This window comes from Micrasema longulum, unplaced genomic scaffold, assembly GCF_059751315.1.
Source record: "Micrasema longulum isolate JH-2025_06_02 unplaced genomic scaffold, ASM5975131v1 h1tg000900l, whole genome shotgun sequence".
Taxonomy (NCBI): Eukaryota; Metazoa; Arthropoda; class Insecta; order Trichoptera; family Brachycentridae; genus Micrasema; species Micrasema longulum.
The window spans coordinates 178,905-239,852 of NW_028278091.1; the positions used below are offsets into that span (position 1 = coordinate 178,905).

The following is a 60,948-nucleotide window of genomic DNA, read 5'->3' on the forward strand; positions in this document are numbered from 1 at the left end:
CAGGAGTTGTTTCTTCTGTGGTCGATATACTTTTCTTCCAGATTCAATGAGTCTTCTTCGTACTGTTGAGTCATGTATCATCACCCCAGTGGCTGCCAAATCTCATTGAAGCTCGTTACTGGTTTTTCTTGGGTTAAACTTACTATTTCTGATTAAAGATATTTCATCTCGGACACTAGTTTTTCAGTTTCTTCCTCGTTTCCCAATTCTCTTTGCTTCAACTAACCCTGTTTCTCTTTTTTGCTTAATAATCTCTGCTGACTGCTCCCTGACTCACAAAACATTCATTTGCAATCTCCTTCTGATTCATTGATGAATGTTATCCGTTTTCCTCGGCGTAATATTCAAGATTCAAACCAACTCAAAAACACTGTTTAATATGCAAGCAATTTATAAAATTAGTCCTTAATTGAGAAAATGTAAAAAAAACAACAGATAGTACACCGACAAACACCAATATGAGCTCCCATAGGATAAATGAACTGTAAGTCATAATTTTTGGCGATAAACAACTGTCAAATTGACATACGAGTGTTACCATACGTAAAAAATGACGAAAATGACTCTTATTCCATGAATTCGCACAATACTGTATGTTGTATTTTATTTATTTATTTATTCATTCAAAATTACACTCGTTTAAATATTAATGAACTTATTAAGGCTTTTTAGGCTGTGCTCGTGTCAAGCCATAATTTTTTTTTTTAAATACATGGAAAAATTAATTAGCTTAAATTATAATGACATCCGATGCAATAGAGTATGTATAAAACAAGTTTTGCAAGTATAAATAATGATTAAGTTAAGTGTTACGGGAATTTAGATAAAAATATATAAACGTAAAAATTAGAGCATTTGATTGTAGCGCGAAGTTCCTCTAAAATGTATGAAAAATTAACTACTTTAAATGAGGTCACAAGTTATTCTAAATCAACCAATGATAGACTGTTGCGATAAGGTTTCTGGTAAGCCATGCGCAGCGTAATTAAACATTATAAAACTTTAATAAATCGTAGCGATGAAATAATAAAAATAATACATTTTTGGCTTAGTTTAATAGTTTTTTAACAAGTCAAAAAAAAAAATTAAAAACCACTGACCTTCTTCATTGTCTTTTTACTGTTCCGTACATTTTCGATCGCCATTTTATTTCTTAACCAACGTAATGTTTTTTTTCTTAAATTACAGGAACAGCAATAAGATGCTTTATCTGTCAATCCAAAAGCAATGTTGCGTGCCAAGATCCCATAAAGTCTTATCAACTTCAATTAACAGTGAGTATCAGATAGTATTTTAAATTAAATAGAATAAATTATCCAACTGAGGCCCGGTTGCAGAGAATAAAGTTAAATACAAAATAAAAAAACTATTGCAACATGTAGGAAAAACATTTTTGAGAGGGGAATTTATTTTATTTTTTTATATATTTATTTATAATACGGCACTAGTCAGTGCCTTTTACAGTATAAAATATGACAATATTTGAGTTTGTCCAAATGTTTGTCGACATAAGACTGGATTTCACCCCGTTTCACTAAAATCAACAAATGGAAGAATTCAAGAAATATGGATGTTCAAACATAGGTAAAAGGGTGCATGTTAAACTGTGTGTAAAGTAACCACTTAAACCAGCCAATGACAGGTCATAAACCCTGTAAATGCCTAGACTTCCATATTCCCTCCTTGAAGGTATTCTCCATCCCTGTTGTAATTTGTTAATAAAATATGACAATATAATTATTTAGTTAAAAATATAAAATTTAAAAAACAATATTCAAGCATGGGTATAAAAAGAAAAAGAAAAATAACAAGAAATATACATATACATGTATATATGTGAGCATACAAAAGATAGAAAAAAGTCGGTATATTTGGAATATAAAAGTGTAAGCGTTTAGAGGTCTTATGACCTGCCATTGGCTGATTTTTTTCGGATTCAGTGATGGAGAACAACGTTGATTTTGTAATTTTAGTCACATATTATAATTAATTACCCATTAAGTCTAAAGACTTTCTGGTGGGCACAATTTTTTTAACAGGTTTATTTTACACACTTACATCTCACTTACATTTATTTATTACCTTTTAACAGTCACTGTAAAATATGAATTATATTTTCGTTCTTTTTTTCAATTAAAGATCTTCTATGTTAATTATGGTTTGCGGGAGATCATTTAACGACTATGTAATGACGCAATTTAGTGTTTTATTTATGAAGTAATTTGTAATTCGAGAATCCCCGACGGTGCCCGAACCCTTAGTTCTTAATCTAGTGTTGTGAGCGTGAGAAGCTCTTATTGTATCTTCCGGATCAACAAAGTGATCTGCAATAAATTTGTTGTCACAATATTGTTTTACCGACAGGACATCACGAAATTTAAAATACACACCTTCGATAATATTTTTCGCCTCACGTCTATTCGGTACAATTCCCGTTAACAGTTTTACCCGAATATCATAAATTTTACTCGGATGAGACTGGAAGGTGAGAACCCAAACACGCATTCCGTAAGATATTTTTTATTTATTCATTCAAAATTACAAAATTAAATATTTATGAGCTTATTAAGGCTTTTTAGGCTATGCCCGTGTCAAGCCACAATAAATAACAATAAAAATATATAGTAAAATTAATTAGATCAAATTATAATGACATAGAATCACAATCTAGAAAAAAAGGTAAATGTAATAAATAATCAAATTCCAAAGAATACAATGCAAAAAAGATAATCAGAAATAATTTTTAAAATATAAATTTTACAAATTAAGAATCACACATAATCAAATATACAAAATAGTGGTATCATAAAAATTAACTAAATAATAGTAAAATATAGTAGTATGAAAAATAAAATAAAAATACAAAATAAGAGCATCATTTAAATCAACAGAAAAAGAATATAAATATATAAATGCATAATTGAAATTATAATTTAGTTATGTTTTCTAGAAATTCACTCAATTATAGTAAGAAATATAAGGAATAGGAGCATATTATCGATTCAATAAGTGAGGTTTTAACGTTTTGAAAGGTAGCATGCTTTAGATTTTGTCATTTAAGTGGTCATTTCACACATTGTGTAAAATACATCCTGCCTATGTTTAAACATCTACATTCCCTCAACTTTCCATCTGTTGACTTTCGCGAAGTAAAAGCGCTGAAACTTTTGATTGAAACCCGTTGATATGGGTAAAATTCATTTGGCTGAATTATTGTACCTACGAGTAAACGCCTGAAAATACTTTAAAAATTCTAGTCAATCCAAATATTTGTTATTAAAGACAAGACTGAATTTTGCTCCCTAGAGAATTATACCCCCCAGGGGGGTCACAGCCCACAGGTTGAAAAACAGTAAGATAGTGCGCATAAGATGAGCTTATTACTGGTTGCCTTTGCTAACTAGTTAGATGATTATTTCATATACCAGTCGCCATCCCACTATCTCGTTAGATTAATATCTCCTATTTTTAAAATTAATATATAATACAAAGTATAATACAAATGAATTACGTATATTGCCATGAGTTACTACAACTCAAAGTCAATATTAGATTAATATCTCAACACAGACGAGGGAAATTACGTTAGTAGATATCTCAACCGAAATGAAGGAGTTAATGGGAAATGTGGACATTTAGGATTTACAGGACTCATGACCTACTATTGGATAGATTTCATGATCATTTTACAAGAGATAGAGCAGACGCATCGCTAGATGTAAATCATCTTAAATTATGGGCAGATATTTTGAATATAGACGAAGAAATATTAGAGAAGAGCATATAAAGGATAACGCGTAATTTTTAATAAAATGGCATTGCATAATAAATTCGATGCTTTTGCCAATGTCTAGTTAAATTATTTTACAAACAAACTGGTTCGCAGTACGCAACCAGCAACTAGCAACCAGGCCCAACCATCGGGTCTGCAAGCAACATAAACATAGGTAAGTCTAACAGTTCCGAGAAAGTTCTCTCCTTTCTCGTTTCAAAACTAAAAAAGGAGAAACCCTCCACTAAACGATCAATCCTCCACTCATACTCATGCTTCTGTCATTGATCCAACATCAGGTCCCAATCGAGCACTACAAATCAATTCCGTTATTTTTTTTAAATTTAAGCATAAGCTTGTATATCAATGGATTCCTGTTCCCTAAGATTTGTTGGATATTTGTAGGAAGAGAAACTAGTGGGGACAAAGTCTTGAAAAAACGTGTGAAGTTGTTAGTAAACGAAAGCCAGCAAAATCAAAATTTCTACTCGAACAAAAATTATTATTAAATACAAATTTAAACTCTTGTCAACTATTTTTGTTTTAAAATGTTTTTTTTTAAATTTTATGGTTTTTCTAATGAAACAAATGAGAAGACTAAAATCAGTGATTGATTTTAATATTAGGTGTACGACTTGGCTGACAAGCCAATAAAACTGAGTTTTCACACGGGAATATTAATTTCATTGTCTCTGGACTTGCACCTTAAGCGTGAGACTGATCATTTTATCTTCATGTAACAAAAATGATCAAAATACGCTGCGGTGGTTGTACCAATGCTGTGCCCTCAAATTCAACAATTAGCGCAACGAATTACTTTCTTTCTTTCTTATTAATTTTTACATTAATTTGTTAAAATAAGTCATAGCACCATCTATGAACAGGCTTCGGAACTAATTCTCAAACCCTCAAAAAGTTTTTAGCTATGTATAGTGATATTGTTTTAAAGATTTGGGCTAGCCATAACAAGATGGCAGCGGAATGTTCATTACTTATTCATGATAAGGTACAAGTCTTTTTGAAATTCCTTTTTTATTTTTATGAAAAGTAAATAATTTCAGGTTTTCCCGAAATAGTATGATTGAAATTGTCACTTTAATCACATTTCCTAATTGGACCGAAATGTATCACATTAATTCAATTAGATATTCGATTTCGATATATTTTAGTGGGTTAGCAAAAGTCATTAACCTAAAAACACCCTTTTGAGAAATAGCAATTTGAAAGTCTGCAGACCAAGGAAAAAATCAGACTTTTGTGTTTCAGATATTTTATGTATATAACATAATTCCTTCGTGTCTTATTAATAAAATTGGCTTAGTGACTTTTATATGTTTATAATCTAGACAATAAAGCCAAAAAAGTTAATGAAAGGAACAAAATGTTACAAATAGTAATAATAATTGTGGTTGAAAATACATTTTACATAAATAAATATTTTTTAAGTGATTCTTTGCTTTATGTTTTATTATACAAATTCCTTAACACAAAATAATTTTTTTTTAGGATGAAAACAGTGATAGGTACTTAAAAATAACTTATATTTATTTCATTTATTTATTCAGATATTTAGAACATTACAGAAAAAAGACCCAATTCATTCTAAATACAATGATAGATCACAAATTACAGTAGATAGTTATGTTATTAAAATAATATAATAAAATGTAAAAAGAAAAATTAAAAGTTAGAAAGTGCTTTCCTGAGGGAAGGCCCACTGTCGTGAAATATGTCGACATCCGAGGCGATGCGATTAAGTAGCAAGATTGCTCTACCAACCGGCATAACCATTGGCAGGTTGGTTCTACATCGCGGTAGGTAAAACAATCGATGCTGTCTTTGTCAAAGATAGTTATCAGGTACGAACAGACCTACATCCATCAGAATTTCTGAGTTATGTATGCGACCACCAATCACCTGAAAAAAGTGAACACCCAAATGAACGTCCCTCCTCCTCCATAATGACTGATAGCCTAGCATCCCCAGTAAAAAGTCGGTTGGGAAGAGCCAAGGATAATATCCACACTCTTTTAGGTACAGATAGCGCAGAAAATTTTTCTGCACTCTCTCCACCATCAAAAAGTATCAAGTCTCATGTGGCGACCAAATAATGGAACTAAACTCCAAACGACTTCTTACCAAGGAATTATACAATGTCCTCATAATCTGAGTGTTAGAAAAGATCTTGGCATATCTACCTTAACTGTCAATAAGTTCTGTCTGCCTTTAGTGGTTTATGCTTGTCGAGATTTTATTGCAAGAACCCTGGGCAAGTGTTTTAGACTCGATGACTGCTCTCAGTTAAAAATCATGAAAAAGGAAATCGAGTGGAGATATGTCCACCACGTAATGGATTGGTTGGCACCTACCACGCTCGAGGTTCCGGGTTCGATTATTAGCAGGGTGAACATGAAATATTGTTTTTTATTGGCGGGTTCTACACTGCAAAACTTAATTGTTTCTGGACTGGTATTCTGAACGAAATTGCGTGCAAAGTGATCGCTCTGTTAGTGCGTATTTAGTATGCAAATACCCGTTAAAATGAGTTTTCTACGCGCGCTTTTGCGCTTCAGAATACCACTCATGAAGTGGCATCTGAAAGAAAAGACTGACCATCTTACCTTCATGTAACAGATAATCGAGACACGCTGCATTTGGTACCTATACAAATGCAGTGTCGTATGCACCATTGGGTGTGAAAAGAAGAATAAAGACGTTAATTATATGTTATTATGTCAATTAATTTATATACTAATAATATTTATTGTTAACTAATAAAGTATATTATATGTTTGTTCTTTCTCGTGTACATGTCTATTTGAGGTAAGATAAGAAGTTGGATTATTATTACAAAATAATAATCTTTCTATTTCTAAGCTAATTCCATTTCAAATGAACATCAATATTTCAAATTGCGCCACTCGTACTAACACTTTTTTTTTTTTTTTTGTTTTTTAATATATTTGGACCCCTGTATTTAGTAGCCTTACGTGTCATGTACAAGGCCAAGGTACTCGGGAAAAAGAAGTTTTTGTTTGTCTTGGAAATGGGATGTTCGATCACTGATTTTGGTTTATTGCCTTTATGAGTCCAATCACCATTGTTGCAAAGTTCAAGAACAATGGCGCATGATAACTACTTTTTACTACAGTGTGGATATCTGTTAAGGATATTCCATCTTTCCTGCATTTTGCTTCAAGATTATGGCGTTGCAAACTGAAAAATGGGCACTGAAATAACAGATGTTCTATACTCTGTGAAGAAATATCATCGCATGGACAATAGTCATCATTCCTTAATTTAAACCTATATAGATAACTTCTCATAGCTCCGTGTCCGGTAAAAATTTGGGTCGTTTCGAAAGTACTTTGGTGATGATGACGGAAGTTTGCTGCATCAGCCAGCGTTGGGAAAAACATTTTAGTGATTTTACCTGCAGAAGAAGCGCGGTAATGATCCTCCCAACGCTGCTGCGTATTTTGTTTTATACGGCGTTTAGCAAAGCTAAAGCTAGGGTTTCCTAGGACAGCGGTGCCCGTATTTTAACGGCCGTAGTGAACGGTGATGCAATGGACAGCCGTCGTAAAGGTGACTAGAGTGTGGTTTTCTAGGAAAACGGTGTTATCAACACCATTTAACACCGTTTTCCTAGGAAACCACTCTCTAATCACCTTTACGACGGCTGTCCACTGCATCACCGTTCACTACGGCCGTTAAAATACGGGCACCGCTGTCCTAGGAAACCCTAGCTTAAGGGGAAATTCTGAGAAGAAATGTGCCGTTCTTTTACAAGTTGCGGCTCTTGCTCGTTCATCCGCTCTCTCATTTCCTACGATACCAGCATGTCCTCTTATCCAGCATATTTGAATGGTTATCCCTCTTATTTTTAGATGCTTAATTTTACTCTGAATATCTACAATGAATGGATTTACCGACCGAGTATCTGTTATAGCTTGAACGCCCGAACGACAATCTGATAATATTTTTGCAATAACCCATCTCTCTGGTGGTTTCTTTAATAACCATTCGAGAGCTTCTCGTTCTAACACTTTATTTGCTGTGAAAAATTACAGAACCAACACTGGCTTCTGTTCACCTGTGCCAAGAATGCTAAGGCTTTATTTTTTTAAAGATTAAAGATAGTATCTAGATAACAAAATATTCTGTAGCTACAGAGCGCATGTCATGCATCTAGACCTAGACCCTATTTACTGCTAAAGTTTAAGTAAAAAATAATTTTAAAAGGAATTTAATTTACATAATATAAAAGTTGATATTATCACACATCTTGCAACTACAAAGCGCATGAACTAATGAAATTCTAGCAACATAAGAATGATTTCAAAAAGTTTATAAAAAAATAAATACATCGAGCAGTAAGTAGCGAGTTAGGCAAGTGTGCATAAATGAAATGAAATTAAATGAAACGAAATGATACAACGACACAAAAATAAACACGAAAAAAAACTCATCTAATCAAGCGTTTCTAAATATTATGGATTACAATATAACAAAATAAAATGACCGATAGCAGAAGGACAGCAAATGTGGGTAGTCTATCCAGTACCATGTTATTGCATCTGGCTGACTGGCTGACGGCAAGGACAATGAAGTGTTCAAAGAGAGTTATGTTTATGTATTCCTGCAACAAAGACAGTTATACAAAAGAAAAATAAATAGATTTGAATGATAGCTCATTTTTCGAATGGTGAAACTGACCGACATGGCAAAGTCTTGTTTCATGAGAATTTTTTAAAATCTCTTGATATTTAGGTACATTGTGTTGTTTATATGAAGTTTAATATTCATATGAGCATACTTTATGCGCTTATCTTTAATTAGTAGTTTTTATACCAATCTATAAGGATTTATTTTAATAACCTTTCGATTGGTTAAAATAAATAAAAATAAAATAAAAATATATAAAATAACAACATATTTTTATTCAAGCTCGGTTAGGCGATAATACAAAGTATTTGATATAATTTGAGAAAAATATACTGACTTTCCATTTATATAAGTCTAAAAAACACAAATAAATCAAAGTAAATGAAAAAATAATATTTAAAGATGAACAACATTTTATTGAATTTGTCCAAATGTTTGTAAACAAGGACTGGATTTCATCCCTTAGAGATAAAAATATTACAACAGCGATGAAAAACATTTTAGAGTAGTGATTTTGGAAATCTAGGCATTTACATGGCTTATGATCCGTCTTTAGCTGTTTCGATATTGTGCCCACCATATACCGCGCACCGCATCTGAGGACTTACGTCTCCTTGGCGGTGCTCAAATAAAAGGAAGAATAGCTCTTTCTTGAACTAGAAAAGCTGCCCGAAGAAGCTCTCTGTGATCTGGTAGCCTTGGCATCTTTGTGTTGAAAGAAGTTGATCCAGAAATACATAATATGTACTTTATTGTTTTGAGAAAAGGGAGGAAGTGAATTCATGAATTGGGATTTAATTGATTGGAGGTTATTCGCCGAAATGATTACAAAACTTTTTAAAAGTCTTGAAATTCTTTTTGGAAGCCAACAGATCTGTACACCTGACAGGACCTATAGAGGGCCACGGATAGCAGCGAGAAGCTTTATTCGGTAGTCACGGAGAGGAGAAAGGGAACAAGATCACAAGATGTGTTCAGAAGTTTCATTATGAAATCCGCAGTCGCACGAATGGGAATCAACAACATTTAAAACACAGTTTTCCATTAAATTTACTATGACCTCATAAAAACTATTTATTGAAACAGTAAAATGCTGTATTTAAGGAATGCACTCCCGATGTGATGCTGGCCTCGAGCCGGGAGCTTGGCAGGGCCCTCGGAGAGCTGGGGACCCTTGGACCGCAACTTGGAATGGAACTTATGACGCCCCCTCCTGGACACACCTACGCCCCCATGCACTGCCAGAAGATCAGCTTTTATGGTTAGTAATCCAATTTCCTATTTTTAATTTATTCTTTAAATATCCATCATTTCCAACAATACCTAATGAAAAATTTCTACGCTTATCAGATTATGCTATGGCTTACCACTTCGTTCACAATCTCAAAACATCCTCTTATGATTCCCATATATATAATTGGCCAATTCTGTGAATGTTTTACAATGTTTGTTGGCGTAGTTGTTTTGATATACTGTTTATTTCCCTCATAATAACGTTGAAAGCGGTTATGCCATGTTTTTTTAATTTCATTATTTTAGCGATACTTTATTTTTCAGAAAGGTTTCCTACGCGTTTTAATATGATCCTTGTACCTGTACATATTTATAATTAGAAATCCCGTAATTGTCCGCAGAATTAAACGTATTATAATATTTAATATTTCTGGAACGAAATGGTGTATATTGTTAGAAGAAATTTTCGCGTAAGACAACAGAATATATATGACAGTAAAAAATACCTGATCGCAGTATTTAAACTTACTATTGATTATTCCCAAAAGATAACAAAAGCGGTCATAATTATAAAACTAACAAGCAAAATTTATTGATACTAGTACTGTACGTCGTATAATTTTATTAAACAAGTCATATAAACTTATCATTCTTTAATTGCTTAAATCATTTATTTATGTTGATTATTTAATGAATACTATTTCCTTAGTAAATATCATGTTATTACGATATGATGATAGACACTACGTTGTATCAACTTTACGAAATTATTTATTATAAATCACATTAAAATAATAATGGCGCTAGAGCAATATTTTTTTTACAAAGATATTTATTTACTGTGTATTTAGTAAATTGGTAGAATTCCATATTACAATTTGGTAAGATATCCAAAATAAAATATAAGATTTCTGTGTAGAAATCTTCAATACTTCCTAAATACCCAATAAAACTATTAGCACCATTAGTATGCACTTATATAATGAAATAGCAATCATTGTTTGTAGGTATATAAAGAATGTTTTTTTAAATTGTTTGATAATGTCCTAACAAGACGAAACGCGTCACATTTCACACTCTTGTTTAAAAAATAAAAGTAGAATTAAATCCAACAAAATTATTTTATTTTGAATACCTTACCAAATTTTATAGATATTTATTTACCATCGACGCCAACGTGTTCCCATCGGTTTTTTTTTTATAGAATAAATTATTTAGTATGGGAACTACATCTATCTAAAAACCCTTAAATACGCCCAGTTGTATCTGCTGTCGTTGGACGTACAGTGTACAAACATGGTTTTTTTTTTTACTATGGGAACTAAATCTACCCAAAAACCCTTATACATGCCCAGTTGTATCTGCTGTCTTCGGATGTACGGTGTACAAACATGGTATTTTTTTTATTATGGGAACTAAATTTATCCAAAAACCCTTAAATACGCTCAGTTTTATCTGTTGTCTTCGGACGTACGGTGTTCAAACATGGTTTTTTTTTTACTATGGGAACTAAATCTACCCAAAAACCCTTAAACATGCCCAGTTGTATCTGCTGTCTTCGGATGTACGGTGTACAAACATGGTATTTTTTTTATTATGGGAACTAAATTTATCCAAAAACCCTTAAATACGCCAAGTTTTATCTGTTGCCTTCGGACGTACGGTGTATAAATATGTTTTTTTTTTTAACTATGGGAACTAAATCCACCCGAAAACTCTTAAACACGCCTAGTTGTATCTGCTGTCTTCAGACGTACGGTGTGCAAATATGATAAATATTTTTTATATAGATACTCGTTCTAAAAATAAAACAACAAAATCTTTTGAGATTGAATGGCAGAAATACAATAATCAATATATATCCATATAAATATATGGATATATATTGGATAGGTTTCCTAATATTTTTATATTAGGAAACCTATCCAATTTTTTTGCACGGTATTTTTTAAAACGTGTCCCCCGTGTAAAAAGAGGTTTTACTGCATTTACCTTTTCTCAACAAACTATTCGAACCAGATCGGCAGGAACTATTTGTTACACAGGACCTTTTATAAATACAAGTTTTGGACAGAGAAATTTCTGTTTCTTAGGACCAAAATTTTAACACTTTACCTACCACTATAAGAAATTCTAAAAACAAAATTACATGTAAAATGTGTGTTCATAATTGATTATTGCAGAGAAAAAGAAAAAAAATAGTATATGAATTGTTTCAAATTGTGTACTGAAGGTAATTTTTTATTTAAATTTGTATTTGGAGCATATATTATCTAGATATCTTGATTTATTTAACGATATTTTTTAATTTAATACTTTTTTTTTGTTTAATATTTTGAATAATTTATATTTTAATATTTGTGTATGATTATTTTTTGCGTTATCTTAATTGGAATTTTATTATTTATGCTATGTTTTTCTGTATTGTTTTTCTATTGTAAAACGTATTATTATGATTTAATAAATTTCTGTGTTTTTTTTGTTAACTATTATGGCTTAGCACGGGCATAGCCTAAAAAGCCTTAATAAGTTCATGAATATGTAAACGAATGTAATTTTAAATGATTAAATAAAAATATAAATGTTTTTATTCCAGTCGGCAACGAGCACGTGATCGTGCGGGGTTGCCAGGCGACTAGCGGGTGGTCCGGGGGACCGCGAGCCATGTGCAGGGTCCTGCAGGACAACGCCGCCCAGTCCTCGGAGTCCTACGTGGAATATTGTGACACCTGCGACCGGGACGCGTGCAACGCCGCCACCACGCGCGCCCCCGCGCCGCCGGCGTCGCTGGTCGCGCCGCTGGTCGCGCTGCTGGTCGCCGCGGTGCGGGCCGCGCGTTGAGCCCCCTGGAAACGATTCAAACTTTGTTTAGTTCGAATATTTGCGTTGTTGAATGCAAAACGTAAATTGTTTGAAGTTAGCCGCAGATTGACGTTAATTTGAGATACAATTGTTTTTGTTTTTTTAATTATTTTTAGGTACATAATCGAATGTCTAGATCTTTGTAGACGAACACTGGTTTCAATCCCTTAGGCAAGAGTAATAATATTAAAATGAATCACAAAAGAGATGAAGAACCTTTTTAAAAAAGGAACATAAAGGCTTCGATACTTAGAGTGCGTTTGAGTGTTTAATACACCTGTGGTGTGTTAGTGCCTGTCGGTGAACATTTTTTTTTGTGATAGTAGGCACACTAGAATATTTTATTTGAAAACATTCGGTCATGCACACATTATGTAAGGTTTATTAAGGATTTTAAGGGACCGTACAAGGCATATTGCCTTATTAGTGGCGGGTTACTGAACCCATGTATGGAACATCTGGTTCAAATAAGACGGGGAAGTTAATAAATGACTAAAAAATCCATATTTGAAGTTTGTTGTTATTTATTATAATTCAGATTAAAATAGAACAACTTTTTTTAACCGCTCATTTATTTTTTAGACGACCATTTACGTAGCTGCACTGTAATGAGCGGCAAAAAACAAAGTAGTTTTACTTTGATTTGAACAGAAAAAATGAAAGAAAACCAATCCTTCATAAAGATTTCTGATCTTAAAAAACTAACTCCTTTCCAACAACAGATGTCGCTAGTTTGCTCCATACTTTCATGCTCTATAGTGGGTCAGTACGCATGCAAATTTGATATTCAAGCCAATCATACATAGATAATTAAAAAATCGCACGTCAATATGGAAGCCAACTGCCAATATCCACAATGGTAAATGTAACGCAATCGTAAGCTCCGTAAATGCTAAGACTTCCATATTATCAACTGCTTCATCAAAAAAAGAATATATGTTGCAGAATGTGTAAAATGAAAACTTAAATAATCCTGTCAGGTCATGAACCTTGTAAATGTCAACACTCCCATATTCCTTTTTTAAAAAGGATCTCAATCTTGGATGATATTCCTTTCAATCAATCTTTGGTATATACAGTACTTGCTGAATTCAATAAATAGTTCGAGATTGGTATTATGAAATAATTTAAACTAATACTGCATTGGTACACCAACGGCAGCGTATCTTGATCATTTTTCTTACACGATAGTAAGATGATTAATCTACACTTCAGGTACCAGTCCAGGGATTATGAAATATTCTGGAGTAAAAACGCCCTTTTAAATTAATATTTCATATCGACCATTTTGGGTTCGAACCCGAGACCTCTCGCGTGGTAGGCAAACGCGCTGACGATTACACCACGAGGCCAACAATGCTTATGTTTAAACATCTAAATTCCTTCAATTTTTCCATCTGTTAATATTTGTGAAGTTAAAGAGCTAAAACCTTTATGGAAGCGGGTGAGATTCTTGTCTGAAAATACTTTTAAATTAAAAATACTTTTTTTTTGCTGGTTTAATCAACAACATTTTGAGTTCAAACAAATTTTTTTTAGACTTGTACCGTTTCTGTCTACAAAAAATTGGACAAACTTAAAATACTGTTTTTAAAAATTTGGTTCAAAAAATAAAAACGACTTCGACGAGAAAGGTGCAATTTGTGTTTCGGCACCGAATAAAGATATTTAATCGTTAATTATCATTTAACGATTTAATTGCATAATAAGTATTATTAGCAATTTAATAATGATTATTTATTTTTTTTTAGCATTACAAACGTTTGTCTTTTGATATGTACAATTTATATTTTTTTCATTACATGCTGTACGTTTTTTAAATAGTTGATAAAATTCATAATTTATTTATTAATTGGTAAAAATGATTTTTAGTCTACTGAATATTGCACAATTTTCAATTCATAAGAACACTTTTTGAAAATTTTTGATTATTGTGTAAAAAAATAATATGACATGATTTCATTTTTTACGTTTAGTTCATTACGAAAACGTAGTTAACTTATATGGAGCATTTTCTATAAATGACAGTTTTTTTAAATTACATGAAAATAGTGGTCGTATCGTCTTCTATCTTTCAAAAAGGCGTATCTCGAATTTGTTGATTTTTGAGACGACTTTTAAAGAATATGTTTGAAAAATTTTTGCCTTTAAAAATAATAAAAAAGTAATCTTCCTGTATTTTGCTGGGTTTTTAAAAAATATTTTAAGATAGTATTTTATTCCATAAATACAACTTAATTCATACAAACAATTACTACAAAAAACGAGATACGCCTTTTTGAAAAATGGACGACGATATCTTTATTTTTTTTATTTGCGGGCATCAAACTGGGCGCTTTTACGGGTTTTTGGATGGTTCTAGCTCCCATAAGAAACAATCTATCCAAAAAACAAAACAAAAGGGTCACGCCAATAGTAAATGTCTATGGCGCGTAAAAAATCTTAATAATCCAGGGAGAAAATACGGGAATACGATTATATGAAGAAAAGTGAGACCGCGTATCCTCTTAATTTACTATTTTAACCCTTAATAGGACACCTAGAACAAAGTGGCACATAAACATACCACCAGAATTGAGGCAATTATTTTATGATGATTCGTATTTATGATAAGTCTTATGTCACAAAAGAACTGTAATTACTTACACCGGTAGATCAGCCTATTCAAATGAAATAGGTTTATCATCTAAAAAATAATATATTTTAATTGGTTCTCAGGAAGTAAATTAACTCAATATATGTGTCCTTTAACGTAAATAAATCATGTTTACTATTTTAGGTACTCGAATGTCAAAAAATAGTGTTAAATTAAAAATGACAGCCCCTTTATTAAATCGTATCATTATTACTATTTTTATTGAAGTATATAAAAATTATTATTTTAATCTACGTTATGTATTGCTTGTTTTGTAGATGTGATATTAGTTTTATTTACAATAATTTATTAAAATGTGAAATATTTACTTGTATGTATAGTGTAAGTTTCAATAAATAAATGTTTAAACTATCTTTTTAACATTAGAATGAGTGTTCATGTGTATTTTAATCATTTATTAAAAATATTTATTTACTTAAAATTAAAAATATTAAGCTGATTGTTTCTACAAAAAATAAATAAATAAAAATACGCTGTAAAAATGTAAACCAGCGTTTTTCAACATTATCGGGGGGCACATGCTCACAAGCAAGGCAAAAGTAAATAATAATGATTTAAGGTCCTACACTCGTGTAAAAATACAGTAATTTCAAAGAGAAGGGTTTGCCTGGTTATTTTTAAACGCTTTGTTGAAAAGTCGTTCCGTTTTGAGGAAGCAAATAACCTTATAATGCCACTAATAATTTGATACTTTCCCTTGCCGGCTCGTAATATTCTTATTTTAGCTGTATCCAGAAGATTTTATTCAAATTAAATTATTTTTAGGTAAGCAGAAATTAGGCTTTATGTAAATCCGCTGTTGACGATTAACTGTGCCCGCTATTACTTTGCATTTGATTTCTCGATTAAAAATAATATGATCTCTATGTAAAGAAAATTGAATACGTTGTCGTTAAAATCACTCATGTTTAGGTCGCGTATTCAAAAAGGTTAAAAAACACTGATGTAAACAAATAATATATATGTGGTCTGTCTATAGGAAGGATTGACCATGATTTGCAGCTTCAGTCATATAAACACGCTGTTGCATTGTATTAAAAAAACTCCCTTTGGGGATAATGCCTAAAAATGATTTTCTTCTCTTCCAACGAGCATAATCATCAGAAAGTTGGTTGAGAAAATTTTGGCATGAAATAGTTTATCATCGGTTAAAACTAGGCAACAAAAAAAAGTTTTTTGCTTAAGAAAGAAAAATATGTGGTTCTGATAGTATTTTTTCTCTTGATTTGTTATCAGTTTTCCCGCATCAAATAAGGTTTTTAAGAAAGAGAATTTCAAATATTTTAATACTTTCCACATTCTCAATTGATCGATATTCAAACATTCTGACTTACCTATTAATTGCGAGTAAAATGATTGAATGCTTGCCAAGCTGCTTCTCCAGTGCAGTCAACAGTTCTTCAAACTTTTCATCATGCATTAGTGATAGTATTAGTGGACCCACAAACATTCCCGCTTCAATATTTGCATCACTAATTTTAGGAAACTTCTTTTTGACGAACATTAAACAGGAGTATTGTCCATGGCTTTGACGAAATTCTGAGGAGATGTAAAAATTCAGCATACATATTTGAAAATAGGATAAAAAACTGCATATTGGCGCTCATGAGACAAAAATCTTGTTAACCAGTGTAGTCAAGAACATAAAATTTATTAGAAATACGTGTTCATTATTTTTTTCTCGTGAACTTTTATGTATTATATTTTTTAATTCCTGCAAAATTTATTTAATGTCTAAAATATGCACAAAAAAATGCCCGCTAAATAATTATCTTAATGATTATATCATATTAGTCAGGTGTCAGGTGACAAAAATGCCATTTGTATGTTTCATTGAGTCATTTTTATTGAGTATTGAAAACAGAGTTTCATTTTTTTAAAATAAAGCATTCATTTATTGAAATATAATTTATTGTGCTTATATATACGAGTATGTCGATAGAAAGATATTTTTCTAAGTGACAACATCGCAATTAATTCGTCAATATTATAAGTGTTTTTTAACGATGCAATAGCGATATTTTAATAATGGCAATATTGGTTAGTCACTGTCAGAGATATTTTAGATTTTATAATCAGATTAGATTAAATGGATTATTAAATCTAAAATATGACAGTGACGTATGTTATTAATCTTTTCAAATTAAATGTACCTAATAACATTAATTAATGTATATAGTTCCCACTATACATAATATTATCAGTGTATAGATTATGATGTATTGAATGCCGTTATGTATGAGTCCTGCTTACTTGAAATTTGTAATCATGTTTATATATATTGATAAATCACTAATTTTCCAACAGTAAGTTCATAATTTATTGTATAAAATTATTTAATGAATACCTAATAAAACAACAATAAAACACCGAAAAAATATTTATTTCATTAAAACACGAATTCCACATAATGTACGGTATTACTTATTTATTTTTACATAAACAGCATAAATTGCCTTTAACATATGTATACATATTAAACATAAATATGAAGAAAAAAAATACATGTGCACAAGTATATAAATACATAATAAAAATTATTTTATTGCATAACTACAACAATAGTAACATGTAAATGCACAAAAGTAACCAAAAATATGGAAAAGCAAAAAAGAAAAAAATTTTAAACCATAGAGAAAATTTTAAGAATTATATTGCGAGAGTAAAAAAAAAATGAGACTCGTATAATAACTAGTCCAGAACCAAAGATATCAGCCTGGGCCCCGATTACGATGGAAAGTTAACATTTATCTTCAATTTTATCATCAAAGTAAAATTAAGTTTTCTGTATGAAAATCAGAATATCTATACATTTTTTTCTTTAAAACATTTTTAATTACAGATTGCCGATTAAGACACTTTAATTGTTCATGCAAATTTACTCATTTTCGTACTCAAATATCGATTTTTCTTAATAGACAGTCAAAGGAAACTCTGTTAACTTCCCATTGTAATCGGGGCCCTTATCCTCATACTGATTACCATATCTGTGAAGCCTAGGGATAGACAAGTGCGTGTGATAGTTGGTCCTTGTACTTTACTTCCAATTTTGTTGATTATTTTAAATTCGTATATTTTTTAAAGTGCATAAATTTACTATTGAATAATGAACGATTTATTAATATATTAAATGTTATTAAAAAAAATGTACAAAACCACTTACTGACTTTTCTGTGTCTACCGGTTTCGAGACGTACCCGTCTCTTCGTTAGGAAATCAATTAAACCAACATGCATAGAAAAGTCAGTAAGTAGTTCATACATAGAAACATAGAAAAATCAGAATGTAGTTATATAAAAATATTTAAAAGCATTTAGTAAAATGTTTGACAGCAAAGTTAATGATTTTAATATTAATAATATAAATTAATTGTTTATTGATATATTTTCAAGTTTTTAAAACTCTAAAATACACGCACTTATTTACTTTTTTACATTTTTGTGTTTTTTTTATTTACAATGTTTTCGTTTACATTTGGTACATTTTTTTTACATAATATATAACTTTACAACTTTACATTTAAAAAAAAAACCCAAATAAGCATAACCTGTGCGTGGGTATACTAGATCTATAATCCGTAAATCTATGGTGTAGATCCGTAATATATTTTTTAAAAACATATAAGTAAAAATTGAATGTTACATTCAGGTTGTTTTTTAAAAATTTGAGTAAGAGTAAAGAATTTTAACATAAGAAATATGTTTATGTTTTGGGTTTTAACATAAGGTGTGTAAGTTTTTTTTTTTCAAATTTAAAGTACCAAAGTAAAACAAATCAGGGAAAGTTATATATACGTCATTCGAAAGAAAGTTTACTGCTCTATAAGATATTGTGTTTGTTTTTACGTTATACATATTATTTCATTTTATTACAAGCCTTCAAAATGAAATGTCAAGTAGACGAAAGTGAGCATTTTCAACACTTCCTTCTGTTCGCTTTCAAAGGAGGAAATAATAAAATTATCGTGTCGGTATTAACTCTTAAAAGACTGTGGTAAAAAATTCCTTTGCGCGCGGTGATGTAACATCGTGTTACCATTAGTAAAATATGGAATATTCTAAAGTTCAGACATTTAAAAAAAAATACACGGAGACACACTGTTTAATAATTCTTTTTCCATAATTTATGCAAATAAACAAATGATTTGGCCCCGTTATACTAAAATAAATATAAAATCACAAATACGCCGTTCATGCTACGCGCGTGCGTCCCCCATGACTGTCATCGACCGACTGAAGACTGAATCTGTTTTAGACAACACCCGCCGCAAAACAGCGTCTCTATCTTCCTTCTTATGACTTTTATCTTCATGTTCTCTCTTGGATAAGGTATCTGTATAGATGTGTTGCTGGATTAGCGGACATTCATTCTATAAATAATTAATCATTCGATAAATATTTTTTGTTTTAACATCCAGCATAGTTATACAAATTTTACTTTTTGAATCAGATGGGAAAATGTCCATTTGAAGATTACAAAAAATACGAATTCATCATTTGAAAAAACAAGAGAGATATATCAAGTCTTGTGTCGACCAGTGTGACATCACAGCCACACAAGAATTAAACATGAACGCCTTTCTCGAAAACCGCTATTAAAGTTTCATTTTAAAACTTTTACCTTATGTTTGGGTGTTACCATTAGTTGAGTTTTTTTTTTTTTTAATAAAGAAAACAAAAGGACAAATTACAACAAATTAGGCAATAATGTCTTCATGATCCTTGTTTGTTTTATCCTTTAGTCCTTCGATTGAATACACCATTTATTTAATTTGCCTTTTGTACACATTTTTAAATTTGGAAAAAAACAGACACAACTTATGTTAACACCTGTTGCATGTAATATATTTTTTTGTATTTTTATTAGTGTGTACACGGCACAAATGCCGTTTATAAACATAAACATAAATACATTTAACATACAGTGTTCTGTTACAAAATAATGAAATAAAATAATAACAATATATCTATACATACTCATATAACACAGTTGTTTTGTACATTATCCTATATAATAACTTTGGGATTTTTATACTTGACATACTTAGGTTAAAAAAATAATGAAAAAAAATTATAATAATAAAAATAAAGATAACGCAATATATTCGAAATAACAAAAATCATAAATCATTAATTTGTTGGAATTTTTGCAATGTATATTAAATATTAAATGCCCCAGGTATAATCCTAACTGTCTCCTGATAAGAGGCTCAGAGGTTCTCAACTGTTTTAAAAATAAAATATTTAAAAAAAACAAAATACTAAACCCTTTAAAAAATTTAATATTAAAAATTATGAAATAAAAAAATAAGAATGTTTGAGTATGTCCAAATGCTTGCAGACTGGCTGGATTTTCTCCCTGGGGAGTTGTTGATATTTAAATTTATTTTAACAGAGAGGGAAAACGTTTTTGAGAGGGGAATATGGAAGTCGAACAACTCCCTAGGGAGAAAATCCAGCCAGTCTGCAAGCATTTGGACATACTCAAACATTGCTGAATTACTACCTGGTAAAAGAAGGAGTATAAAAATTGGAAATTTTTTTTCAGGCGTTGCCTAGTAGGTGATTTGGTTCAGCCGGATGAATTTCACCCACGTGATTAAAGGTTTCAGCTTTTTTACTTCACAAAAGTCAACAGATGGAAAAGTTGAGGAAATGTGGATGTTCAAACATGGGCAGAATGGTGAATATTACACAGTGTGTAAAGCGGCCACTTAAACCAGCCAATGACAGGTCATAAGCCCTGTAAATGCCTAGACTTCCACATTCCTTTCTTAAAAACGTTTTCCCTCTCTGTTGAAATAAATTTAAATAAAAATAAAAAAAAATATTTTTACAAACTATAAAAAAAAGCAAACATCTTGTACAAAAATATTTATTTGAACATTTCTTATTCTCTTTTAACAAATTAACATGAATACATAAATAGCAGTCAGAATCCTAAACTATTTCTTTAATAGCAAGTTTAAACTTAATTTGGCTAATGTGGAAAATGTCAGTACAACTGATTTGGTTTCCTAGACTGTGCAATCTTGGAATAGGTGAATTAAGAACGAAATGAGAATAAAAGATCACGAATTTGTCTCTCCTAAAAACTAGGTTTTTTGAGAAACTACAGTTTACTACAGTTTAAAATATACTTAAATCGAGACGTTTTTGTTTCTTCATCAGAACACCCTATCAGGTAAACGCGAATAGTACTGATAGATTGTATTTACAACAAAAAAAATAATTCACAGTATACACCTATGGATGCAACAACCACTAGACCACTAGACCACTAGAAGGACAATGCAAATGTTGAAATACAGTGCAGAAAATAATTTATCTTTATAGTTAAAATCGGGTTGTGGTCCCGTGGCTAGTGTTGCACTCACGGATCAGTTTCAACTTGATTTCCATTTTCTAATAGTAAGTTATTTACAACTTGTTGAAAATGGCCACCAAAACTGAAATATTGAGGTAAATTGTAAAAACGATTTTTTTTTTTTTTTTAATAAAAATATTTTTACCAGTTACCAAAATTCATTACGTTCAATTATTTTCTTATAACCATCAGATCAATAAAATTTCTTTTCAATTATTCATTAATTTATTTTTATTTGGGAAAAAAACAATAGTTTTTACATATATTGTATACAGAAAATAAGAATATATTTAAACGAAAATTGTGAAAACATTCAATCCTAATTTTCCACAGTGGTGTAACCTATTAATTAAGTACATTATCGGTTTCAAAAGAAAAGTAATTAACAATTAAGAAACGTTAGGCACTTAGAAGTTTAAAATAAAATAAAAATACATATATATTTATATACATAAATAAAAATAAAGTAAATAGAAACAAGATAAATTGAAATTTAAAGATTTAGAAAAGAAAAATTTACACTAAAAATGCATTGTGTAACTTAGTAGACATTATAATAATAAATATGTACATCTCCTTTCCCCTCCTTATCCTCTCTTCAAGCATTCTTGTCCTAATATCGCCCAATTTACAGTAACTTACTGTTCTTAAAAAATATATTTTTAAAATATTTGATTATTGAAAAATATTTACGAGTACATGAAAATAACATTTTTATATGTATCAACTTATATGTATTTATTTTATATATAATATATTTTCTTTACTAACTTTGTATACTTTGTGGAAATCTGTTATTAGTTCTGAGTTTATACACTATTTCTGTTTACTATAAATATGTATGTAGAAGTGTTGATTTCCCAAATAAAATAAAATAAAATAAAAGAAGTTATATAAAAATAATGCAAAAGGTACAAAATATAATAATGAACATATGAATACATACATAATTACTGACATCATATAATTAAGCGGTGTACTGTCTATAAGGAATCTTCTATATTTCATATAGGAGAGATGAAAAATGTCTGCGTGACCGGAGAAAATAGTATTATAATAATGACATGCTCTAAAGAAAACGTCGCTTTTCCTTGAGTTAGTCCTAGGTACTGGCAAATTAAATGTTGCTATGGAGTCTTGTTTTGTTAGGTACAAGATATTCTAAAGAACTTGTAAGTAAAGGGCAGTCTACGACGTTGTAAACTTGTTTAAACAGGAATATTTGATCTGCAATCACTCTTCTATACTTCAGAGTTTGAATTGAATTTGGTGTACAGTGAAATTTATATTTTATGAAATTTATGAATTTCTTCTGTATCTTTTCTAGGTCGTTTATATATATTTTATATTTAGGATTCAATATAATTGAAGCATATTCTAACTGACTTCTCACATGTGTGTTATATAGCAAAATAAATGTTTTAATGTTTTTGAAGTCATAAGACATTCGCAATAAAAAACCTAACATTTTGTTTGCCTTATTTAAAATTCCATTAATTATAAGTTATAAGTTTTCCATTATGTTTTTGATTCCGTGATGATTCATAATGAATGAAATTCCCCGATAGTGGCATAGTATTTATCATAAGAGCATTTTTGATATTAACGCGATTGCATACAATATTTGAAAGGTATATTTATGATGATTCACTATTTGATTATTCATTTTCAATCTTATCTTTTAATTAAGTGTGTTGGGAACTCTCTGGCACAAATCGCATCTATGTATTTTATATGGTCAGAATTACATTGCTCTAGTGAGGTGTGTCGTGGCTCGTGGCGCGCCACGATGCAGTCCGGATCCAATAATTTTTAATCTGCGTTAGAGTGATGGAGCGGAGTTATGGTGCGTCACAATACACCACGACAATATGTTTCTAGAAATGTCTCCTTAAGGCATTAAGTCACTCTTCACAGATACGTAAGCACGTTAAGACATCTAAGCAAACACGATGAATGATCAGTAAAAACGACAGGAGAGCTCTTAACACACCACGCAAGCAACACAACACATCACAAAAATGTATTCTTAAATATTTACTATACCCAGTAAGAATAGACTGTGTCGAATATGTTTGGTTATAATTTAATTTTACTTAATTGTTTTTACTTTTATTTTTTTATTTATTTATCTTATTTATTTTATATACGGTCTTAGTTAATTACAACAGTTACATAAATAAACATAAATACAAGAAACTAAACAAAAAGAACATAAAACTATGTAATAAATACAAATAAGGGCAAAACAATAATGGTTTATAATATATTCATAAAAATGAAAAACATAAGACTTCGAGCTAAACCATGCCAAAACAACTTCATCCCAAACTGTTTAGTCGCGATGAGATCTACGAAAAGCCGGAAGATCTATCCCAAAGAATCCCAAGTCGTGTGATGAATTGACTAATCTACACATTCTGGTCATTTGCTCAAAAACAAAAGTTGCTCTTAGAAGATTTAATAAATAGCAGATTTTGACTTCTGGTGACATGGTTGGGAACATGAAAAGAAATTGATTGCAACAGAGATGGGACATCACTAATAGTATTGAGTATTTTGAAAATGCATATAAGGTCCATTACAGTTTTACGAATCACCCATGAAGACAGATTAAGAGATTGCTCAATATCAAAATAGGAATAATTACCCCTTTGTAATCCGAGCAACCATGCCACTATTCTTATAAAACGGTGTTGGAAAGACTCGATATGGTCAATATGAGTCCTGTAGAATGGAGACGCGTATTCTAGATGGGGTGTAACTAGTGAGCAATAAAGAGTTTTGATGGTATTAATATTTTTGAAGTCCGTCGTCATTCTATTGATAAAACCGAGATGTTTAAGAGATTTGTTTTCAATATTATGAATGTGTTCACGATAGGAAAGTTTATTATCTAAAGTAATGTCAAGATCTTTTATTGAAAAAACCATCAAAAGGTACTTACCTACTTAATTGTACTTCCCTTTTTTTCTGTTTTGCAAACACATCATATCGTATTATTTACTTTAATAAACGCTGATTTTCAGCACCGCACTGAACTAATCATCTAGGGGCATGTGGTAAGGTTTTCGATTAGGGAAGCAGTTATTTGGTCCAAGGTACCTTGGTAAAATTTTGGTTACTAACACAGTTATTTGAATGAAGTGCTTTGAAATGATCTAAAAACCATTTTTCAGCAGTGAATTTTACTTCAGTCCGCGCATGACTGCGCAGGCAAAAGGTTGTGTTTGGACTTGTCGCAATTTTTTGAAAGTTTTTAATGAATGAACATCGAACTCATCTCAGATCGCCACGATTAACAACTAATTAAACAATATTTATTGTAGTTACTAAAAAGATTAGTTAACTTATAGCTGATTTTATTGTACCTACTAAAAAAATAGGTATGTCGACGCCAGATAAGGATGCCTACGTTAACACATCTTTTACACTGAGGTCATTATGTGAGCGTAGACATTCTTATCTGGCGGGCAGAATACTGATTGCTTAAAAGTAAAATATTTTGGGAAGCATTCGTTCCATTCAATTTGTGTACTGCGCTTGATGTAATTCTACCTTAATTTGCCATCACGACAGACAACACCCCAACACAACACAACCAAACAATGCAATCCTACCCCTAACCGCCGCTAATTTTGGATAGGGTACTGCGTTGGTACACCAATCACAGCGTTTCTTGATATTTTTTTCATAGAAGATCGCTTCATGTGCTGATCCAGAGACAGGGTAACATTGCGGTGATACAACACCTTTTTGGGTAAATATATCAACTGGTCCCGCACATATAGCAGGCGAAGAAGAGTAATAAATACATACTGGCAAATTATGACTCTACTTTTCCCTTGCCCGGTATGACTGAAAAATACCTACCTTCCTACTATTTTGTTCGTGAACTATAACCAGAACTTATGTTAATTTTTTTTAATTAGCCCGATACAGATTGTTTTTTACTTTGACTGCTATTTGTGTAGATGTAAAGATATTTATTTTTAAATATGATTATTTTTGTAAATATAAGTAAATCTTCACCAACAAGCCACGACATGTGGCTTAGTGGGGTTGTGTATTTGCAAGTGATACTTATTTTTAGGTAACATTATCATCTATTCGATATAGACAAAAATGAATCGCCGTTGTTAGCTCGCAAAAACTCGAAAATGGATTGACATTTAATATATTATGTTTTACTTATTCAAAATTTATTCAGGGGCTACTCTTAGATGAAAGTCTTGTGAAAGGAAATCAATTGGAGATTAGTCACTTTATTGCGTTTAGCTGCCAAAAAATAAATAAATATAATTTAAGAAAAAAACTAGAATATTATAAATATCAACCGATCTTAGGTTATATTACTGTGCCTTTTACCGCTGTGTAAAATGGGCCGTATTTCCAGGTATGATTTATGACATAATTAGAGTAATCATAACTGAGGTACGGTACAGGATGATATTTGAATTTCTTATTACATACATTTTTTCGTGATTTTTTAGTTTTGTTCTCTGAGAGATACAATAACACAATAATAATAACATAAAAATAAAAATAATGGCGAACGGTTATGCTGTGGCAGCAATTCCAGTGAATTTTAATCTAGTTTAATTTCGGTGCTGATTCGTGGTATTTAATAAATTAAGTATTTTGGGCTTATGACTTATCATTGGCTGGTTTGAGTGGCCAATTTACACACTGTGTAACATTCACTATTTAACTGTAGAAGTTAAATAGTTGAGCCTTTTTTATTACCTTCTTTAAACTGTTCTTCATCTCTGTTGCAATATGGTTTTATTAACAGCTTTCTAGGGATTTGAATCCAGTCCTTATCTACAAAAATTTAGACTCAAACTCAAAATATTGTTGACCTATTATTAAAATAAATAGTATCTTCCGTGTTACTTTAAAATGTTTCATTGAATTATAAATTTGATTAGATAAATGAATAAACATGAATACCTCTGAATTAAATAAATAAACACATTAATATTTTGGTATGCTTACTTTATTTTATGTTTTTATTTTTGTAAATGGCCTTCGTGCCGTTTATTTAAAATAAAATAAAATATTAGTAAATAATATTCAAGAAATAAAATATAATATGGAGAGAGAAAAAGCACTTTGTATTTAATATGTATACTTGTGTGGGTACTGTGATCGCCTCAACTCAATGACAGGCCTTTTACCTTTTATCAGGTCAGTTTTTGCATGTTTTCATAACACAGACATTTTAATTTTCTTTTGGTTTCAAATAAAATGTCAAGGTCACGTCAAAACCCTACTGGCGGTTAAATAATGACTAAATTTTCGTTGAACATGAGTTGAGTGTTATACTTTTAAAATGTTCAGGGTAAAACGCAGTCTGACTTTTCGTCATTAACACGTATTCCCGTATTTTCTCCCTAGATTATTGTTATAGAGCAGTGATTTTTGAACAATTTTGATTCGAGCACAACGAGGACTCTTACATGAGGAGATAAAATGAAAAACTAACCCGTAAACATTAAAGTAAAGAGTAAATAGCTTAAAGTCCAAAATAAATAACGTATGTCCTTATTTGCAAAAAACCGTTTGTTCAACCAACTAATAGCAGGCAAGTAAAAATTGTACATAAAATATGAAATACACATCAAATACTGGAGAACAACAACTTTACTACATTCAAAATAGCAAGAATAAATACAGGACAGTCAAAAATACTATTCATTGGACTTTAACACTACAATGACTTGCCTGAATACATGAAAAATTATATTGGAGACAAATTTAAAATCATTATTAAAAAGCACATGATCACCCCTTACCGGAAGAGACTTGATCTAATATGCTTATATCAATCTGACTGGTTTTTAAAATTACATAAAGATACGTGTTTGGATATGTTCTATTTATTAATCAATTTAAATTTACATAGGTAAATCCTTAATATTTGCATCGAATCCGATGAAAACGGGTGAGATAGAATAGCTAAATAATTATATTTAATCTAATTATTATTTGAATCTATTTCTTCGGTGATTTATTTTGTAATTTACTTTGTGTGAACCACAACAGGCCAGGAGGCCTAATTACAGTGGTGAGTTATAGCACAGAACACCCAGACTAATGCTACGATAGTTAAATGTTTTATTTTAAATATGTAACAAGCTTTCATACACACCTACTACATATGCATATATTCTTTCATCCATTATTACTTATACATCCAGAAGGTTAAGTGGAATTACTGGATAACAGCCAAAATATATTTAAACCAACAACTCAGGCTATAACCACAATCAAATTTATTTTAAAAAAATGCTAATTTTATTAAATAAACACATGATTTTAAAATAAAAACAGAATGTTCCCAGTAGGCGTCAGAGATCATCACCTTCCAATTCAATGTGGCATATTTTAACCCTCTTGCAAGAATGTTAAGACTCCATTACAAAATAGGGAAAAATAGGAAATATTGGTATTTATCACGATACAGAGTAAATGGTTATTAAAAAAATATTGCTGTGTTTCAGAAACCAAATGTCGCTGATAATTTTTTTTTTTAAATTTTGAATTGGCAAGGTAAAATATTAAAAAAAAACAAAAGTAACATAATGATTAACAAATTATTAACAAATACAAATTTTAATATAAAAAATAAAAATAACATAATGATTAATAAATTATTAACAAATACAAAAATATAAAAAAAACCAATGAACTTTCTCATTACGCTTCAGGTGCGCCGTTCTAGGCACAGTGAAATATTGAAGTGTAAATCCACCTTGTAATCAAATATTTCGTGTTGAATCTTTCAGAAATCGAACTCAAAACCTCAAGCATGGTAGTTGGACTCGCCAACCGCTACAGTACGTGGCAGATTTTGTTACACTCGATTTCTCTTTTCAACAATTTTACCTTAAAATAGCCAACGAGTCGAAAACACTAGTCCAGGATTCTGTTTTTATTTCACATGTAGAACTGTTTTCTTTATCCGCCCGGACACAGAAATAAACTAAATACCTACGAAGTAATTATTAAATTGTAATTAACTCACTATTAGGAAAGGAAAACATTCCATACAACTTTATTAATATTCTTGCTTTGGCAGTCTCTAAATATTATATGCACGTTGCCGCCAAATAGTTAAACAAGCCACTCAACAGAGCGGCTAGGCCGTTCGTTGAATGAATAAAGATAACTCAACGTTCAACGTGCTGGCTGGTTGTAAGCTAGCCCTTTGGAAACGGCCAAACTAAAAGCCGCCGGATTAGGTTAGGGTAGATTGAGTTAAGTTTGTAATATTTAAAAAAAAAACTTACCTTATAAATTAATTTAAGGATCAATTATTGAGTTGAATCAAGGATTCAGTTAAGAAAAAAAATATATTATTCAACTTAACCCAACCATATCACATAATAAAATAAAACCACAACTAAAAAATAAAGTTAACAGCCACAGTTCAGTGGCTGATTTATCTATTTGACGGCGCACATACGAGTATTTGTATAGAAAAACCGGTCACAATTATTTACTGTGTTTTTTGGCAATTAAACCATATAAAATACAATATTTGATCATAGTTCTATAAAAAAAGTACAAATCACTTGATAAACTTCTTCATTTTTTATTTTTTTATGTAGAATTAGGAATCAGTGTCAAATGATATTAAAAAACTACCTTTAATCAGACTTAAACTGTTTATTGTCACCTTTTTCTTCGTCTTCTTTTACATTTTCAAGATCTTCTGCAGTAGGAGGTAAGGGAGGCGTACTTCATTCGTCAGATTTACCGCCTCTTACGAAAATGGCTTAGTTTTAACTGCCGCCGTGGTTTCAACTTGATAAATATGGGTATGAACTTAATAGCAGTTTATTCAATACATCTCTGTTACAATCGACTTGTAAAAACTTTCGTGCAAATTTCAGTCTGTATTGTCGGAAATGCTAGTTGCTAGCTTTAGCTGCCTCCTGCGATAACTGGCTGATCGGTAAGATTGTATGCGATATGAATTTGGCGCCATGCATCAAAATTTTGTGTAAAGTTGATGACCTGGAATGCTAACTATACAAATATGTGTACATTTTTGCCGTTTTCGTTGCAAAAACATCAAATTTGTTAGCATCAACGCTGTAACTGCTCAAAATTACTTCTTCTTAGAAGTCTAGAATCTTTTGTACGGTTAAATCTTAATTAATATCAGTGATTCGTGAGAAGTATTCTGGGTTTAATGTAATTAGTATTTTCAAATCCCGCCTTGGGAATATCATCCATCGCTTAGCTCTTCAAATGCTTTAAATTGCCTTCCTGGTTTCAGAATGTGTTCTGCTGAGCAGTAAGGTAGTTCAATAAAAGATGTCAGGCATTGTTCTTTATAAGCAAAAAATGATCCTTTTTGAAGCTAGAGGCTGTCCATTTTTTAAAATGGCACTTAAAACACCTCAAAGCACGATTTAATTTTTTTAAATCATCTGGATATTTTGTCATTCTTATAATTTTTTCTCCCATTGACGAAAATTTTTCATCCATTTTTTTCCCTTAAAATGTTTTAAAGATGTCTGATGATGATGTTTTATTTCTCAACAGTTTTTGAAGAATCTGCAGAAAAAAATAATAAAAATGACTTGATGGAAAAAATACACCTTGCTTATGCATTAACTTTGGAGTATTAAAAAACAAAATGGCGGATGTTGGCGGAAAATGTTTTAACATAATATAACTGTCAATAATTTAAATTTTATTTCTATGAATAAGATATAGCTGGATAAGATTAGACAAATAAACAAAAACACCAATCTCTAAAAAATTTCCTGCCGCTAAATGGATCGGCCCATTAGCTTGAAGAACGAGGTTTTTGACGAACTTTCTTATAATCTGCTGTGACCAGTTTGTCCGTCTAAATAGTCGTCAGTGCGACATGTAAACAAATATCTTCCCCTAATATTGTCCTATCCTTTTTTCTAATCGTCAAACTCTATTGGAGTAGGTTTTTCTTATGTTTTATTTACTAACCCTTTTTTTATATTTGTCAACGGATATTTGAACATATAAAGAAGAGAGTTTATCAAATATTTAATTTTCGGTACAGGTATCTTTATAATTAATTCATTGAAAGATGCGGGCTTTAAACAGATCGCCATTTTTTCGAGCGGAAAAGATTATCTATTTACAGATATTCAATATATACATGACGATAAGAGTGATAAAATCGATATAAGGAGTGCAGAAGCCCCAATATTCCCCAGTGTTGTTATTTTGGTGTCGTTATCAATTTCCGTCTCATCATGTTACCTCCTGCAGTTCTATTGCTGGTGTTACTTCTGACTCCCACAGGTCTTGATGCAATTTTTGTTTTAAGTGTAAAATTAGCATTTATTCAATATTACAACAATCACGAAAAACATTCATTTCAGAAAAGGTAACAGGGAAGTCAGCTGATGAAAACCAAGAAATACATAGATGTTAAAACAGAAATTATGAATGAGAAAGTTTATTGGTTTAAAAAAAAAAATGTTATTTGACCATCGAAATAGCCCCAAATTAGTTTATTTTTATTTTTATGTATCTCATTATCAGCCCGTTGATGTTTTTCAAAGTTTAGTAATTTTGAAATTACTCCGTAGTACTGAACTTCCTCACCATTAAAAAGTTGAACTAAGTTTTGCATAATTCTTTTGACACAGTATCAACGATGCTTTGAGTATGTTTTAAATATTTTCAGATAGACTGGATTTCAATCCCTGGGGAGATATTAACATCTAAATTGCAAGAGGGAGGTAAAACATTTTTAAAAGGGGAATATGTACTTGTCGTTGGCTGGTCTGACACGTAAATGCCTAGACATCCATATTCCTTCTCAAGAATGTTTTCCCTCTCTGCTGGATATTAAAAAAATATTATTCAGTAATTTGGGTTAGTTAGATACTTGGTGTGTTAATTTAAAACGTGCCAAAAAGAATAATAGTGATACAATGATCGTTGTTATTCATATAGTTTTTGTGAGTTACATAGGTGATTTCTTAAAAATTAAATAGAAAACTCGCTGTAAAATTAAAATCTTAATTGTCTTATCAATCTTTATAACCCGTTGGTTTATTGGGCAATGCATTAGTACACAAATGTTTTATACACGAAGTGTTTTTTACTGTGTAACATGAAGATAAAGTGATCAGGCTTACGATTCAGGACGGTGAAATCTTTGGTGGGCGGACTTAACAGTACAACCGCATTTTAGTTCATTTTACGATTTAGATGAGAAAATGTTCCTTGTGTATAACTGCATCAATAGTATTAACAGTACACGTAAACGACTACTCAATACATAAGTAAAGAATTTGTGTTTATTAAACTTTGATTTTACTCACTTACAGATTCAAAAACTGCTCTTACTCAAATGAAAGACATAACCCCCACAATACGTCACATACAAATAATATAATCATTAGATCCTCAACACATAAACAACTTAAACAAATACAAACTAAAACCACTTTTGGACAAAGGGATTTTGAATATTATTTAATTAAAATCTATAACCTACTTCCGCTATCTATTAAAACAATTAGTATCGAGAAAATGTTTAAAAACGCTATAAAAAAATGGAGAGTGGATCTATGTAGAAGTAAAATGAATTGTCTCATTCGCCCATACCAATATTGAATCAACTGCTCCACAAGTGTATAGCTTATGTTAGGTTTTTGTTATTTTCATTGTGTGTTTTGTAATATAAATAATAGAAATCTACATAAATACCTTGTTTTTAAAACCGTCTGAATATTTGTTAATTCATTTTGTTTTTTTAAGTTAGTCTTTTTTGTCAATTCTCAAATGTAATTAAAAAAAGTATATTGTTAAGTGTCCTCGGCACGGGAAACCCCAGTGAGGTCACATTATTTTTATTAATTATTATAGTTTGTATTATTATTATTATTAAGCAAAAAATATGAAAAAAAAAAAGAATAAATAAAATAAAATAAAAATGCACATTTGTGTGATATTTTCAGTGCCACAAATAATACAATATGGTCTCAGTAATATAAGCAGACTTATTTCTATCATTCGTGGAGTGGCACAAATAGTCAGTTCAAGTAGTGCAGTAAAGTTACACTTTTATCTTTTGTCAAAGAAAAATGAAGGAGAAAGCACTTCCTCCTCACTTTGAAATCCATTTTAAATACTGATATTCTTATTGTCGGTTTCTGTCACACTAAAAAAAATATTATTAGTCAAACGAGTACCTTTTTGAAATGTCGGTATCATGAACTAAGATGTATTTTAATTTAAATCTACCGCAACAATGTTTGAGTATGTCTAAATGCTTATGCTTGCAGACTGGCTGGATTTCCTCCCTAGGGAGTTGTTCATATTCAAATTTATTTCAACAGAGAGGGAAAACGTTTTTTAGAAGGGAATATGGAAGTCTAGGCGTTTACAGGGCTTATGACCTGTCATTGGCTGGTTTAAGTGGCCACTTTACACACTGTGTAACATTCACCATTCTGTCCATGTTCGAACATCCACATTTCCTCAACTCTTCCATCTGTTGACTTTTGTGAAGTAAAAGGGCTGAACCTTTATCACGCGGGTGAGATTCATCCGGCTGAACCAAATCACCTACTAAGCAACGCCTGAAAACCATTTTCCAATTTTTATACTTCTTATTTTACCAGGTAGTAATCCTATTAGAAACAATTCATCAACAAGAAAAACAATAGTGTCACGCTTATTATAAATATCTTAGAGTGTGTAAAAAAACATGTTTCTAGTGCTATAAATTCAGGGAGAAAAGACGTTTTTATAAAGAAAAGTTAGATCGCGATTGTTCTTAAAGAATATTATTTTATATCTACATTTGATCAAAAGTTACTCGATTGTCAGTGATTTTTTGACAAAAACATAATGGTTCTTCATTTACAAAACTTTAAGTACACTTTAATAATGTAATAAAGCATACAGATTTTTGTTTTAATATTATTTTTAAATGGCGGAGCTATGACTCGGTCTTCCCGGATGTTTTCCACGGCAGTTGCAAGTTGCCGTAGGATGTAGGTTGCTGTAGATTTTGATATGCAACAAAATGAAAACAAAATACATTTAGAATACGTATTGTTTCTATATGAATGTGATTAAAATTAAGAAAATGCAAATTTAGACAATTGGCAGGCACTGAAAAAAATTCAATATTTTGCCCAAATTTTCTGTAATTTATTTATTTATTTATTTATATATACGCCCAATGGGCATTTTTATGGACACATTTGTACATAGAAAAATATTATAACAAAATTAGAAAGACTCGATGGTTTACTTTGTGGGAGTGGAAGCGGGAGAGAGGTGTTTATAATTGAATTTGATTCAGTGATCATTTGAAAGAAGACAACTTTTTATCAAAGAAATCAAGACTGGTATGTTTGTTGGCAGATCTAAGAATTCTGGGCACAGGGGAATGAAAACCATAGTTAGTTCTATGGTTATCGGTATGAAAGAGTAAGTTTTGTCTGAGGTTTCTAGTTAGGATGTTTAATTTTATTGAGCTCAGTAGTTCAGGCGCATCAAAGAGTGAGTTGAGAATTTTAAATAGGACTATAAACATAAGTAATATTCTAACTATGTTTTTTTTCCTTTATTTTCAATTACTATCAAATTTATATAAAAGAGAATTAATATATCCGTAAAGTTTGAACAAAATCAGTTGAATTTTTAAAAAATTAATCTTGTACGGCAGTTGTGAAAATGCAGTTTTGAGAAAACCGTGTTAAGTTTTGACAAGTCACTAATTAAATTACTCGCAGGTCGGTCAGCGCTATCAGGGCCATAAAATAGGCCGCCATCTTTATCGTAAAGCTGATTTTCCTCCATCATCCCTTCTTGTTTTAGGGGCCTCTTTCGTCTGTGAAAGGTTACGTCGTTCCTGTTGCTGTATTCGCTTCCGATCGCTGCATCAGCAAAATTTTTGGCCTTATTTCCAGTTGTAACGCATGCGGAGGAGTAGCGTTCACGAGTTGATACTTTTAAAATTTTTCAAATTTCTCTTTGAAATTTCGGGGAATTAGTCTGCAGCTTTATCGCTAAAAAAATCATTCAAAATGTTTATCCCCCCATAAGTCATTTTTCTTTAAAACCATTTTGCGATTACGCAAATACAATACAATTTCAAAAATCCATTACTTTTATGCCACTTTATAAAAGTTTGATGACAACAATTTAGATTATCATTACCATTTTTGTCTAATAATGGAATGTTGTACTGTAAAACCACTTGTTGAACATATTTAACGTCACCCACGCCAGAAATCAAACCCGGGAGTCGAGCATTGCTAGCAAATTCGCCAACCACGATAGTGCTTTTTTGACTTTTCACAACTTAATTTTCACATTCAGGATTGGGTCAAAAACCCTACACCAGGGTTTTGAGTATATTGTAAAAATAAAGTCTACAAATGAAAATAAGTTAATTTAAACCTATTATAAAAATATCTGACTTAAAACTAATAATGTTTTAAAAATTGTATTGGATTCCAAAAACTATTTTATTTATAACTGCATAAAATCGCTTTTTTTTACATCACTACAGGCCAGGAGGCCCAATTACAATTATGAAATACAGCACTTAACATACAGGCTTTGGAAAAAAAAAGAAGTTATAGTGTTCTCACCGGAAATCGAACCCGAAACCTTCCTTGCAATGAGTTAAGCGTCTTAACCACCACACCACGGGTGGTGAGGATAGTACTGATTCGCAGTAACTTCAATGTTGGGTTATGTAATATTTCTTTTTTTTTTCATATTTGGGAAAAATATAGAAAAAAAACGGAAAACGTATTTTAGTTACATTTATTAGTATCATGATGGTTTAGCGTTGTGAGGGAAAGGACGTAATTTGTTATATACAGTAATGATCGACGAGCCTAAGTTTTTAATTAGCTGAATAATGAAGGGCATAACAAGAAACTTTTAAATCGTGAAGATTTTTTTTTCGGTAATAGTTTATTAATATAACTTAGTTGGGAAGTAAAATTAAGATTAAATTATGTTTATATAATAAATTACAGGGCTCGCATTAGAGTGCTATACCTGTGAGGACTGTGAGAAAATAACGAATGAAACTACAAAGGAAGAGTGCGCGTTAGAACCACCTACACAGCCACCCACACAACCACCCACACTGCCAGCAACTAGTCCACCTACGCTACCACCGACCGTACCACAAACTAATCCACCTACACAGCCACCCACACAACCACCCACACTGCCACCAACGCAACCACCCACACAACCACCAACCACAGCACCAGCTCCTCCAAGAGATAGCCCGATGGTACCCCAAGTAGTTCAGGTATCAGGAAACAGCCGCTTAAGATATTTCGGAAGAAAACTGTCACAGGTTGAACAAAAATTCAAATGTATGAAGATCATATACAAGGGTGAGTCTTTTAAATTTTTTATTAATATTTCCATCGATTCGTTGATATTTACATCTATACTTCTTCTTGCGGTGCCTTATCAGGTCCCCCGACGTTGTCGATCACTATAGCGAAAGCATCTCGGTCCTGCGCTACTCCGTAGCCAGGACAGCTGCTTATTGGATGTGCTCGCCATAGTGATTCCTGAGAAAACATGACCAGAGTGGTTTCCCATTGCCTTCTCTGGTGGATTTTTCTGTCAGGGTTATCTTCCCTTGGCTGGCTGGTTCTGATTTGGAGCGCCAGAAACTCGCCTTTCATCCCCTCGTTATCTGCCGTGATCACATCGTTATGAGTGTGATCCCGTTGCCCAGGGTTCGTGGCGTGGGCGCTAACGAGTTGGACTAGTCAGTAGTGTTGCCGGTGGAATGCAACTGGGCGTTCGCAGCATTTTATAGAATCACACCCTCCAGCAAGATGTGACTCACTGCGACCCTACTGACGGTTCAAACCCCACACTAATACTAACTTCTTCTAATTCCTGTTTTAATACTTCAACTGTTACTCAGTTTTATAAGTTTTATTTTAAATCCTATTTCGATTCGTTTTTATACAATTTCTTACTAACATTGAACTTTAAGTTGCCTCTGAATGTATCGTGATGAACATTGTTATATTTTTAAACTTATTTTTCCCTTTTGTTTGTTTATTCAGTGGTGTTTTAACTTTTTTTTTTAATTAATAGACCATCAAACTCGGTAAATAAATTTGTTTTTAATTTTCGCATTATCAATGCTATGATTTTTTAAAGTGTTGTAATTTTAAAATGACGTCCTCAGTGATGTCACAAGTTCTAGTCAGAGAGACCTGCCGTTTGGTGAGTTAGCTTCATGGAAACCGGGCATCTATCAAAACACTGTCATTGGATGATTTGAAAGAACTGGTTACGTTATTCGAAATAGCTCATTAAAAAAAGTTCGTTTTTGATAATCTTTGCCGTAAAATTAAATGCTCTAATTTTTACCGCATGTAAGAAAACTTTTTTATATCTAATTCACCATAGCACTGAACTTCTTCATTGTTACATGAATGTGATTCTTATTCATTATTTTAAAAAAAACAAACAAATCAGCCAACTGTGACCATAGTATTTTTATGTCATACCTACGTTTTGTTAAATTTCATATTACTTTTACTAAAACTATTTAGTATGTTTTTTTTATGTTCAACTTTTTTTCATTTTTTTTTATTATTTTGAATATTATTTATTACTTTGTACCGTACACGTGGCAGGTTGGGTATTGCTCTACCCGCCCAACCAAGCTAAAATTATTTTTATTGTGTATTGGAAGAAAGCAGTCATCTGTATTTCAATTCTAATTTAGTGTTACTTTCCAGATGGAGATACAAAAAAGACTAAACGGGGATGCCAGTTGGTGACTGACGACGACAATAATAATGAGAAACTTTGCCAAATTTTCGCTCAAAGAGAAGTGGAGACATGCACAGCTTGTGATAATAAAGACTTATGCAATTTAGCTACCTTGTCCCAACCAGCGTCTTGGCTTTTGGGAGCTCTTTTAATACCACTTCTACGACTCTTTTAAACTTAGTTGCTGCTATGTTTCTTTTTGGTTACGTTAAAATTATTTCTTTCGCTTGAAGGAAATACATCCAAAATTGTGATAAATAATTCCATTAAATGGTTTAGTTATTTTATTCTGTGTACTCCTAACGCGTTTTTGATCACTTGCTAATATTTTGATTCATAGAAACTGAGAAAAACCATATTACATATATATTATTACGCGTTCTATGATTCTAATAGTGTCTGAAGATAACCATCATCCAGCACTAGAAATGGAAATAATTAAGTTTAATATCTTACCACTAGAAGACGTGCAGAACAAACGATATATTTTCCATGAAGCCAAATGTACATCAATCAATGAATATATTATCAACATTGATTGGCATGACGACTTCAAGGAAATGAATCTTGACCATGCTGTTGACTCTTTCTACCTCCACTTTCATAAAAACATTGAATTTTATGTACCGTACAAAATGCCAAGAACCATAATTCCCATTATGGTATTATCAGGCATAAAAAATGGAAAAACTACAACAAACAAACTGACAAACACACTTTCAACCTTTAGCGATCTCGTCAAAAGCGTTTGAGTAAAGAAAATTTTTATAACTACATACGCAACACAGAAAAAAATATAATTAGTGCCCCAAAATGCTTCTGGACTTATGTTAAAAAAAATAAAAAATATCTCTATTTCAAAAACAATGCGTTACCGCAGAGAAATGATTGAAGAAGGTATAAATATTGAGGCCCAGAGCCGCGATTATGGACGGCTTTCTTCATCGGTATATACTGAGCGGTGTAAACTAATATCAACATTTATGTGTATATATTTGTATGAAACTTCAAAGTACCTTCGTCGGTTACCGGTAATTGAACAAGTTTAGAAAATTAATTTCACACAGAAAACTTAATTTTACTTTAAAAGATAGATAAGATAAAATTGAAGATAAATTTTAACTTCCTATCAAAATACGGACCCTGGACTTTCACCTTAAGTGTGAGACAGATCATCATCTACATGTAACAAAAATGATCAAAATACGCTGCTGTTGGTGTACCAGTGCTGTGCCCTATACACTATTAGGTACGGAAAGGGAAATTAAACAATTAGTGTAACGAAGTTACTTTCTTTATTACTTATTAATTTTGTACATTCATTTAATAAAATAAGTCTTAGCACCATCTATGAACAGGCTTTGGAACTAATTATCAAACCTTCAAAAAGTTTTTATAGTGATATGGTTATAAAGATTTAGGCCAGCCACAAGATGGCTTTTTTTTTATTCAAGATTACCTACAAGCCTTTTTGAAATCGCATTTTTATTGCTATGGAAAGTAAATAATTTCAGGTTTTCCTGAAATAGTTTAATTAATATTGTTCCTTTAATCAAATTTCCTAATTGGTCCGAAATGTTTCACTTCAATTCAATTAGATATTTAATTTTGGTTTATAATATTTTAGTGGGATAGCAAAAGTCATTAACCCAAAAAACACAATTCTGAAAAACACAATTTGAAAGTCTGCAGACCAAGGAAAAATCAGACTTTTGTGTTTCAGATATTTTATGTAAACACTCCTTTGTGTCTTATTTATAAAAACCATTGTGTTTCTTTGCTTTATGTTTTATTATACAAATTCCTAAACACAAAACAAAATTATGCTTTTAGGAAAAAGCAGTGATTTGTTGATTGATTTGGTGTTTATTTTGTAGAACTCCATATTTAAACTTATAATAATAGAAATCAAACGCTGATTTGAGTCTACTGAACACTTTATTTTATTTACGGAGAAGCGTACGCCACGTTATTTTATTTACGGAGAAGCGTACGCCACGGTACACATATCTACACTCTAAAATGACATAGCTTAAATATTACGTAATAGTTGAAGATAAAATTCTCCCGACCGACTGCAAAGATATATTATCGATACACCCAATATGTATTTATAAATGTTAAATGTAATAAAAATGTAATAAGTGGTATTATGTCTAAAGTAATATTGATATGTATAAACTTAATATGTATGTATAAAATATAATATGAATATGTATATGCGAATATTCTCGTATATGTATATGTGTGTATGTATGGTTATGAATGCATAAGTGCCCGACTCAACACGGATTTTCTAGCGAGACGGGGCAAGTTCACAGGCATGGGTCGTTCCTGATTGTGTCACAATAAGCTGGGTCTTAGTCCCTTATAAATGTATGTACAATGTTATTAATAAATAAATAATAAATTTCCCTCATAATGAACAACATTGAAAGCGGCTATGTCATGTATATTTAATTATTTTCGCTAAGGTTATTTAGTAAGGGGATTCCCCAAGCCTCAGACAGCTTCTATAGCTAGACACTGGTTATATCGGCGAAACAAAGCGTGATAATAATTGTTTACTTTTACTGTCACCAGAGCGCGTCTGTTGAGTACAGCGGGAGGGGGGAGGTGGAAATTGCGGGCAGTAGGGTGTATCACGAAAAAAGTTATTTGGAAATTCAAAATTTTAAATTGATAAAAAGTTGTCACTATAGTCACATGCTTACCTTTTTTTTTAGTTGATTTGAAAAATATTCAGGTCTCCCGGAGTGAGCCCAAAGTTAGAATTTTTTTGTTAAAAACAAAGATTTAAAAAAAAACACTTAAATAAATATTATTTTTAAGTACAAAAATATTGTCGACAGTTCCAACTCGCACCTGAGAAATAATTGCACTCTGATGGTACCGCATCAAATATATGGAGTTTCAAATGGATCCATTTGATCGTTCTGTGGGTTTTAAACCCACAGAACGAGCAGCTGTGTGCTTGCTTCGGTTAAATGAATTGCCTCTTTAAAAAGCTATTATTGCCCTCAATAGTCCAACTTCTGGACCCATTTCTTACAGTGGTTCAATAGGAAAACTACCAGAAATAATTCTGGCATACATGTCAGGCTGTACTAACAAGTGTATATTGCCAAGAGTTAGAAAGCAGAAAAACTGGATACATCTCCCATGCAAGATAGCTGACAGTAACAAACCGATTTTTGCGTTTATGTATTGGATCCACCCCGCAGTTATGAAAACTATCTGAGTTTGTCATGAGGTTTAGGCTCCCTTGTGGTTTACAAGTAAACGAGTATCAGCACAAATAATATATTGGGTCAGAAACATAATAATAATTTTTAAAAATAAATATATGGCGAAACAAAATATTGTTGTTCAATCAATTCTACAGAGAAATATTTTTATGGTACACCCAGAACAACTTCTTTTGGGAATGTTGTGTGTCTTATGAAAACGACAGAGTCAAAAGCAAATAGAATTTTTAAATCATCATTAGTTAATTTTGAGGTAGAGGACTACATACTATGAAGATCTTATTGATTGGCAGTCTACAAAAGTAACGGAACCACATCTCATAACAACAACTAGAGTTGAGCGTTAAAACAGGATCTACAGAAAGAATGGATTTTAAAAATCCTTTGCACACATAAGCAATGGAAATAACTGTAAAGGAGCTTACAGAGACTTGAAGCATTTTCGTTTTATCAAAAAGTGAAATGGGTTTATTAGATCAAGATTGCTGGTCAGAAAATACTTTCAAAGTTTGAAACGAAACATCACTTCACATCTGCAACTACAAGAGCTGAGGAATAAACATCAAGCAAGATTTTATTTTCTATAACAATAAAATGTATAACATTTTTGAAATAATAATTAACTTCAAAGAATATTTACGTTTTTTTTGTAAATATAATAATTCATAATTCAAATCAATTTTTATACTATAAATTGTTCTTTACAATCAGTCTAACGAAAAATTTTGATTTCAGGTTTGAGAAAGCTGCTTTTAACTGTAATGTCAAATGCTTACATCTGTTACTTTAATATTCACAAATAATTTCATTGATTGTTATGATTGTTATGAATGAATGATATGACTCTTTCACCAATTATCAATATCAAGAGATAATACGAGTATAAGGATACATTTTGAATTACCTTTTCAAAATGATCGTTTCAATATTGTTATCCGTTTTACTCGAGAAAATAAAATTAATTTTAACTTTCATTATTTTCATTCTCCAAAAATAGAGTTATTGAATAAAAAAAATAGGGTAGATCTAGTTAATACGATTGGAATATTTTTTATTTGTATGGTTACGAAAAAGTAAACTGGATGTAACCTATAACGTCATAGATGACTTCGAAATTTTTAAATAAATATGTTTTCAAATTGGTTGAATTGACAAAACAAATTGTAAATATGAATGTCTACTTATTTACAAGACTTTACTTCTCGTTAGTCGTTTGCTCTCGGCAGAGGAGTCGTGATCCGGCTTGACTGGCCACTAATTAATTTTACCCACGATTGAACTTTTTTTATTAAAAAATATTATTAGTGTTCTCATGATTTATCTATATATTTAAATTTTTATAAATATGATCCTTGTACGTGTACATGTTTATAATTAGGACCCCCCTTGTCCGCAGATTTAAACGTATTTTGATATTTTAAGTATTATTCCGGAACGAAATGGTTCCTATTGTAAAAAGAAATTTTCGCGTAAGACAACAGAATATCGTATTTACGACAGTAAAAAATACCTTATCGCAGTATGTAAACGGACTATTGATTATTCCCAAAAGATAACCAAAGCTGTCATAATGATAAAACAAACAAGCAAAATTTATTGATAGTAGTATTATTGAAAAAGTCATTGTATAAACCTTTATTTCTTTAGTTACATAAATCATTTAAATATGTTGATTATTTAATGAAAACTATTTCTTCGATTAATTTCATGCAATCATGATAGGATGATAGACATTATGTTGTATGAATTTCATAAACTTATTTATTATAAATCATATTTAAATAACAGCTCGATTTATTACCAAACTGGATAATGGCGCCGGAGCAATGTTTTTTTTAAAACCAACTATAGATATGGCTGAATGACAAATGGGATCACTCGTAAGAGATCAAAGACAGAATAGAGATGGCGCGAGACTGCTTTTTCAGGATGCGTGACCTTCTTTGCAGTAGATACTTAAATTTTGACCTCCGAATGCGCATTGCTCGATGTTACGTTTTCTCAGTACTTTTTTACGGCGTTGAAACGTGGACACTCACCCAAAACACATCAAAAAAGATCGAAGCCTTTGAAATGTGCTGCTACAGGAGGATATTAAAAATCTCCTGCGTGGATAGATTTCCGAAACGATGATGCTTTCCGACGAATTAAAAAAGATAAAGAGGTACTGATGACCATAAAGAAAAGAGAACTTGAGTACTTTGGGCATGTGATGAGAGGCGAAAAATATAAAATTTTACTAGTCATTTTACAGGGAAGGATTAAAGGAAGACGCAGTGCAGGTAGAAGGCGCATCTCTTGGCTTAAGAACTTGCGTGACTGGTTTTATTGCAGCACTCAGTCTTCGTTCAGGGCAGCTGCCAATAAAGTAAGAATCGCAACGAAGATTTCCAACCTCCATCGGGGAGGGGAACCATAAGAAGAAAAAGATAGATATTTACTATAGACGTGTCCCTACCTTTTTGTTTTTATGATAAATTATCTATTATGGGAACTAAATCTATCCAAAAACTCTTAAATACGCTCAGTTGTATCTGCTGTCTTCGGACGTACGGTGTACAGTGTATGATAAATATTTTTTGAAAGCGCCAAAAGTACCGACACAGAAAATTTCATTCGGATACTCATTCTAAAAACAAAACAATAAAATCTACTCAGTTTTGCAGAAAATGGGACAACAAAACGTTGATTTCGTCGATTTTAGTAAGGCACAATCAGTCTTACTTGCAGTTGTCTTTTTCGCATAGTATTTGGGAGGAATTAGTTAAAAACAATATTCAACAAAATTGTCTGGCACTGCTTATCCTTTTAAGATTCTCTTATGGCACCTTCAGACGAATAATTTTATTATTTTGTTTGAAAACATTAAAATATTTTATCTTGAAATTGTACATGTATTATGTATCAAATAAGGTGAAGACTAAAATATTTGTTTTTTAACAAAAGAAAAACCTTTATTTGAAGGTAACAATTTTAAATTACATTAGTCATTTTCACAACCAGTAAAAGATATCTCATCATTTAAACACTTCAATAAAACAACAAAATCTTTTCAGACTTAGTGGCAGTAAAACAATATTCAAATATGTCCCCATTTAAAAAAATGGTCAAGCACCGCTTATCTTTTTAAGACCAAGAATTTTATTATTTTGTTTGAAAACATTAAAATATTTTATCTTGAAATTCGAAATTTGAATGTACATATTAATATGTATCAAATAAATTTAAGACTAAAGTATTTGTTTTTTAATCAAAGTTAAACTTTCATCATCATCATCATCCTAATGGTGCAAAGGGCGCTGCATTGGTACACGAATCGTAGCGTATCTTGATCATTTTTTTTACATAAAAGGAAGATGATCAGTCCTACGCTTCAGGTGCTAGACCAGGTACTATGAAATATTCTAGTGTGAAAACACTCCGTTAAAATAAATATTTAAATTAACCATATTAGGAATCGAGCCCGAGACCTCTTGCATCAAGCTCTCCGAAATCGACAGCTGCCCATGCGACGATGAAACTCCTCAAGATGTCCCTCACCTGTTGATGCATTGCCCCTTTTTCAGCTTTCAAAGACAACAGCTGGAGGCGCGATGCAGAGGCCTGGGTGAAAATCTATGCGACATCCCATCGGTGATAGGTAATAAAGAACTCACACGAGAGGTAGTATCATACATGATAAATATAGCGCAGGAAATTGGTAAAATAAACCAAAGTAGGGAACAAAATGCCGAACACTCCTCTAGTGGAACGGAAGGCCTGTTGACTACTGCCAACAGGCCGGCTTCTCCTGAAGAGTTTTGAGTGGTTTTCTCTCCACATAAGCAAATGCTGAGAAGTTCCTGATTGGCCCACATTAGTATATCCCTCCTGATCCCAACAGTTTAGATCAATTTAAAGAAATTTAATTGCAGAAAAATCCACTTTTGAAATATAAACCTTGTATATTATAAGCAAGGTAAATAATAAAGCAACGCCTGTATAAAAAATTCTTTTTTTTTTTCTAAAAGACATCTTGCACGGTAGGGAAACGCGCTGACCATTACACCATGACCGACGGTTGTTTGAAAGTAGCAATTTTAAGTTACATGAATTATTTTCAATACCGCTAAAAGTTATCTGATTATTTAAACACTTTATCAGTGTACTAATGACTAATGTTTAGGGCGAAATTGTGTTCAAAAGAATTAGCTCAAGGCACTAGTACTTAGTGTACCTACAGAGTACATAGAAGGTAGGAATGTTTGTCCTTAACTTAAATACCTACGTCAAAATCATTATATATCTAAATGCAATAACAATATATTGTTTTCTTTTACACAATCGATAAAAGTATTTTATTTAATCTGCAGATAACTTACTAAGTATAGAAATGTCCGGAATAGAAAATAGTATCGTCACCCGTACCACCATTAATTTAGGGCAACGTTTTTGAATAAAACAATAACTTTACTGGAAGATCACTTCAACGGTAAACGATAATTTTAGCCTCTCTAATTTAAAAAAATCATTTACAAACTTTCAATAATTTTATTTCCAGTTACACTTTTTATTTGCTTTCGTATTTTTTTCTAATTTAATTATCTAAGTTTTATCAAACAATTTTAGCTCAATATCAATTTTACGTTTTTTTTATCTTGTTTTCCACTTACTCACATAAAAAAAATTGAAAGTGTCTTTCAACAATATTTATAAATGCACCATAGATTTGCCTGCCTTTTGGCCTTTGGGATTTTTGGTTTTCATGAATAAAGTGATGTTATGTAATTAAAAATGTAACAAATATAAACAGTTTTTTTAAAGTAAAAAAAAATAAAAAAATTATTGCTTTTGAAATAATACAGCGAATTGGAATCACATAAAAGACTTTCTTAACTTTGTCCAGCAAAGGTAATTGCTTTTACACCGGCCGTCAGCGTCTTTTTTTTGTCATGATAACATCTTCTTTACTTTTTTATTTTCTGATAACGAACCGGATATTTGGCAATCCGGATAACTGGAGTTCAAATAAACGGAGTTATTTTGTGTATAATTTTAAAGTAATAAACACCTTTACATTAACTTTCAACTTTGATGAAAAAAAAAATATCACAAAACTTTGGTCACATTCATAATATTTTTTACCCCCTCAAAAGAAATTGAGTTTTGTGACATTTATATCCCTAGTTTCGTACGTATAACATTGTTGAATGATTTATAACATAAAAAGTGCTACTTTATATTTTATTTTTTGCTTTTCTGTGAGCAAGCCAATTTGTTTGTGAATTCTTTCAACATTAGAAAATATATTTCTTTTCGGTATAATCCTTATCGCCTTATTTAGAAAAAAATATATTTAAGAAGTATTTTGACATCAATGTTTTGAAGTTAATTAACACTATGAGTACTGGCCGAATACACATAGAATTTATCCTGTGCCCGGCCTAATTTTTTCCACTTTACACACTGTGTAACTTTATCCATTCTGCCTATGTTGAAACATGCACATTTCTTCAACTCTTCGATCTTATTTTTTTTTATTTATTTATTTATGCTTTATTAAGTTAGTTCATAACATTTTAAGAACTAATATAAACTTTTAATTATATTCCAATTTTTTATCAAGATTTCTCTATTACATATTTTTTCAAATTAATTTTAAATATTTCCATTTTTTTATATTTCTTTTATTTCTTCAGGTAACTCATTGTACAGCTTCAATCCCTTGTACAATTAGTTTTGAGATTCTGTTTTTTTCCTCATTGGTAATATTATCTTTTTTTTACCCCTTGTTTCATGTGTATGACATTGTTGGTTAAATTTTACTTTTGTTTTTATTTTATTCATCCCCTTAATTATTTTATGTATAAAAATTGCCACATTATATTTAATGTGTTGCTTTACTGTGAGCAAGCCAATTTCATTGTACATTCTTTCTACATTAGAATACATATTTCTTTGGGGTATAATCCTCATCTTATTTTGAAGAATTAGTTTATTTTGAATTTCTCCTTCATTACATAAATCTGATCACATTCATAATATAAATCATAAGATCTGTTTACTTTTATGAAGTGAAAGAGCTGATGCCCTTATCATATGGGTGCGATTCATCCAGTGAGAAAATTCAGCCTGTCTACAAACATTTAGGCATGCTCAAAACATTGTTGATTAAAGTAACTTCTATACCAGTCTTATTAGAAGTTTAATTTATGAATTTATTTTTCAGGCGTTGCCTAGTAGGTGAGGTGAAATGGTTTAACCGGGTGAATCTCAAGCACATGATAAAGGTTTCGGCTCTTTTACTTTACAAAAGCCATCAGATGAAAGAGTTTTTTAAATTTATTTATTATATACGCCCAAATTGGCTTTTTTATGATAGCTACAAAATTACAATTGAAGCGTTTCTTTACAAAAGTTAATATGCAGGTCTGATAAATAGTTTTTTTTTTAAAGCATTGAATCACATTATACTTGAACACAAATAAAGATAAAGTATAACATAAAAATAGGTAGGTACATAATTCAATATTTTCAAAATTACTCGCGGTTTTAAGAAAAAAAACAGTAAGCAACAGTCTTCAGAGTAGGTTAGTAAAAAACAAAAATAGTTTCAAATAATGAAGTTATTTTGATTTTATTGGCGTAGAATTTAAAAATTTTAAAACTGATGATGGAAAACAAAACGTCACATTCTCTATACTCGTTTCCGGGCCGGTGTAGTCTGACATGATGTATAAAATAAAGCCAGCTTCACAGTGACATTTTAAAAAAACAAAGTTCGAAAAAGTAGAATGAACAAAAGAAATTTAGAAGAACTTTTATAAAAGGAAATATAGAAGTCTCGGCATTTATAGGTATTCCGACGTTAAATTGACCACGTTACATCTATTTGAACATATATATTCCTTCAATGCTTCCCTCCGTTGATATTTGAGAAGCCAAAGAGCTGAGACCTTTATTGAAGCGCGTGAGATTCTTGTCTGAAAATACTTTTCAACGTTTGCACTTCTTCTTGGACCAGCTGGTTTTATCAACAATAGTTTTTCCAAATTTTTTTAGACTTGTACCGTTCTTTTTATTTTATTTCCGTTCGTTCTGTTTTCCACAAAAAATTGGGCAAACTTAAAATAATGTTTTTAAAAAAAATGGTTCAAGAAATAAAAACGACTTTGATGACAAAGGTGCAACTTGTGTTTCGGCACCGAATAAAGATATTTAATTGTTAATCATCATTTTACATTTAGTGTTTCTAGCACTTTAGCAATGTTTAAAGTTATTTATAAATCACACACAATATTTTTCATGCTTTACAACGTTTGCAGTTTGATATGAACAATTCATATTTAAGATGTAAAATAAAACATTATTTTTTTTTATTGGTAAAATTATTTCAATTCTACTGAATGTTGTACATATTTCAATGCATAAGAAAAGTTTTTAAAAATAATAATTTTTAATAACATTAAAGATGCATATTGCGTAAAAAAAATGTGACATGATTAATTTTTAACATTTTGTTCGTGGAGCATTTTCTATAAAAAACTGTCGTTCACACCCATATTCAAATATAAACATAAACTATAAAATACATGCAATTTGAAATACAGTGTCTAATAAATCGATCGGCGCCACGGCTTTTCTTGCAAATTGTTTTTTTTTTCCAAATCTCATTTCTGGGCTAACAATAAAATTGTTTCGTATATTTCCATTAGACAAGCGTACACAAACTAAACGTCAGCATCCACACATTTACCGTACCATGACGGTAAGGGGATCAGTCTTACGCTTCATTTGCTCGTCTTGCAATGAATCACCTTTTTTAAAAATTGATTACAGTACTAACATAATTGATACATGTTTTTCTTTGAACAAATATTTCAAGTTGACCGGCTAGAAATCGAACCCGGGACCTCAAGCAGAGGCCTTATCTCCACTCGATTTCCCCTTTCAGGATTTTTACATGAGAGTAGCTATCGAGTCAAAACTGCTGATTCAGGGTTCACACTCAAAACTGTATTCTTCATCCATCTGGTCACGTAAATTATTCATCGATATTTATTGTATAATTATTTTTCAAATTGTTTTATGGCAGACAAACGCAATATCCAGTACATCACACGCAGTTTTTATCTAAAAGTAGCCGCAGAATAAATTTTAAATCAATAGAAAATATAATAAATATCAATCCATCCTAATTTAACCGTACGGTGTGGATTTGGATGATACGTGTGACGTTTTACATTGCTTGCCCAACGGATTTAAATTGCAAAATCGCCTCATAATCGACAAATAATCTCTCCTCTAGACATAATTACTACCCATCTAGGGATTTTCCACCAGTTATAATATTTGGCATGTACCGCCATCTGTCCTGCTGAAAAAAAATGCCAGTATTTTAAGAGGATATGCGGTGGAAGGGCGATTTGATGAATAGATAACTTAACAGGACAGTCAAAAATACTACATAATGGACTTCTTAAACACTACAACGACCTACCTTACTACTAGAAAACTTTTAATGGAGACAAATTTAAAATCAATCTGAAAAAGCACATGATGACTGAACTAACTAGACTAGACGAGACATAAAATGACTAGACAATATTAAATTTCTAATGTAACCCTAACGGGTTTTTTAAAATTGTAAATAAATAAAATAAAAAAAAATTTAAAAAATGTTTCTATCACTCTCTCGCAGATGTCTCTCCGAATACTGTGCAAAAAAGACGACTGCACATCGATCTTATAATGCTTAGCTGAAATCGACAAAATCGAGGTTTCGTAGACCCGTTCTTCGAGCCCTAAACATAATCGATTCGATCGAATGAAATTTTCTGAGTCGGTACTTTTCACCTTTTTCAAAAATTGTTATTATATTTATATAATTTTCAATTTTTAATTTATTTTCAATTTATTTATTTATTCATATTTATGTACATTACAAAATGGAATATTTTAATTCATACATATGGAAATAATTAGGTAAAATTAGGTATATATAAAAAAAAAACACATTAGTATACATAATATCCACGAACGAAAAACGCCCTCAGAGACGTGAAAAATGTCAATGTCTAAAGTGATATTGTTTAACATAGAGATAGCTCTTCCAACAGGCATAACCATTGGCAGGTTGGTCCTGTATATTGGAATGTAAAAAAGTCTATGCTGACGCTGTCTAAGGTAATTATCAGGAACATAAAAGCTAATGCTCCGCATAATTTCAGGGTTGTCAATGATACCGCGCAACAATCGAAAGAAGTGCATTGTTAAATACACATTCCTTCTAGTTACAAAACTGCTGTAACCAAGCATATCCTGGAGGAACTCAGTGGGATAAAGCCATGGATAATATCCGCACTCCCTCATGTAGAGAAACCGAAGAAATTTCTTCTGAACCCTCTTCACCATAAAAGAGTACTTCAACTCACACGGTCCCCAAATCGTCGAGCCACTCTCGAGTCTACTTCGCACCAACGAGTTATAAAGAATTCTCAGTACTCGTGTACTACCAAAAACCCTAGCAGTACGCAAGACGAATCCTAACATCTTCAATGAACTACTACAAACTGAATGTGGCAAATGGCACTGATAATTTGATACTTCCCTTTCGTAATATTATTTTTTTAGCCGTATCCGGTAGACGAATTTTGTGCGAATTAAATTCCATTTTAAGCAAGCCGAATGAATCATTTATGTAGATCTGCTGCTGACTATTAACTATGCCCGCTGTTACTTTGCACATGATTTCTCTATTTACAATAATATGGTCTCAATATAAAGGAAATTGAATACGTCATCGTTAAGATCACTGGTATTCGAGAAGTATAAAAACATAAGGTCCTGGGGGGTCGCCAGATTTGTTTTACTCGTAAACAGGTCGCGTATTCAAAAAGGTTGAGAAACACCTTGATTTGTTATCTGTTTTCCCCCATCAAATAAGGTTTTTAAGAAAGAGGCATTTGTAATTTTAATCATTTTAATACTTTCCGCATTCTTAACTGATCGATATTCAAACATTCTGACTTACCTTCTAATTGTGAGTAAAATTGTAAAATGCTTGCCAAGCCTGCATTCTCTAGTGCAGTCAATAGTTCCTTAAACTTTTCATCATGCATTAAGGATAGTATTTGTGGACCCACAAATTGGCTGGTTTAAGTAGCCACTTTACACACAGTGTGTAAAGTGGCCACTTAAACCAGCCAATGACAGGTCATATGCCCTGTAAATGCCTTGACTTCCATATTCCCTTATTTAAGGTATTCTCCATCCCTGTTGTAATTGGGTACCTATTGGTGCTCATGAAACAAAAATCATTTTAACCAGTGTATTCAAGAACATAAAAATTATTAGAAATATGTGTTTATTATTTTTTATCGCGTACTTTTGTGTATTATATTTTTTAATTCCTGCGAAATTGATTGCATGTCTAAAATATGCACAAAAACTTGCCCGCTAAATGATTATCTTTATGATTATGTATTAGTCAGACGACAAAAATTCCATTTGTGTGTCGTCATTTTTATTTAGTAGGTATTGTAAACAGAGTTTAATGTTTAACTAATTATAAAAACATTCATTGAAATGTAATTTTTTGTGTACGAGTATGTTGATGGAAATATTTTTTTCTAAATGAAAACATCGCAGTTAATCCTTTGATGTAATTTGTGTTTTTAACGACGCAATAGCGATATTTAAATAATGGCAATATATGTCAGTTTCATTCAATAATTTTTTAAATTTCCCTGACAGTGACGTTGGTTATTTATCTTTTAAAATAAGATGTACCTAACATTAATTAATGTATAAAGTTCCCACTATACATAATATTATCAGCGCATAGATTATAATGTATTGAATGCCGTTTTATGTAAGAGTCCGTCTTACTTGAAATTTGTAATAATGTTTATAAATTGATAACTCTCTCATTTTTCAACAGTACGTTCATAATTTATTGTATAAAGCTATTTAATGAACACCTAATAAAAAAATACTTATTTCACTAAAACACGAACTCCACATAACAATGCATGATATCATTTAATTATTTATTTTTACATAAACGCCTTTAACGTAAATATTGAGCATAAATATTAAGAAAAAAATGCATATGTAGATTTTATATATATACATATATAAATACATAACAGAAATGACAAGATTGAATAACTACAACAACAGTAACAAGTAAATACACAAAAGTAACCAAAAATGTTATCATAAAAAAAACATATACATAATTATGAAAAAACAAAAAAGAAAAACATTTTCAAACAGAGAAAATTTTAAGAATTATATTGCGCCAGTAAAAATTGATTCAGACTCGTTTTATAACTATCAAGTCCAGATCCAAATATATCAGCCTTGTCCTCATACTGATTACCATATCAGCGGAGCCTAGGGATGGGCAAGGCGAGTGCATGCGATAGTTGGTCCTTGTACTTTATTTCCAATTATGTTTATTATTTTTAATCTTTATAAATATATAATTGTTTATCATACAGTTATATGCAACAACCGCAGAAGCGAGATATGATAATGATGTAGAATGTTTTTACAATTCATTAACCAGTACATTCCAAAACTTAAAGGGAGAAGTGAATTGTGTCATTGGTGACTTTAATGATAAGATTGGTCAAAGCTGTCGTTCATACATTGTTGGCGAATACGGATTAGGTACAAGCAACTAAAGAGGCGACAGGCTTTATGAATTTTGCCAAGAAAAAAACATGATCGTTTTGAATATGTTGAATGTTGAAATACAGGGCAGAACATTATTTGTCTTTATATAGCGTATATTTTTACGAGTTGTCATTATAAAATTTGTGATTTAAAACAACAAATTCATTACTTTTAATTATTTTCTTAGGAAACATCAGATCAAATAAATTTCTTATCAATTTATAAATATTCCATTCTGTTTTTGATGCCATAATAATTCATAAAATGAATTAAATTCCCCGATAGTGGCATAATATTATTTATGATAAGAAAATTTTTGATATCTGATATTATTCACGCAATTGCATACAATATTTGAAATTTGAATGACCTGTTCATGATGATTCACTATTTAATTATTTATTTGTAAAGCATCCAATCCGCCAATCGTCGTCGTCAATCCCTTAAGGCATGATTACATAGTTATGTCGTGTTGTCGAGTGATGTGTTGGAAACAGTCTACCGCATATTGCTGCTATGTATTTTAAATGATCAGAATTACATTGCTCTAGTGTGGTGTGTCGTGGCTCGTGGCTCGTGGCGCGCCTCGATGCAGTTCCGATCCAGTGATTTTTAATCTGCGCCAGAGTGTTGGAGCGGGGTTATGCGCGTCACAATACACCACGACAATATGTTTCTATAAATGTCTTTAAGGCATTGAATCACTGTTTGCATCTACGCAAGCACATTAAGAAAGCTAAGCAAACACGATGAATGGTCATTAAGAACGACAGAAGAGCCCTCAACATACCACACCGGTCTGCAACACACAAATGCAATCATAAGTATTTACTAAACCTAGTGAGGATAGACAGTGTCTAATATGTTTGCTCATAATTTAATTTTAGATAATTGTATTTTCTTAATTCTACCTTACACCCTGTTTTGAAAACAAAACATATTTTTACAATATTTTGAGTTTGTCCAAATGTACGTACACAAAAGACTGGATTTCACCCCTTAGGGAGTCATTGAGGTTAACAAATTACAGCAGGGATAGGTAACATTTAAGAGAAGGGAATATGGAAGTCTAGGCATTTACAGGACTTATGACCAGATCCAGAGACAGGGTAATAGTGCGGTGTTACAATACCATTTTGGGTAAATATATCAACTGGTCCCGCATATATAGCAGGCGAAGAAGAGTAATAAATACATACTGGCAAATTATGACTCTACTTTTCCCTTGTCCGGTAGGACTGAAAAATACCTAATTTCCTATTATTCTGTTTATGAATTATAACCAGAACTTATGCTTATTATTTTGAATGAGCCCGATACAAAATTGTTTTTTTTACTTTGACTGCTGCTATTTGTGTAGATGCAAATATATTTATTTTTAACTATTATTAATTGTATATATATATATAGGTAAATACACATAAATGGCTTGGTAGGGTTTTTGTATTTACGAGTAATATTTATTTTTAGGTAACATTGTCACATCAATAAAAAAAAACATTTTTTCCTTATTCCTTATAATTTCTACCCATTTATTTCTTTTTATTGAATTTATGGTAATGATAAAATGATATTGACTGATATTTCATACATTTTTTAAAATTGCATTCCTACATAAAGTGCACCCCTGTTGATAGGAGAGCAGAGTTTGACATTTACTAAAAGAATTCTATTTGAAAATGAGTTATTTTAAATTATAGCATTCAATCATAAATAAGTAGGTACCTACTGAAAAAGAAAAGTTACACCATATTTTTTACAAAACATATTCCCATATTTCTAACTGGAATATGACATTAGAGCAGTGATTTTTTAACACGCTATAGATATTTACTATTGACGTGTTCCTATCTATCCTATCCTAATTTTATTTTTTTTAACAAATAGTTTATTACGGGAAAAAGGACCACCCAAAAACCCTTAATAGCGCCCAGTTTTATCTGCCGTCATTAGACGTATGTACGTCATAAAAATAAAGAAACCGTTTTTAAAAAAACACTAATACAGACAGAAAAACAATTTTCAAATACTTACCTATTCATCAAAATTTTCAGCCACGCATATTCTCTTTATTGTGATGATTTCACATTCTGACTCTTCGACTCTGCTGTTGGTGAATTTTTGTTGGAATTGCGTTTTGTTGTTGGTAAAAATGCCGCCAAAACAACAATGGATGTCGCAGAAATGTTATATGCAGAAAACTGTAATTGACCTATTATTTTGTTGGTAAATATTTCAGTGTCCCGGGAGACCTCTTTGTAATAACTAGATCCCCGAATCTACTACAAGGTGAACAAGAAGATAATAAAAAACCACAATCATTGCAAGTATGTGGATTGAATGTGGAGCATCCATGTTTTCCTCATGGACAATTGCATGCTCCCATGTAGGAAAACCAAGGGGTTTGATTGCCTTAAATTTGCTCTGGAAGTGAACAATAACAACTGGCAGAACAAAACGCTTTATTTTCACAATAAAGAAAAGTAATAAATATCACAAAACTAGGATGTAAAACGATATTTTGGTATTGTTAAAAAATAGAGATCAATTACAAAAAAAGCGATGCATCCCAAATAGAAACATCAATAAATGGATTAAGAAAATATAAAATACTAGCGGATCCGTCAGACGTTGTCCTGCCCAAACGTTGCGCGTTGGTTTGCCTGCCATTAGCTTAGAAAAACATTTTTAATTGATAAGTAGGTACCTAGGTACTTGTTTGTGATTAAATTCCAAAACTAAAAATTGGCAATAAATACTGAATTTAAGTAGGTACTTGTTTATGGTTGAATTCCAAAACGTAAAATAAATATTTTTTCAAATATAGCATTATTTTTGCAAACGTCAAACTTCGGTCTTCTCACCAACAGAGGGGTGTACTTATCTAGGAATACGATTTTTTTAAATTTATATAATTTAATAATGTTTAAGTGTTACCAAAAATCCAGTAAAAAGAAATAAATGGGTAGAAATTTTAACGAATTTAAAGAAAGAATCTGATTGAGATCCACAAAAAATAAATGCTGTTTGTAAACATTCAAACACAAACTTTTTTATACACAAAAAAACAATATCTTTCCAATTTTTTTGTAAATGCATTCCCTCGAATGCAACCCTGGTAGATCTACGAATAACATATTTATGCTCCTTACTTCTCTTTTACATATTAAATTGAAGATTTCAATATTTACGAACACGCACAGCGCAAAGATCTATATTTATCTGAAAACCGCACATAAATCGGTTAAGCCGTTTAGGAGGAGTTCGGTGACATCACACGTACAGAGGAATTTTTTTTTTAATTTTTTTATTTCAAAATACAAAAATGTACAAAAACACAATTGTATTCCCATGAGTTAGCAAACTCATTCTGGGATTGATACAATTAAAGATTATCAGATAAAAATAAAAATACATTTAGTTGAACATAATTAAAACAAAAATGGACATATCTCGGAGACCTTTTTAAAAACAAATTATAATATATTTCTTAACATTAATTTACATGGGTCAAGGGTTATCGAGAAATAATTTGAGGAAATGATTTTTTAGTGTTATTTGATTTCCATTCGTAGACTGGTAAGAAATTGATTTAAGGTGAATAGGCAGGAGGTTATATTGAGTAGAGGCAATGTAGAGGAGTGACCTCAATCCGAATTTAGAGGAGTGTACAGGGGTAAATGTAGACAGTTCGTGTGCGATGGTTATGTGTATCACTGTTAAAAGTAAGCGCTAAATTTGAGTTTAATTTATGTTGCAATATTTGTAAAAAAGTGTTAGTTATTTCATATGTAGGTAAAATACTAAAAGGAATTATATTTGTCTCGGAATATATCTCCTTTATGATTTTATCTCTTGGAAAACAAAATACATTTCTTATTGCTCTATTTTGTAGAACCTGTATTTCCGCAATCCTCTTTTTCGTCGCAAATCCCCAGACACAGGTAAGATAGGATAGATGAGAGTGAAACATGGCAAAATATACTGCCCGAAGAAGTGTTGTTGGAAGCATGTTCTGAAGTCTATACAGGATTCCAGCAATTGGCGCAATTTTAGATTTGACATGATCAAACTGATCATTCCAGATTAGTTTTGAATCTATGGTTAGGCCTAAATATTTAGTAACATATTTTTTTTCAAGTCGATCTGAACCGATAGCAATATTCAAATTTATATTAAGTTTATTTCCAAATATGAAATAGTGGGTTTTTTTTTGCATTTAATGTTAATTTATTGATTTTTATCCATGTCGTAAGCTGGGAAACGTCATGTTCCATTTGATTTTGTAAATTCACAAGGTTTGGACTGTTAAAGTAAATAATCGTGTCATCAGCATAGAGTTGTATTGTTCCCATGAATTTTAAGTTCGGTAGGTCATTTATATAGATCAGGAAGAGAAGTGGGCCAAGAATAGAACCTTGTGGGACAACACATGTAATATCCCCCATTTCACTTTGCTCACCTTCAGCAAAACATTTTCGATTTTCTAAATACGAGGTTAGTAAATCAAGAGAAGTACCACAAACTCCAATATGTTCCAATTTTTTCCAATAAAATTTTATGGTTGACTGTATCAAAGGCTTTTTTGAGATCTATAAAAATTGCCGCAGTGTAAAGGCCTTTATCAAGATAACTCTGAATGGATGAAATGAAATCTAATGCTGCAACTTTTGTATTAGAGTGTTTTATAAAGCCGTATTGACTTTTCGAAAGGATATCATTTGCGTTTAGATAAATATCTACACAAAATTGTGAGTCTATCTTTAATTACATATTTAAACAATTTAGAACAAACTGAGAGAATAGATATCGGTCTATAATTTTGGACATTTTTACTACAGTCATCTTTGTAAATTGGTATTATTTTTGCGATCTTTAATTTATCTGGAAAAATACCCTATGACGATGATTGATTAATAACAACAACAAGATGGTCAATAAGTTCGTCTTTACATATTTTAAATAAAGATGCTGTAAGAGTATCTGATCCAGGAGCTGCTTTAGATTTAAGGAGAGAAATTAGTTTTGCGATCTCATTTTTTTTGTAAGTGGCATGTAGAGTGATTAATTAGCTTTCTGTTGTGGGTAAATGGTATTTCGGTCAAGCGATATAGTAATAATAACTGCCGATAATTTTTCACCTATTGATAGAAAAAAGTCGTTAAACATTGTTGCCATTTGTTTAGAATCAGTATATTGTTTTCCATTTACATCTAGACACTCACATACAGATTTAGATTAGGATCTCTTATTGGAGAAAATAGAATTGATTGTTTTCCAAGTTTTCCGTGGATTGTACATATTTTCCTGAAATTGTTGCTTATAGTAATTAACTTTGGCGATCCTTCGGTAGTTAGTAACATCATTTCTAGCTCTGTTTTTAAGATGCATAAGATTAATATTACAAGGATCAAGTTTCCATTGTCGGTGTAGAATATTCCTTTGTTTTATTAACAGGCTCAGTTTTTGGTCAAACCATGGAGTATTGCCTAGATATCTATTTCTATTTCTAGATCGAGTTGAGTTTTTGCTGTGGACAATAGCTTTTCTTACGTGTTCATCAAAATTATTATAGTTTTCATTGATATTATTTATATGATTAAAAATATGGCTTTGAAAATAGGTTTTAAGCTTTTGGTAGTCTATCTTTGTATTTTCATGAAGTTTGTATATTCTGTTATTTGAGTATATTTTAATGTTGTTTTTATAATCATATATGAGCAAGTTATGGTCGCTGAGAGGATCATCAATATTTGAAATAACGCCGGATGTTTTTTGTGTTTAAAATAAAGTGATCAATCAAAGAGGAGCAGTTTTGCGTGATTCTTGAGGGAAATGTCATGTTGCAAATACGAAAATCGTACGATTGTAATGTGTTAATATAGCGACTAGTATGTTCGTTGTTTTTAAGAATATCTAAGTTAAAATCCCCAATAATAATTGTGTCTTGTTTGGTTTTTTGTAAAATATTTTCAAGGCAGGTGAAGAAGTTTGTGATATTGTCAGACGGTTTACGATAAAGAGCATAACGTTTAAAGGGTTTGAAGTTTTTACCAGTTACATTGATTCCTAGGAAGGTATTATAAAAGTTACATTTTTCTATTAAACTATGATTTAATGTTGTATGAACATATATAGCGACCCCTCTTCCGCGTTCATTATTTCTCGATGAATATATGCCCGTGTATCCAGTAAAGTTGAAAAAAACTTCCTCTCCTTCTGTCAGCCAGGTTTATGTATATAAAGATTTATTCCGCTGCGATGCTCTATTACTTATTTCATAAAATTCAGTAAAAACGGTGTTTATTGTCATTTTTGTATTAGAAAAAAAGTTTTTTAGGAATTCACAGTATTTGCGTTGGTATAAATTTTTCTTATCGAAAATTTCGTTTGTCGATTTAACTGAATTAAAGTATTAATATTAATCTGATTATGGCAAGGAAAAAATGAATCATTGTTACACGTCGATAAACCTTATGCAAGTTATTTCATGTCTCGCATATTTTTTTGTTGTTATTTTTTTTATTTTCTTTTATTCAGGAAACATACAGTACGGAAACATAGTTTTATATTTTACACAGTTAGACTTAACTCTAATGGACCAGTGAAGTTTCCATATTATATTATAAGTATATCTAAGGTTATCAATTAACTATTTTTAATACAATAATGGTCGGGGCATGATGGGGCCTTTAAGGTAATACGTCAATAAAACGCGTTTTTTATTTTTAAATCCTTTAAAAAAAGTCTATTTTTATAAACTTTGATCTTTAATCTAACAAATGTGTTACAAAAAAACTAAAAATAAGGTAAAAAAAACTAGTGAAATAAATCAATTCAAAAGAGTCGTAATTATCCCATCTTGTCCCACTGGTGGGGAAAGATGGGGTACTGCCTACTGCGGTTCGCAACTAGGACAGACGAGGATGGTGTCTTGGTTTTTTTCGTCTACTCCAGCGCATGAACAGTGTGCCCAGCTCTGGCACATTTGGCACGCTATCCAGCCTTTATTTGACTCAACGTATGACCCTCTACAAAACAGGCACTGTTCATCATTTATGGAAGAAGAGTTACGTCTTGATCGTTTCGATGGCTACTTCATTTTCATTAAAAACTGTATGTTTAGGACCCAAAAGAACCTTCACCTTATCTATCCTGTTATTATTTTTCCTGGCCAACATAACTTTTCGCTCTAAAGTAGTTTGAGGAATTGAATAAAATCTTGCAGCTAGTTGATATCCTTTTCTCCCTTCTAAAATGTCTTCTTTATCTCGATTCATGCATTCCTTTGACCGACTTCCCCTCTTGATCTTTCAAACGTAGTTTCGGACCATATTCTGCTTACACAAAGAAAATAAAAACTGTTCCTACATTGTGTTCAAACAATGAGGTAAGATGGGGTACCGATACCCTGACTTGCCCCTTTTACTATGCTTTTTAACAACGCTTACTGTTTACGAAATACAATTTCTCTGGAAATAATTGATGAACTTTCTGTAAATTACAATACTTTGAGCTTGTAAAGCGACCTCAGCCAGTTAAAATCACGATATGCTTCCTTTAATGTCACAAGCAGCAAAACTCGATAAAATGACATTAAATTTGCGAAAAACACGTTTAGTATCGCTGCGTATCGGAGCGTGCACACATGTCCGCTGCAATTGCATTAGTGGGGGGTCTAAGGAGAGCATCAAATGGCGTAATGTGCTTGGAGCTACTCGGCAGACTTCGTCTTTTATCGCAGGGCCCCATCTTGCCCCACTACCCCATCATGCCCCACCTTCCCCTACAAAAAAAAGAGAAGGAAAAAAAAACATAAATGGAAGTTATCTCAACATTAAAATCAAAGCAAAAATAGTTTTTAAAAGTTTGTAGTTAGTATTTACAAATGGAAATAATATTAAAAATGAAGAAAAAAAATTGTAAAAGTAATTAAAAGGTAGGAATAAAATAAAGAATGAAAAACATGCTCAGATGTAAAAAAAAAACATTTTCAAAAAGGAAAAACATATATATGCATACATATTTTAAGGGACTCAAAGAAACGATGAGAAGAATCTTCAAATGAAATATAAGACAATAAATTTAATTTAATTTTAAAAAACATCTTTAAAAATAATGACACATTATAGCAAGAGCTGCAATATATTGATTTTATATACATATACAATATAAGTAATTAAAAGTAGTTTAAAAGTATAAATACATACCAATGCAGCAGAGAAAAAAAGAAAGTATAACAGGTATAGCAATTAACATGTTTATTCCCCCTATTGAACGCAAACAGAAAGAGGTATCGAAAATTGTCACTATCGTCTACTTTGCATTTCATTTGGAAAGCTTGTAATCAAATAAAATAATATATGTGACATGTAACAGTGTGGGAAGAAGATGGATCGGCAAGGTTTAGCTCGAAGTCGTATATCGTCGGACTAACTTGCAAAACTCCAATCTCCAAAAAAAAATTACAGAAGGGTGAAAAAACAGTGTAATTTCAACAAATTATATTGTTTTTTCCCCACCTGTAAATTTTTTATTTTTGGAGATTGGAGTTTTGCAAGTTAGTCAGACGAAATGTTTATCTTGTTTATCAATTTATTTAACTTTTTGTCCATAATGTTATTTGTACATTGGCGGGCTTATTGCCAAACGACAATTTCTTCCAACCAACC

General features: G+C 31.3%; 1 protein-coding gene and 1 long non-coding RNA gene across 2 annotated transcripts in view; both read left to right on the forward strand.

The window, feature by feature from the left end:
* The window catches only part of witty (without maturity), a 22,067-nt gene extending 8,865 nt beyond the window's left edge, over positions 1–13,202 (forward strand). Inside the window, exons 3-5 of the mRNA XM_088231658.1 lie at positions 1,189–1,274; positions 9,545–9,701; positions 12,270–13,202. Of these exons, the coding sequence (XP_088087784.1) occupies positions 1,189–1,274; positions 9,545–9,701; positions 12,270–12,514 (488 nt within the window). The 3' untranslated portion in view covers positions 12,515–13,202. The remainder of the gene's footprint in view (positions 1–1,188; positions 1,275–9,544; positions 9,702–12,269) is intronic.
* Positions 13,203–30,778: 17,576 nt separating this feature from the next.
* LOC148278262 (uncharacterized) lies at positions 30,779–41,377 on the forward strand. Its single transcript, XR_015823232.1, has 3 exons — positions 30,779–30,863; positions 35,582–35,953; positions 37,331–41,377. It is a non-coding gene; the product is annotated as an uncharacterized LOC148278262 (long non-coding RNA).
* Positions 41,378–60,948: the final 19,571 nt, after the last annotated feature.